Genomic DNA, 68,482 nt, shown 5'->3' with positions numbered 1-68,482 from the left:
CCCCTTAACCTCAATTTTTTTTCTTCCCAAAAAATATATAACTATGAAAAAATCACTAAAAAGGTTTACTTGTTTAAAAAAAAATTGTACATAAACATACATCACCCGTTGTCAAAAGAAAAAAAAATTATGTTAGTTAATGTAAATTGTAATATAAAGAAATTTAGATAAAACAGAATATTGTAGTTGAGATAAAATAGGGGAAAAAATCACGTGGGGTTTGAACTCCTGCACAAGAGAGTCAAGATCAAAGAGAAGAACCACTATACCAAAAGAACTTTTATAAGTTTGCTGTCCCTAAAAAACCTATAGTATTTGGCACCTAAAGCCCTTGCTTTACTGGTTTTAGATCAGGGCCGGCACTGATGTTAGCCTACATAAGGCCAACAACGTAATTATAACACCTCTTGAAGACAGCTACTGTACAAATTATGGTAGTTTCTTAATTATGTTTTGTTTTTATAGTATCTACTGCATATTCTCTAAAAAATATACGCTTATTCACAAAATTTTACTAATTAGTTTGGTTTTCGCTGTAGAATCTCCCAGTTTTTTAAAGAAGTTAAAATATATATTTGCAACCAAAAATACATGACTGATCCACTTTATCATGGACCTATATATTTCAAAAAACAAAAATATAAGTTTTACATTATTTTCTTTTTGGGAAGCAATTGTTTTTGTATTTTCACAAAAGTCAATTACAAAATCGTGGAATATGGCTAGTGTCCAGCGTCCAGACATATTTCTTTTTGTATTTGAATCTTCTTGTAAATTGTATATATGCTAGCTAGACTAAAATTTACCAGATTAACTAATTAGAGCTGGACATTTGGTATTATTGGATCGATTTGAGTCATAAAGTTGGACTTTCGATTGGTTCGGTTCAAAGAATTGTCACCAAAAATGGGACGACCGATGTAAGTTTGGTTAGTTGAGTTTGAGTTGACATTTTTCTCGAAGTAATACTGAAATTGAATTTACTATCATTTCACGAGTAGGATACAATTTCTCGCCAAACAAGAAAAACAACAACATTTGATTTATTGTAAAAGAAAGCAAACCTTACAACATTTGATTATGTGAAAATGAAAGAATATTACATCTTGAAATTAAACGAGATATATTTTTTCTTCATAAGCAGTTATTCATAATTAGTTCATATTTTAGGTTAATTGTATTAAAGTGATCGATCAGCATCAGTAAGGGTACTCCCCGGGCTGATTACCGGGTGCATCATAGTTACAACTCACGAAATAGTCAACATTGTTGTTGCAAAGAACCCTAGCACACCCTAACTTCACCGAGTTACTCCACACCACTTGCGTGTAATGCTTGCATACTTTTCCAACTGTAATTTCAAAAATAAACAAGCTTAGTCAAATTTCTATTAATCACTTAATTACACTCGACTGTATATTGCCTTTGCGTTTATGTTACATGTGAAATTGTTGTGTTTGTTTTCAAGTACATCATGATAATTCATGACAAGGGATATATGTATGGACTGTTTGTGTAAGTTATACCTGTGCACGAATTGCTAGTGTAGGTATAGTCATTTTTCTGGGCGACCCAAAGATTGACGGCCGCTACACCTGTTAACGTGGCACCATTTCCCTTGGCTAGGTTTTCTCCAAATGGTCCTCCTGACGGAGTGAGGTTGCAGTCGGCTTTTCTAGCATTCGCATAGTTCGATGCATAGGCCGCGACAGTTGTGTCCCATACGATGTTCGCTACACCAACCAGCGCACGGGCGGAGTTGTGAGTGTTAAGGAAGTCTTGTTGACTGTTTTGAGCGTTGGTTGCAATAACCACAAAGCTAATTGCAACGAGTAGGAATGATGGGATTTTGAAAGTCTTCATTGTCGTAGTTATAGTATTGAGTTATATTATTTATGCTGTGAACTTGAAGAATGCTATGTTCTTGTTTATATAGGCAATATATGGTTAGGGTCAGTGGGTTAGGGAGATTTTTGACATTGAGGGATTGATGACTAATCTTTTTATAAAGATTAAAGTCATGAATCTATCATTTTTAAGTATCTACACAAGTGGCATTATCCATTGACGAAGAAATTTTGATAGAGTTTTGCATCTTTTGGAGAGGTCGTATTTGTATTCGGATTTGGATTGAAGATGCGTATTTTAGTATCATTTGTATTTGGATTGAAGATGCGTATTTTAGTATCACTGCAGTATAAATTATTTACATGCATGTAATGACATGTGCATGGCTATGATCCCCCGCCGGGTAATGGGACATTCAGTGTTATATAGATAGATATTAGTTTAGATAACATATTCTATCCACTTGTACAAGTCTCTAACCACTACACAATTTCCATATAAGCATAGATCGAGTGTAAAGAAGAGATAAGGACGCGTAGATCAAGTAGAGGCATATGCCCAAGTGGATTAAGATAGTAAACCATGAATTAACCATGCGTGGGTTAAACGCTAAGGATTCATTACTATACTAGCCAACTCGATTTGTAAGTTAACTAAAAGATAAAACAACTCATAGTACAGTACGTAGTTTAATGGTTAAAGGATTAATCAACTTGGCTTAAAAAAATAATACGAACTCATCTTGAGTATTCCTCTTTTTCACATATCCATTAACATCAATTACAAAATTACGGAATCGCTGACATTGATTAGTAATCATAGGGTTATTAGTTAACTGAGGTCGGGTTGTTTTAATTGTACAACTAGTTACTAACCCACGGTTTAACGTTGGCTGAACAATTTATTTGAAAAAAAATTAAAATAATTTTATCTGTTATTTTGGTTTTTTTTTTCAACATAATATTAATTTAAAACTCTTAGATTGGTTGTCCAAGCTGGAGGAAATAAGTTTACATAAATCGTTTCTGACAAGAGCATTCTAGAAGAACGAGCTAAACAATCAGCCTTCACATTGGACGTCATTGGGATCTTGGAAAGGGTAAAAGGAGGCAGGGAAGCACTAAGCACCTAGAACTCATCAAGAAGCGTAGAGAAAACCGGCCACTCCTCCGGAGCTTGCACCATCGCTAGTAACTCTGCAGAATCCGTCTCGAACCTCCGACAACCAATTCCTCTGGACAAGATATACTCCATCGCCCATAATAATGCTTCTAGCTCGGAATGAAGTGGGGATGCACTGTGACGTTGATATCTAGCACCCATAACTAAAGTTTCATTGTCACCATCACCACACCACCATCCTAAACCTGAATTTGGTTCCGTAGCTTTCCACGAACCATCAACTTGACAATGACATATCATCTCCGGAGTATGCAAGGATTCCGTCAAAACGGAACCAACCCTTGTAGCTATTTGGGCTTCCTCCCACAACAGTTGTTCACGTAAAGCCTGAGTAAACCCTTGGAAAACTTTTTTGTTCCTATCCTTCCATAAGAACCAGACCAGCCACGGTATTGAACTGTGAGTAGTTCCTAAAGCCATAGGGGCTAACCCTTTACCATATATATAATCTAAGTTTGAATAGATCGAGCCAAACGGGAACTTATCCGTATCTGATCCATCAAAAACCCTCTCCTAAACCTGACGGGAATGAGGACACTCAAATAAAGTATGATTAATAGACTCTTCCTCCAAAACACATCTCTTGCATACCGTGTTACAGTTAACTCCCCGAGAGGCTAACCGCACCGTCACCGGAAGAGAGCCAGAAGCGATCTACCAGAAAAAAATGTTTGATTTTAGGTGGTACCGGAAGATCCCAAGCCTAAGCCATGAGGACATTACAGTTGGGACCGAATTCAATTTCAGCCTTCATGGCTTGAGCTACCTTATAACCCAACTTGACCGAGTACCGACCAGATTGTGTATAATGCCATACCAATCGATCTGGCTTAAATGATTTGCTAATAAGCAAACTCTGAATAGTTTGAATATCCTCCGGATCCAAAAAATCTTGGAGGATAGGTAAATGTCATTCTTTAGTCTGTGGATTAATCAAATGGTTTACCATTAGACTTGGAAGTAGTTGCCGTCCCCGACCGTTTGCAGGACGAGGATGTTGATCAGGGATCCAAGGATCACACCAAACCGAAATATTATACCCTGACCCAATCGTCCATCGGGCACCTTTTTCCACTAAACTTTTTGTTGAAAAAATGCTTCTCCACCCAAACGAGGGTGAATAAGGTTTTTTTGCCATCAACGAATGTTTATTTCTGAAGTATCGACCTCTAAACACTTGAGCAAACAAAGAATTCAGAAATTATGATAAACACCAATACTGTTTAGCCAATAAAGCATCATTAAACGTCTCCAAATCCCTAAATCCCAAACCTCCCTCAGATTTATCCCTACACATTTTATCCCAAGCCACCCAATGAAGCCCCCGATCTTTCCCATCCGAGCTCCACCAGAAATTTGAAATAGCACTCGTCAATCTGGTTGTTAACCCTTGAGGGAGTTTGAAGCAAGGCATAACATGCATAGGGAGGGCCAAAGCCACCGACTTGAGTAAAACTTCCTTCCCTCCCTTGGATAAAAATTTTGCTGTCCAACCATTCACCCGGTCATTCAACCTATCTCGAACGTAACCGAAGACTTGAACTCTTGATCCTCCGAGACTCTCTGGAATTCCCAAATAGGAACCCATACCTCCTTCCTTGGAGATTCTAATGACGGATTTTACCTTGTCCTTGACCTCTGAAGTCAACTTCTTGCCAAACATAATAGAGGACTTATCCAAATTTACCTCCTGGCTGGATGCTTTACCATAGTTGCCTATGATATCCATGACCGTTGAACATTGTTCCTCATCTGCTTTACAAAAAATCAGGCTATCATCGGCAAAAAGCAAATGGGAGATAGGGGAAAATCTCAGGCAATCTTAATACCCGTTAATTTTTCCTCCCTTTCTGCCTTTTTGATATTAGCTATCAACACCTCAGTACAAAGAATAAACAAATACGGGGATAAAGGATCCCCCTGTCGTAAACCCCGTTTTGGCGAAATGGAGCCACGGGGTTGACCATTAAGCAACACTTGATAGGAAACCAAACTAACACACCACATTATCCTAGAAATCTATCTAGAATCAAAACCTAGCCTAATTAAGACCGCCTTCAAAAAATCCCATTCAACATGGTCATAGGCCTTGCTCATATCCGTTTTGAAAGCCAAAAATTCCGAACTGCACATCCTATTGGTTTGTAAACCATGAAACATCTCTTAGGCCACCAGAATATTATCTGTGATTAACCGGCCAGAAACAAAAGCCGATTGTGTTTCTGAAATAATAGAGGGGAGAATCTTCTTTAACCGGAAACAAAGTATTTTCGAAATAATCTTATAACTCACATTACATTTTGTTATTTATAATCTTTAGAAAATATCTGATTTTTTTTTTGTTTTACTTTTTGTTGTCACCCTAAAAAACTGTATAAAATCAAATTATATTTATTATTGTATCAGAAAAAATCTTAGTTGTTTAACCGAATAGATATTTCTAAATCTTTCTTTTAACCGAATAAATCTTTCTTATAACGCATAGATGATCTTGTTAAAAAATGATTTTCAAAATGATCTTATAACTCACATTACATTTTGTTATTTATAATCTTTAAAAAATATCTGATTTTTTTTTTGTTTTACTTTTTGTTGTCATCCTAAAAAACTGTCTAAAATCAAATTATATTTATTATTATATCAGAAAAAATCTTAGCTGTTTAACCGAATAGATATTTCTAAATCTTTCTTTTAACCGAATAAATCTTTCTTATAACGCATAGATGATCTTGTTAAAAAATGAACAAAGTTTACAAGTATTTATAACGAAAGTTATATGCATGTGCCTATTTTTAGTACATCATATCATATGTCTTACAGCTCCTTAATTTTTTGTCATAAAAACATGGTTTTCCTTTGATTCTATCTTTTTGCTAATCTAATATGTGTAAATCTTAGATGACACAAGTACTTTTGTTACCTATACCATTAAACTAAATAAAAGTCTTTAATTGGTGATTCAATCAAGCTAGAAAGAAGAAGTAAATTACAAAAAGAATCATGTCTGTGATACGACGTTTTCAACCTCAAGATACAATAAATAAATTACAATAAAACTCTTTAATAAGAAAAAGTGTTAAAAAAGGCTCCTCGTTTTGCGTGTCAGAGAGCTTCTAGGCAATTTGGCGAATCTTTCGTGAGTCTCCGCCGGAGTACGGCCTCACGCCGTTCGCTTCTCCCTCCTCTTCCTTTCTGGTCTTTGGTCTCTCTCTCCTCTCACCCCGATGTCGGACCTTGCTCATATCCGTTTTGAAAGCCAAAAATTCCGAACTGCACATCCTATTGGTTTGTAAACCATGAAACATCTCTTAGGCCACCAGAATATTATATGTGATTAACCGGCCAGAAACAAAAGCCGATTGTGTTTCTGAAATAATAGAGGGGAGAATCTTCTTTAACCGGAAACAAAGTATTTTCGAAATAATCTTATAACTCACATTACATTTTGTTATTTATAATCTTTAGAAAATATCTGATTTTTTTTTTGTTTTACTTTTTGTTGTCACCCTAAAAAACTGTATAAAATCAAATTATATTTATTATTGTATCAGAAAAAATCTTAGTTGTTTAACCGAATAGATATTTCTAAATCTTTCTTTTAACCGAATAAATCTTTCTTATAACGCATAGATGATCTTGTTAAAAAATGATTTTCAAAATGATCTTATAACTCACATTACATTTTGTTATTTATAATCTTTAAAAAATATCTGATTTTTTTTTTGTTTTACTTTTTGTTGTCATCCTAAAAAACTGTCTAAAATCAAATTATATTTATTATTATATCAGAAAAAATCTTAGCTGTTTAACCGAATAGATATTTCTAAATCTTTCTTTTAACCGAATAAATCTTTCTTATAACGCATAGATGATCTTGTTAAAAAATGAACAAAGTTTACAAGTATTTATAACGAAAGTTATATGCATGTGCCTATTTTTAGTACATCATATCATATGTCTTACAGCTCCTTAATTTTTTGTCATAAAATCATGGTTTTCCTTTGATTCTATCTTTTTGCTAATCTAATATGTGTAAATCTTAGATGACACAAGTACTTTTGTTACCTATACCATTAAACTAAATAAAAGTCTTTAATTGGTGATTCAATCAAGCTAGAAAGAAGAAGTAAATTACAAAAAGAATCATGTCTGTGATACGACGTTTTCAACCTCAAGATACAATAAATAAATTACAATAAAACTCTTTAATAAGAAAAAGTGTTAAAAAAGGCTCCTGGTTTTGCGTGTCAGAGAGCTTCTAGGCAATTTGGCGAATCTTTCGTGAGTCTCCGCCGGAGTACGGCCTCACGCCGTTCGCTTCTCCCTCCTCTTCCTTTCTGGTCTTTGGTCTCTCTCTCCTCTCACCCCGATGTCGGACCTTGCTCATATCCGTTTTGAAAGCCAAAAATTCCGAACTGCACATCCTATTGGTTTGTAAACCATGAAACATCTCTTAGGCCACCAGAATATTATCTGTGATTAACCGGCCAGAAACAAAAGCCGATTGTGTTTCTGAAATAATAGAGGGGAGAATCTTCTTTAACCGGAAACAAAGTATTTTCGAAATAATCTTATAACTCACATTACATTTTGTTATTTATAATCTTTAGAAAATATCTGATTTTTTTTTTGTTTTACTTTTTGTTGTCACCCTAAAAAACTGTATAAAATCAAATTATATTTATTATTGTATCAGAAAAAATCTTAGTTGTTTAACCGAATAGATATTTCTAAATCTTTCTTTTAACCGAATAAATCTTTCTTATAACGCATAGATGATCTTGTTAAAAAATGATTTTCAAAATGATCTTATAACTCACATTACATTTTGTTATTTATAATCTTTAAAAAATATCTGATTTTTTTTTTTGTTTTACTTTTTGTTGTCACCCTAAAAAACTGTCTAAAATCAAATTATATTTATTATTATATCAGAAAAAATCTTAGCTGTTTAACCGAATAGATATTTCTAAATCTTTCTTTTAACCGAATAAATCTTTCTTATAACGCATAGATGATCTTGTTAAAAAATGAACAAAGTTTACAAGTATTTATAACGAAAGTTATATGCATGTGCCTATTTTTAGTACATCATATCATATGTCTTACAGCTCCTTAATTTTTTGTCATAAAAACATGGTTTTCCTTTGATTCTATCTTTTTGCTAATCTAATATGTGTAAATCTTAGATGACACAAGTACTTTTGTTACCTATACCATTAAACTAAATAAAAGTCTTTAATTGGTGATTCAATCAAGCTAGAAAGAAGAAGTAAATTACAAAAAGAATCATGTCTGTGATACGACGTTTTCAACCTCAAGATACAATAAATAAATTACAATAAAACTCTTTAATAAGAAAAAGTGTTAAAAAAGGCTCCTCGTTTTGCGTGTCAGAGAGCTTCTAGGCAATTTGGCGAATCTTTCGTGAGTCTCCGCCGGAGTACGGCCTCACGCCGTTCGCTTCTCCCTCCTCTTCCTTTCTGGTCTTTGGTCTCTCTCTCCTCTCACCCCGATGTCGGACCTTGCTCATATCCGTTTTGAAAGCCAAAAATTCCGAACTGCACATCCTATTGGTTTGTAAACCATGAAACATCTCTTAGGCCACCAGAATATTATCTGTGATTAACCGGCCAGAAACAAAAGCCGATTGTGTTTCTGAAATAATAGAGGGGAGAATCTTCTTTAACCGGAAACAAAGTATTTTCGAAATAATCTTATAACTCACATTACATTTTGTTATTTATAATCTTTAGAAAATATCTGATTTTTTTTTTGTTTTACTTTTTGTTGTCACCCTAAAAAACTGTATAAAATCAAATTATATTTATTATTGTATCAGAAAAAATCTTAGTTGTTTAACCGAATAGATATTTCTAAATCTTTCTTTTAACCGAATAAATCTTTCTTATAACGCATAGATGATCTTGTTAAAAAATGATTTTCAAAATGATCTTATAACTCACATTACATTTTGTTATTTATAATCTTTAAAAAATATCTGATTTTTTTTTTTGTTTTACTTTTTGTTGTCACCCTAAAAAACTGTCTAAAATCAAATTATATTTATTATTATATCAGAAAAAATCTTAGCTGTTTAACCGAATAGATATTTCTAAATCTTTCTTTTAACCGAATAAATCTTTCTTATAACGCATAGATGATCTTGTTAAAAAATGAACAAAGTTTACAAGTATTTATAACGAAAGTTATATGCATGTGCCTATTTTTAGTACATCATATCATATGTCTTACAGCTCCTTAATTTTTTGTCATAAAAACATGGTTTTCCTTTGATTCTATCTTTTTGCTAATCTAATATGTGTAAATCTTAGATGACACAAGTACTTTTGTTACCTATACCATTAAACTAAATAAAAGTCTTTAATTGGTGATTCAATCAAGCTAGAAAGAAGAAGTAAATTACAAAAAGAATCATGTCTGTGATACGACGTTTTCAACCTCAAGATACAATAAATAAATTACAATAAAACTCTTTAATAAGAAAAAGTGTTAAAAAAGGCTCCTCGTTTTGCGTGTCAGAGAGCTTCTAGGCAATTTGGCGAATCTTTCGTGAGTCTCCGCCGGAGTACGGCCTCACGCCGTTCGCTTCTCCCTCCTCTTCCTTTCTGGTCTTTGGTCTCTCTCTCCTCTCACCCCGATGTCGGACCCCCCCCCGATCCCCCAATTCCATCTGACCCGGTTCAGCCTCAAATCGTAGATCCAGATCTCATTTCTTCTCAGAAGATGGTTGATACTCAGACCTCTTCTACACCGTCCTTGGAAACTCTAAACCCGCCTCACCACGCCACACCCACTCAAGCTGAGCGGTTTAAAGCATCGTTACGGAATCTTAAGAAGATTGACTCGCCGGTAACTATTGAAGATGGGATCCCGGTTGTTCAAGCTCCTGCCTCGATCTTACTCAAGACTGCTGATCAATGGAAGGGTCACATCATGGAAAAATTTCACCACTTGATTCCTCCTTCAGCAAAAATCTACTCAGATCTCAATCCTGTGTGGGGTAAATATGGTAACATCACCATCCGCCAGGTATCAAACACATATTGCCTCATCATGATACCTTGTGTGAAGACTAGGGATTGGGTTCTGCAGGTGGGTTATTGGCAAGCTGGTAACTGCGCGTTTAATGTCTACCCGAGGTCGATCGATGCTTCGCTCCAGGAGCAAGAACTCTCCACAGTGCCAACCTGGGCAGTGTTACATATTGTTCCGCCTCATATGTATTTGTTCTTAGGGATAAGCGTGATAGCCAGTGCTATTGGAGAGCCTCTGCATACGGAGAAGTCACGTTTGGATCCTTATTATCTCGGGAACACGAAGGTGAAGGTGGAGATTTCATTGGATAAGTCACACCCTACGACAATTATTGTTAGAGATGAGCTTATGAATTATGTTAAAGTTCATGTGTCTTATCCAAGACTTCCTCCGAAGTGTTGTAATTGTGGCAGATTTGGGCTTTTATTGAATCGCTGCCCCAAACCACTTATGAAGAAGAAATTTGAAGAAGGGAAGAATGGGGGTTTTTCGGCGGGAGGAGTTGCAACTGTTGACACCACCGTTCCTCTAGGCTCAGGGTCAGCTACTAGCTCCCTGCCCAAGCAAGATAGCCTCCATGGAGAGTCTCCCACAGTGACCTCAATCACTAAGGGTCCAAACCTTGCAAGGACTTGGAGGAGCGAGTTCCTTCTGTAAGGAAAATTAAGACGAAAAGTAGTAGTTTTCCTCCAGTGGAAAGGATTGTAGAACATAAGAAAGATGAGTCAATGTCTATGCCTACTTAGGAGCTTGTTAAGTCTTGGATTAAAGAGAGAGATGAAGCAAAGAGTTTGGTATCTAAGAAGCAGAAAGAAGTTCAGATTCAGGAGAACCAGTGTATTGACGCTGGTCCACGAAAGAAGAATAAAGGAAAGACAAATAAAGGGGTAACGGATTCGCTCTGTGGGTTCCCGGGAGCCTCGAGTGCCCGTATGTTTGCTAAGATGGAATCAAAAAAACAGTTTGGTATTCAAAGGACAGAGGAGAAGCTTCAGTATACGAAGCCTTGTCCAGAAAAGTACAGGATTTCTCCTCCTGCGTTAGGTTCTCAGCCTAATCGGGGTAGTTCCCCGGTTAATGGCTGCTAATCCTTGAAAGAGCATAGCTCTACCTTCACTTTTTGGGTTATAGATGACGAAGGTTTTTTGTTGGAATATTAGAGGATTAAACAGCTTCTCAAGACAAAGATTTGTTAGAAGTTGGATGTCTCGAAATAAACCAGTCTTGGGTAGTATTTTGGAGACGCATGTCTCGGAGGAGAATGCGGATCAAGTTTTTCAGGCCTCCTTTCCAGGGTGGAGAGGAGAATTTAACTACCAAATATGCGGAGAATGGCAGAATTTAGGTCGTTTGGGACCCCTCTATTTCTGTCATCTGTTTTTACAAATCAGCTCAGATAATACTTAAGGTGTGTTCATTTCGGAGACGAAGGAAAGTTTTGCAGTAGCTTTCATTTATGGTACAATACGGTGACTCAGAGAAGGGACCTTTGGAAGGATATCACGTTACTAGCTCAAAACTCTCCAGCAAAAGGGTCTCCGTTGATGGTGGTCGGAGATTTTAACCAAATTCTCTCAGCTAATGAGCACTTCTCAGTGCTTCCACATCCTTTGCCCTTAACAGGTATGTCGGAATTCAGTCAGTGTTTGATGAAGAATGATTTATCAGATTTGCCAAGCAGAGGTGCGTTCTATACCTGGACGAATAACCAGCCGGATGATCCGGTTTTGAGGAAACTAGATAGAGTTTTAGTGAATGATCACTGGCGGGATACTTTCCCGGAAGCTATTGCTACATATGACTCTCCGGGGGACTCAGATCATTCTCCAGCTCTGGTATACACCTCTGCTCATATTCAGAAAAACAAGAATTCCTTTAAGTATTTCTCCCTTTTATCCACTCATCCCAGATTCAAGGAAATTATCAGTGCAGCCTGGTCTGAGCAAACTGGAGTTGGCTCTGGTCTATTCACCTTCGCCCAAAAGATGAAGAATGTCAAAGCATCTTGCAAACAACTGAACAGAGAGGGTTTTGGGAATCTTCAGCAGAGAATAAAAGAGTCCTTGGAGCAACTAGAGTCCATTCAGGCTGAAATGATGAGGACACCAACTGATTCCTTATTCCGAGAGGAGTTTGTAGCGAGACAAACTTGGAATTTCTTTGCAAAAGCTCTGGAATCCTTCTATAGAGAAAAGTCTAGAGTGGGATGGCCGCGCCTTTGGTTACATTTTCTTACAAGGTTTTTCTTTTGGTTACTCTTCCCTAACCCGCCTTCATAGTGTTTCCATGTCGTCGTTGTTGTTTTTAGTATCATCGTGTTAATTCGTTGGTTTTCATTTTCTGTTGGCTTTGATTAGGGGCTCGGTTGGTCATTGAGCTCGCTATCTTGCTGTTAGCTGAGTCATTGGTCTTAAGCTCCAAGAAACGCAAAGTTGAAACATGCCAAGTCATTGAGCTGAGCTGGCTATGAATTTTCACAACAGAGCTTAATCCAAGAGCTAGATGAATCTAAGTCAGTCTTTAGTTGTACTCTGGTCCGTTTCTTTTGTTATTTTATTGTTTTGATTGTTTTTATCTGAATGTAGTTTAGTGTTGTTTTTTAGTGAGCTTTGATCGAATAAAATAAATGTACGTTGAAATCTCGTTATTATAATTTCAGTAGCCAGATCATAATAAAGGTCATCCATAAGTTTATTAATAAGGGAAAAAACAAGCCATCATGTTTTGCAGTAGACCTAAACATATAGATAAGAGTTGACACTACAAAAAAAAAGAGTATATTGTATCAGTTAAAACGTATCATAAAGTTAAGTGATGTTATTTTAAATTGCGTATTTATAAATGAAGCAAATATAAATGACTAAGCATCAATTATATTAACTGATGCTATAATTAAATAATTTGACATCAGTTGAATAAAATTGATTCAATTTCTATTAGTTTTTATCAGTTTTATATAATTGATGTAAAATTTAAATGTACATCATTTAGATACTTGATGTGTCTATTAATTGTTAGTAAGATCACTTTTTAAAATGATACAAATTAACAGAAAAAAACGGGTGTTAAAATAAATAATACTCCCTCCGTTTCAAAATATAAGATGTTTTGAGTAAAACACGCAGTTTAAGAAATGACCACTTTAAAAAAGTTTAACCAATCACAAATAAGACTGCATAATATAAAATATTAAACTAATCTAAAAGTTACAGAGAAACTTGAAAATATCCTATATTATGAAACAAAAAAACCTCTCTAAACATCCTATATTATGAAACGGAGGGAGTATTAATAACTTTAGTTACTATATACATTTTTTATTTTGAAACAGAAGGTACGTAAAAATCGATCATGAAAAACTAATTTTGATTATATCAATGAAACAATAATCGACATGTATAGTTTTTAATTTTTGATTACATACAATTCTATTTTTCTTTCATTTTAGTACATAACATAACTAATACATAAATTTCAACTAACTTGAAAATATATACCTGCTTGCAAGCTTCTATTAAAGTGACACTAATAGGTAGTTTTTGTATCACTTCTTTTATATGATGCTAACTTCTTTAGAATTTTACATCAATATTTTTGAAACGGAGGGAGTATTATTTATTTTAACACCCGTTTTTTCCTGTTAATTTGTATCATTTTAAAAAGTGATCTTACTAACAATTAATAGACACATCAAGTATCTAAATGATGTAAATTTAAATTTTACATCAATTATATAAAACTGATACAAACTAATAGAAATTGAATCAATTTTATTCAACTGATGTCAAATTATTTAATTATAGCATCAGTTAATATAATTGATGCTTAGTCATTTATATTTGCTTCATTTATAAATAAACAATTTAAAATAACATCACTTAACTTTATGATACATTTTAAGTGATACAATATACTCTTTTTTTTTTGGTAGTGTGGTTCTCCAATAGGAACCACGTTTGAAGATATATTGTGGGAGCAAGATAAAATTGTAGTCTCTGGCGGTGAAGTTGTAGGCTTCTTAGTGTTGTAGGCTTGGCTATTGAGTTTACGCAGCTCTAAACCGCGGGTGGTGGAAGCAAGGTTAAATCATTGTACCAGAGCAAAAAACACTGGTAATATAGATCAGAACATTCGTAAATAATATTCAACTTAAACCTCTCGTTATTTCAAAATTAAGTATCTACTTGTTATGCAAGGTACCTTCGGAGTTTTCCCAAGAGATTCCAGAAACTGTTATACATTTGATTTTGGCCTCAGGAGAAAGGTATCTGATCAGGACAACTTTCCTACACGGAGGTTTTGACAACAACTCCACTAAGCGGTTCGAGCTCCACCTCGGGGTTAACCCATGGACCACGGTGTCAACCGTCAACGAGACAGAACAAATTGTTTTTGAGATGATTCATCTTTTGACCACTGATAGGTTACAAGTCTGTCTGGTCAAGACAGGGGACCCAACGCCATTCATCACCGGTTTAGAGCTGCGTAAACTCAATACCAAGCCTACAGCTCTTCAACAGGATCCTTGCAGACTTTCTTGCGAGCAGACGTTGGCTCAATCTTTAACCAACCCTTGAGGTTTTTTACTTTTGAATCTCATGTAAATTTCTGAATCGAACAAGCAGTACATATGCCCCTATTCTTTTTTTTTTCTTTTTTTTTCAGGTACAGAGAAGATGTCTTTGATCGCATTTGGATGCCTTACAATTCGGAAAAATGGTCGCAGATTAGTACTCATAACAGTGTAGGTGTCTACAATGAGTACAAGCCGCCAGAGACTGCTATGATCACGGCCTCTGTTCCAACAGACCTGGACGCTTCTCTGAACATTTCGCCCTCCGTTGGATAAGATTGCTACAATAAGATTTTACGCTTTCACTTTCACCCTTGTAAGTTGTAAGTTGTAACTGATCAGGAAGCCACCACATGCAAGAAGAAGAAAAATATTGTTGTTCTTTTTAATCTTAATTAGGGCCTTCGTTATAGTTATCTGCAAGAGGAAAAGGAAAGCCGATCGACATCCCATTTCAGGAATGTAGTCCTAGTACTTAGAAATTACGTCCACAATCTTCAACAACTAGCTAGTAATCTTTTGATTTCGATTTTGCAGAAAAAACTAATAATATTCAGCAATGGGATTAAAGTAGCTTCTCAGACAATGCACACAACAACGTGTTCATATACGTAGATTTGGCTCAAGCAACTCAAGCACCGACTCATTGGACAAGGTGGGTTTGGTTATGTTCCCAGATGAGTTGTTTCTGATGGAACTGAGGTTGCGGTTAAACAGCTTAAAGCTGGAAGCAGACAAGGCGAACAAGAGTTTATAGCGGATATAGAGATCATTAGTAGCGTTCATCACAGGCAACTTGTTTCTCTTGGAGAACCACACGATATGAACAGTAGATTATAAAGCTATGGCATGTAATGTAATCTTGACGATTTTTTTCTTTGGTTTTGAATATTCATTCATATACAGTGAATGATTCGCTGTTAATTCCAAAATTTAACAAAAGAAATTCAAAAATACTACTTCCACTTACTAGTCATTTATCCCCCCCACTATAAACAAAAAACAACTAGTGAGTGGAAGACAATTTCTATCTATCTCAACAATGCAATAAACGTCAAACGACAGCGACACGACTTAGCTGTCTCAGCACTTTCCTTAGCTTATGAGAGAAGAGCCTACAAGCATCCATGCTTAGATCCACCGCAGCTCCTAGTGCCACGTGAGCCGCGGCATCCTCCGTACAAGTCACGTGCTTCACACCTACCTCCACTTTAGGCCTGCTCTGTTTCTCCACTCCTTCCACCGTCGTCGACATCACAAACCCCAACTTCTGTTGCGCTTGAGGCAGTGAGAACCCGAAATCCGACCCCGCGGATGATCCTGAACCGGTTCTTGATGATTCCATGCTTGACCTGGACGTAAGATCGTAACTTTCTCCCGAGCCAGTCAAAGAGGCAGTCGTACAAGTTGTGGACCCGTCGATGATGAAGCTCCCGCCAAGTTTCGTGTTGATGGACGACGAAGCAGAGACTGGAATAGCGACTCCGTCTTGAAAAAGCTCGAAACGGTAACCCAAAACGTCGGAGGTTTCTGGTTCACGCCATGCTTGAAGGCGACCCCATGGCTTCCAAGTGTATCCATCAGGTCGGAGGATTAACCAAGCTCCAGGGCTAGAACGAGACACGCGGTTCGAACCAGGAGATGGTACGAAAGGTGTCACCATTGAAGCCATTGCTACTGGTGAGCCAGACAGATCATGGATTGTTATCGACCAACCTTTTCTCTCTTTCATAAACTGTTCTTTTCCACTGCTCAATGACAATGACGATAAACTGCACAATTCAAACACCAACCCATATTAGAATCATCACAATAAGATATATTCTTAAAACTGTACATAAATCCAAAGCAATACTGCAAGATTCTATGGTACTAAACCTAACTAAATAGCAAAAAATAAAAACTCTGTTTCTAAACCTAAGTATAAAGCAAAAAGCTCTGTTTCTAATAAGAAGATAAGTGAAAGTTTGATAATTAATTTACTGACCTGGTAGTAAGACTCCGGTCAGCGGAGTTTCTGAATCCGAACTTGCAAGTGAAAACAGCTTGTTTCGTGTTTCCTTGGACTTGAAAAACCTGAGGGCTACACTCAGGCTCGCCGTCAAACTGAAACACAAATCTCGGGTCGGGTTCAACCCGTACGCTAACGTGGAGCTCCGGATTCGACCCGGACTTCTTCTTCTTCGACTTGGTGCCCAAATCAACCCAGCCGTTGTGTGCCAAACACGTCTTTGTCTCCGCCGCCTTTAAATCAATCGAAACATCGAACCGACCAATCAGCTTATCACCAGAAGCTGCAGCGACGAATCGACACGAAGCAACGCCGCGGGAGTAAACCTCGACGGAGAGAACACTCCATTTAGGCTTTTTAAGAGACGCTTCGATCTGAGACTTGCTTAGACTGAAGCAAGCAGAGACGTTTGAGACGTTACCGGAGAAGCAACAACGAGACTCTGACTCCGATTCCGATTCCGTTCGCAACAGAACGGGAACAGTAACAATCTTGCGTGGGAAACTCTTGAATTTGATCTTACAGTAGCAATTACCAGATGACACGTCCGAAACAGAAGGACCCGATGAGGAAGAAGACGATGACGACGACGACGGTGATCTCGGAAACCTAACCGCCAAATTCCCGACGATGATTCGTACGAAAGAACATGGATCCATTGTGAATTTTGAAAGATTGTATGTTAATTAGTGAGAAGCTAAGCAAAAGGAACGAACACTGAGAACCCTAACAGAATTAGGGTTTAAGAGAGAATTGGAGTAGAAGAAATAAAAGAGATTCGGAGAAAGGAGTATAAGAATGGGAAGATTGGTGAGAAAGTAACACAGCCTGGAATATAGCTGTGATTTTTTTTTTTGTTATTCTTTTTTGTATTTTCATATATTTCCAAAAATTTTAATGACAGATTTTGTGGGGTCAAAAACCAAAAATCCCACCTGTTAATTTCCATATATGAAAATGAAATATAATAATCTTTTTTTATCTTGTTTATTTGTTTTAGTATGTTGTAAGTCTTACCCTTTTTCAAGTGTTCTTTATATGATTACAATCATTCTTTTCTTCCTATTCATGATTTTTAGTTAAATGATTTGAATATTGATGTTCTATCTTTTACAATTTTGATATAATTTTCTGGATTTGTTTTATGTGGTTTATATATGGTAGATTTTGTTTTTACAGGAAACATTTCAAAGAATTATATAGCAACATGTTTATATTTTTGGTGGTTTTTAAATTCTTAATTTATGTACATTTTTATTGTTTTAATGACATTTTTTACACCTTTGTTTAGTATTTTACTTAGAAAATGAGTGAAAAAATATGATTGCCGTATATTTGTAAGTAAGATCTTAATATATCTTTTTTTTTTTTTGCACCGGTACAGATTTTGTTTTTAACGTGAAAGATTTTGTAAAATGCAATTAGAATAGCTAAAGTTTTTTCTCTTCTTTTTGTTGTTGCTAAAGTTTTTTTCTCTTCTTTTTGTTGTCGTTGTTCTTCTTCTAGCCAAAGCTGTGCATTAGTTAGAAATTTAGTATTTTGTAATGATTTAGGTTTGAATTTTGAAATGAGTTAGAGAAGTGGATAATTTATCTATCTGTTTATCACTTAGAGGGTTATAGATGAGCTGTTCCCCAAAGTTGGAGCACGCATGTATTTAGTTGGCATCATTATCCTTTTGGTTGAAATTAGCTTTTAAGTATTTGGTTCAAATACGACATTCTTTGCTACACAACTCTATTGTTTGGCTAGCAATTAAAATCTCAACTTCATAAACTCTTCCGATAAAGGAGTCATAGGTCAACCAACTTGTGTTCTACATATTGTAACGATCTAGAATTGGATAAATATAATTTGATCATTTATTCTTCAATTGTCGGTTTGTTCGCCAAGCTTCGCAAATGTTTTTTTTTGCACCCCACTCTGTCGGTATTAGTTTATGGTTGTTGCATCAGCATCATGTTAAAAGATACCAACTCTGCCTCTTAGTGTATATTTAGTGTATATTTTAAGTTGTGGTCTATGTAATTTGGAGAGAAATGAATACCAAGATTTTCGCTGAAACTTTCTTTTATGTTGTTGGGTTGTGCAACGTTATCGACCAAACTCTTAGGGAGTGTTCTACTCATCATCAACTCTGATCGTCAATGCCTAGCTACGACAGCACGGAAACATGTAATTTCCTCCCACAAGACTTCTAAAATATTATGTTGGATGTGCTTTTGAATGTAAATAATGCTTATAATTTCGCCTACAACCTGTGTCCAGACAACGGGAAACCAAACTACTCTTTGGAAGAGCCATTCCTTTATTTGGGTTCTTGAATAATCCCTCTATATACATACAAAGAATAATTAGACAGTTAACATACAAGCAAAATCATATTCTTCATTAGACAAAGAATAATTTGTTTTTTAGGATTCTTTTCCAAATTTTAATTAAGTTCTTCATTACATTACCTAAAATGATAATTTGTATGATTCACATTGCATGTATTTTTAAAATATATTATACTAGAAAGTAGCCCACGCAATGCGTGAGTTATGTATGCATTATTAATTTGAAACAAAAAATCAAGTTTCTATTTAATTGTATATGAAATGTACATGTAATTGTTAATATATGTTTTCAAAATTAATTTTCATAATATTACGGTTTAACTATAATCAGTGGCGGATCTATGTTAAGAATAGTTGATATAATTATCTGCTGGATCATTTGGTTATGTATTCCTCTGCATATTTTTGCTGGTGGGGTGTTCGATCCCTCCATTTGTTGGTTTTTTACTCTTTTTGCCACATATATATTATAATTATTGGTCACATATTTATTAATTATTAGATATGTGCCCCATACTAATAATTCTCCTGGATCTGCCCCTGGTAGTTTAATATATAATTCTTATATGATGCTTCATAAAAGAGTCATTTTAAGATAGAGAAAATTAAAAAGTTAAATTACACAGAATTATTGAAAATATTTAGATAATATGTTACTATAATAATAGGACTATTGTTTTAGTTACCGCAAAATCAATTTAATTTGGTATTTTCGTTAAGTAATTAAGATAAATTATATTTATTTACATTTTTGTTTTTTTTTAAAGAAAACTGATAAGTAGTCTAAAAAAAATTGTAAGACCTTACTATATATTATAATTACTTTGATAGATAATTTAATGTTGTTCTATATATTAATTTTACTTTCATCATCTAAAAGTAATACTTAATAACAAATAATTTTAAAAGAAATACCCTCTCTGGTAATTGTAGAAACTAGGTTTCCACAATGAATTTGTTTAAAAGGGGAAACAAATTCAATAGGGTAATCTCTCTAGAAAATAGATCTAAACCTTGAAATTAGAAGTAAAGAAGTAAAACTCAAAATAATTAGGGTTTATTGCTAAGAACAAGAGGAGAACTCGATTATTGTATTCGATTCTGGATATCTTACAATGGAGAAGTCTCCCCTTATTTATACATGTTCGTAGATCGCATAATATATTAACTTTCCTTATCGGACGAAGTGAGATATGGAAAACTGCCTTATTGCTTGAGTCGGCCGCCGCACCGAAGTGGAAGTCGATTTCTTACTCTCCAATATTTACACTCCATCCGAATTGACTTCTTGTGACCTAATTGAACCCTTAACCGGATTCCCGGTTAAATAGTCGATTAATATTTCTGGTTTAGCTCGGTATGTAGGGGGTGCTGAATCCCGCACCAACAATTAGTCCCCCCCTAGTTCTGAAGATTCGAGATTTTAATTCGAATATTCCGAACTATGGAAAGAGAATATCCGATCTAAACCATAAAGACTTAATTGATTTTACCCGGATCTCCGCATCATTTCACCGCGACTTTCTCGGATGACACGTGTCATTTGCGTCACATCGGCTAGCCCGGAATTCGAAGAGTCGCGTAGGTCATGATTACTTTTCGTAGGGTTGCCGCCCACTTGAGTCTATAAATACGTCTCTCCTTTCATCATTTCTCATTTTCCGCCAACAACGAAAAGGTAATCTGCTCCGATCTCTCTTCTAGTTATTTTGTTAGTTCCGATTTTCTTCCGCACTCTCCGAACTCAAGATATGGCGAGCACATCAGAACCCGTCTCTTTGCCAGAAGTCGAGGGCGAACAGCTAATTCGTCGATCTTCAGAACGTACCGCACAGATCGGTGAATCGAGTAGGTCGACCTCCGAAGTCCCACCACACCTGGTTCGCTGTTCAGCGGGAGCCTCATCCTCACAGGTGTTGCCGTTGCCATCAGTTCGTCCTGAAGAGGAAAACACCGAACTGACTCAAGACGTACTGTTACAAGAAGAAGATCGGTTTGCACCCTTAGGACTCTTGATCGAGGATATCGATCCCTTGTTTGACCATGAAGGACGAATTGGTGGCGAGAAGAGTTTGAGTTCGTCCAGAACCGTGAACGACATGTTGAACTCATGTGGTTTGTTCAACACCGAAGTCACAATTTTGATTCCTCGAGAGGACCAACGCCCCTGGAACCCTCCGGAAGGGTATATATGCCTGTACAAATGTTTTTTTACCGAATGTCGCCTCTTATTCCCAATCCCTGCGTTAATATCACTCTACGCCCAAAGACGCAGGATAGCGATCTGCCAGTTCGTCCCCGGAGCTATTTGTAACTTTATGGCTGCCCTCACTGTAGCAGCCGAAGTCGGAGTCAATATTGGAGTTCAATGCTTTGAACAACTATCCAACTTTAAGTTATCAAAGAGTCTGCACCGCTGGGAAGTGAATATGAGGCCGGCGCACAATTTCCTTATTGGTAAAAGAGTGAGTAAGTTCAAGAAGTGGATGAACCACTATTTCTACGTCCACGTCGATCAGCACTCACTCGTTAACCCATTGGGTTTCCATCGGAGAGTGTGGAATGAAAATCCTGGTAGATTTTATATTTCCAGCACGTTTTAATTGACTTCGGCATCTCTAACCAGTTTTAACTTTTTCGTGTCATGCTTCCAGATCGTCCATTTTGCGCGACGCGGCTAGCTCCAAACTATCATCCTGTCAGGGACGCTCTATTAGCTGGAAACAATCGTCAGTGGGAGTTTATTACCCGCATCCGTGTTGAAACAGCGATGGGCAAACCCAGGACGACATTCCCAAGTTTTGCTAGGTCACTAGAACGAACTGCGGAGCCTACCGAAGCACGTGTCCTTGAATCCGACAGACTCCAGATCGTTCGCCGAGACACTCAGGCTGCCATTGAAGCCGACATCGATCCATCTCAAGGTCTAACCAAAGGCGATCCCATCCGGGACCATACCGACGTCGACCCTATTCAGGCTTCTGGAGAAAATGTCAACACAGTCGATGTCGCGGAAGGAGATATTCTTCCTTTGGCCTTAGAGAATGCCAATCCTTCGAACGAAGAACAGGATGTCCCGCAACTTGAAGCTGGATCCAAAAGAAGGAAGAAGAAGAAGAAGAAAATCGGAGATAACCCAGTCACTGAACCATAGCCGATAGTGAACCGCAAACGCTTGGCGGAAGAAGCCGGACTGGAATCTGCCGATCGATTTCGCCTGGAAAGGAGAAATGATAAGACTGATCGCTTCTCCTATCATTACTTCGGCGACTACCCTCTGGTGACCAATCGCGAAGCTTCAGGCGAGCTTTTCCGAAACTTGAAGACCTCCAATCGAATCCTTCCGTCAGCAGATGAACTGGAATTCAAACAGGCGTTCCTTGATGTCGCCGAGTACCACTTAATGGTATGCCCTATCATTTTGTTTAATTTGCTTGAAATTTTAGCGGGCGAACTGACATACGTTCTTTGGATTTACAGACTGCCGCCAAGATGAACACACTGCCTCATTTATACGATAGGCGTGCCAAATCCAGTAAGAAATCTGGATTGGATCTCGAAAAGGTGAAAGAATGCATAGAGCAAATCCGGGTTGCCAGCAACGCCAAGGATGCGAGGATCAAAGAACTCGAGGCGCTTGTCGCCGAAAAAGATGGTATCATCGCCAACTCCGAACTGAGGATTAGCGAACTGAACTCCCGAGCGCTTACTCTTGAAGAAGAGAAAGCCGAACTGTAGGAATCATGCGACGGGTTAAAGGTTCAGCTATATTTCGAAGTTAAGAGACTTCGGAAGGATCGTTGGGAGAAGGTGGAGCGAACAACGAAGAGAGCGCAGACTCGACTGGATAAGGTCAAGGCCTATCTACTCGAACAGAGGAAAGTTTGTCCCCTGGAAGATCTGCTAAACCAAGCTTCTGGGATACAGGAAACTGTGCAATATCTGATCAAGAATATGGCCGTCATTCCCGAGGAACGAATCAAGGAGATTGACGAGAAAAAGGCCGAAGCCGAGGAGACTATCAAGGCGATCGATGTCCTTGATCTGAATGAAAAAGACCTCAACATGTCCCCCGATCAGCTCGGCTATGGATTTCCTCCCCCCGGAACGATGGCTCCGGACTCCGTCCACCATCCATACGGTTCTAATGCCGACAGCTTCCAGGCCAATTTGACCGGTGCCTTAGATGCCTAGCCGTATTTTTTGTTTTTGTTTTAGACTTCGTTAAGTATCCTTGCAAAACATTGCCGACCTGTTCGGCACATTTTCTTTTTTGGAACTTAATTGCTGGAATTTTTCCTTTTCGTTGAAAAAGAAAACTTCCAATTTCAAGAAATTGCATTTTTTCCATTTCGCATGAAATATAGAAATTTGGAAAGGGCCTCACCGCCCAATACTTGTATAAATCAAACGGCGCTGTCTCCGAACTAAACAACTTGAGAAACACTTTCAATCAAGACAATGTCGAGCTCGATTAGTAGCGTGGAATCCCCGCTAGTTGGAAACGATGTCCCGACATTCTCGAGTGCTGAAGCTATCGAAAGAGGGATGGCGTACTACCCGAACATCCGAGCTCCCTGGATGTTGATGTTCCGCGTTAAACCGGAGGAAAGGCGCGAACTGGAAGAATTTCTTCATGAGGTGGAAGATCGCCACACGGAATATCACGATCGTCTTGCCGCATCGGAGCAAGTACAACGAGATCTGCTACTCAAACTCGAGATGCTGGAATCTCACCCAAAGGATTGGATTACGAATGGGTTCGACAAGATAGCTGCTTTGCCGCCATGTCTTGTTTCGTACTGCAATGAATGCTGAAGGGAATCCGATCGGAGACCGACGCACATGGACCCTGCCTTGATTGGTGACTTTATTCTAGGCAGCGTTAAGCCGTTCTACATTAACCGGCGTGCAACCGATGCCGAGCTTGCCGAGGCCGATGCCTTTTTCCGTCAGGTAGCCACTACCCTCTTCTCCTTTTTGCTTTCCTTATGAACGACCGAAATTTGTCTTCTTCGTACTAACCCGTTGCTGATTTTGCGTATGCAGATTGAGGGTACGCTCCAAGAACTGACTCAAGATCTTCAGTATTTTCATATGAAGAGAAGCAGGATCGATCGACGGCTGAGGACTCTGGAATCCGAGATCGCCCTACTCAAGGCGAAAAGGAAAAGGAGTACTGACCTGCTTGATAAATCCGAACAGAAAGCCAGAACATTGGAGACTCGTTCCGAGGACTGGGGAAAGACTTGGTTGCCACTGCTATGGCCAATGTCGAAGCGACTCAAGACGAGCATTCGCGAGATTGCTGCGAATGGCGCACCAGTTCGGAATTAGGATGTTTCGTGTGATAATTTAATAAAATGCAGCTGCAATGTAGCAGGCGAACTTGAACTTTGCTTGTCATAAAATAAAACTTTACAGTAATAATAAGAGATTTCTTTTGCTATTCTATTGTGTATTTAGTCACTGCTTTACTATTCGATTCTAAAAAAATGTGCCTGAAGCGAGACGTCTCCCGGCTTACATCAAGCGATTTTCATTAAATGACGGTAAATCGATTAGGGTCTCGAAAGCAGGTTATGAATTTTAAACAAAGTGTGTTTGGTCGGAGAGCAAGATACTGGGCTCGGCTTACCTCCTTTGCTTTAGTCCGGATGTCGGACTGCGAAAATATTCTCTGGGTTCGGCTAACCGTTCCGTCCGAACTAAAGTTTGGGTGCGAAATAAATACTCTGGATTCGGCTTACCCCAAAAATAAAAGAGCGGGTGCGGAATAAATACTCTGGGTCCGGCTTATCCCTACATATGAAAGTCAAGCGCGAAATAATAACTCTGGGTTCGGCTTATCCTGAAAGATAGTGGGTACTTATACTAGCTGATCACCTGGCCAGGGTGTCAACGAAGGGTGAATTTAGTGCGGACTAATAAATACTTAGTCCAGATCGGGTTGAGATATGACTGTATATATATATTGTTTTTTTTTTTTTTTTTTTTTTGTTGGGAAACTTCCTTTTCCGTTTTGGAAATAAGGGACGCACCGCATTAAATGTACTACGTGGTCTTTGAGAGTTATTCTCGGGACCTAGCGAAGATTTTGCTGCACTCTGATTGGTGGATTCAGCGGCGGTTACTTCCCATAATCCTGTATAAATAGGATTGGGAGTTTGAGAGAAAGAGATGGTGACTACTCGATCTGCATGGCTAAGACGGGCTAGGGAAAGGATAGCCGCTTCGGCGAGCGGTTCCAACCGAACTGAAACATCGGAAAATTCCTCCGCCCAGGAGGGCGTGGAGACGTTCCGAACTCGCGCACCAATTCCTCATGTTGATATGACGGATGCGGAAGGGAGCCTCGTGTGTCAGGAACTCTGAGGATACCGAGCTCGCCGTTATAGGCTGGGGGCTCACCTTATGGCGAGATGCCGTAGATTAGCTGAAGTTTGTCGGCTTTATCGGTTGGACGGGACTATTCAGGTCCTGAACGAAATAATCGCCGAAGGTTTCTTTTTGGAGAAGTGGCATATGACCGGGCTCCTTGCTGCGCGCGCGGCGTGCCAAGAGCTGGTGGCGAGTATGAAGATGCCTGTCCTTTTGGAAGCCGACTGTCAGCCTCTTGAAGATACCGCACACCCGCTTATTGTGGATATCTGGACCTACTGGGCTTCTGTGGAAAGGTGAAGGCGGTACGCCAATTTTCTGGAGTCGGCTGGCCCGATTTTCCGTGAGAGGCACTTGGTTGAGGGCCCGTGTTCCTTCTTGGAAGACCTGGCCTCAAGAGGCGTCGAAGTGCCGAGGGAGAGACTGGAGACCCTGAGGCAATCTCGTCAGTTCTGGCGAACAGAACTGGACAAGGCAACGGTGGAGGAACCGCTGGCAGACGATCTGTCAGGTCCACAGCCTCCACTTCGTCTGCAGGACCAACCCAGACGGTGATGGTGGAACTCTGACTGTTCCGAACTCTGATTTCGGACGGTCTTTTTCTTTTCTCATCTAGGACCCTGAGTCGTTGAAGGGATTTTCTCCCTTTGCGTCTCTTCTCTCTGTTTATTTTTTTTTTTGGTCATCTCTCCAAAGCATGTAATGGGGATTGACTTAGCTTATTAAAACTTTATTTTAATTGGAATTATCAAACCGTGTAAATGCAAGTGAATTTTCGAATATGGTCGATATGTTGTACACCGGCTTGTCGCCGGTCTGAATATGGTCGAAAATAAGAATAAGTTTTTTAACCGGAAAAAAACTTTATTAGTATATTAGCTGTATTCGCTTAATCTTTGAAAGATAAAGAATTGCCTACGTACCCCGGAGTGGGGATCAAGCCAACCGTAGTTCGTATTACAAAAGAAGGATAAATGGAGTTCGGAGTCCCGAAAACTCCTAGGTAGAGTCGTAACAACGACTTAGCTGTAGTAACATTTCAAGTGGGCCGCGTTCCACGAGTTTTTGATTCGTTCCCCGACCATGGTTACGAGTTCGTAGACACCTGGACGAACTGTTCTAGACACGAGGTATGGACCCTCCCACCAAGCGCCGAGTTTACCGGCGTTTACTTCCTTGGTGTTCTCGAAAACTTCTCGCTGAACTAGATCGCCTTCGTTAAAACGCCGCTGACGAACAGTCTTATTATAGTATCGAGCCACTGCATCTTGGTAGTATTGCATTCGAACTAGAGCTCTGTCGCTCAACTCTTCAGCAAGATCGTTGTGATCGATCAGCATCTTGTCATTAAGTTTGGGATTATCGACCATCATGGTACGACGAAGTGTCGGGACTCCTGCTTCGGCCGGGGCAAGTGCTTCGTGACTGTATGCGAGAGAGAAAGGGGACTGTCTCGTGCTTCGCCGCGGGGTTGTGCGGTATGACCATAGTACACCGTCCAAGTGGTCTGCCCATGCTCCCTTCCTTCGACCGAGTCGTTTCTTGAGTCCATCGACGATTGACTTATTCGTGGCTTCAGCCTGACCATTTCCTTGAGGGTACCGAGGAGTCGAAGTGCTGAGACAGATTTGCCACTTCGTCAGGAAGCGTCTAGTGATCATCGAGGTGAATTGGGTGCCGTTGTCGGTGACAATCTCGTATGGAAGTCCGTGGCGACATATGATGTTCTTCCATATGAAGTTCATCACGTCTAAGGATTGGATCCTCGTGAAAGATTCCGCCTCCACCCACTTGGTGAAGTAATCGGTCAGCACCAGGACATGCTTCTTAGATTTGGATGCCGGCAAAGGTCCTATGGCGTCCATGGCCCAGCACATAAAAGGATATGGAGCTGTCACGGTATTTAGCAGTTTGGGCGGGACGTGCCGCATTGGTCCATGGCGTTGACAAGCTTCGCATTTGGCCGCGAATGTTTCGCAGTCGGCCTTCATGGTAGGCCAATAGTGTCCATCCTTTTTGATTTTAAGGGCGAGTGCGCGTCCGCCAGAATGGTTGCCACCCTCGCCTTCATGCACTTCCATCATGATACGTTCGGTTTCATCCCGTGTAACACAGGTAAGGAATGCTCCCGACGAACTTCGGCGAAATAGTTCACCGTCCAAAAGGATGTACCTGTCACTTTGAGCCTTCAGTCGTCGAGCTGCCCATCGGTCCGTCGGGACGATGCCTTCGGAGATGTAAAGTTTGACCTCAAGTTGCCAATCCTCTGGAGGTTTGGCGATATCCGTCATATCTTCTATTGGCTCGTCGACTTCCATCGGGATTGCTTGGTCATCGTTGATGACGGCGATCTGGCTGTCTGGATCAATGCTGGGAGCATCGATGCATTCAATTGGAATGGTACGCCGTAACTCGGGGTCGGAGCGGTTTGCCAGAGCTGCGAGGGCGTCGGCTGATGCATTCTCATTCCATGGGACCTTCGTCTGAGAGAAAGATGTAAATTCTCCGGACAACGTGCGGACTAACTGTCGATATGCTCCCATTAGCTTGGTTTTGGCATCGAATTCTCCGCTGAACTGGCTGACTACGAGTTGGGAGTCACAGAAGACCTGCAGGTGTTTGACTCCAAGTCCCTGGGCTAACGGAGTCCCGCGAGAACGGCCTCGTATTCAGTTTCGTTGTTCGACGCATTGAAATTGAGCTTTAACGCCTGCTCAAGGATTTCACCGGTGGGGGATCGGAGGATGAGTCCCACTCCGGATCCTTGGTTCGTTGACGAACCGTCGACAAACATTGTCCATTGCTCTACCGCGGGGGTGGGGTCGTCGAGCTCGGGCGATAGTTCGGTGATGAAGTCAGCCAGAACTTGCGACTTCAGACTTGGGCGAGAACGGTATTCGATATCGTACTCGCTGAGTTCGACTGCCCACTTCGCCATGCGTCCGGATTGGAGAGGACTATGGAGGATGGTTCGGAGCGGTTGGTCGGTAAGCACGACGATAGAGTGCGATTGAAAATAGGGTCGCAGTTTCCGTGATGCGACGATCACTGTAAGGGCCAGTTTTTCTAGCGTGGGGTATCGAGATTCTGCGTCGTTTAGTGCTTTGCTTGTGTAGAAGATAGGCTTTTGGTCTCCGCGGTCGTCTCGGACTAACACCCCGCTGACTGCCGAACTGGAAACCGAGACATAGAGGTATAGTGTTTCGCCGTCCTCCGGTTTGACTAAAACTGGGTGACAAGTCAGATATTCCTTCAACTGTCGAAAGGCGGTCTCGCATTCTTCGTCCCAGTGGAAATCCTTATTTCCGCGAAGAAGTTGGTAAAAAGGGAGGCACTTGTCCGTTGATCGGGCGATGAAACGATTTAGAGCGACGATCCGGCCAGTTAGGCGTTGTACATCTTTCTTGTTGGTCAGTGACGGAAGTCCCAGTATAGCTTCGATCTGTTTAGGATTCGCCTCTATTCCCCGTTCGGTGACGCTGTACCCCAAGAATTCTCCGGAAGTTACTCCGAACGTACACTTCGTTGGGTTTAGTTTCATCTGGAATTGATCCAAGATGTCGAAACACTCTGCCAGATGTTGGACGTGCTGTTCTGCGATCAAAGACTTGACCAGCATATCGTCTATATAGACCTCCATAGTTTTGCCGAGCAGATCTGCTAACATCATGTTTACCAATCGCTGGTAAGTTGCTCCGGCGTTTTTTAATCCGAACGGCATCACTTTGTAGCAATAGGTCCCCCTATCTGTGATGAATGCCGTTTTCTCGCGGTCGGCCGAACTCATGGCGATCTAGTTGTAGCCTGAGAAAGCATCCATAAATGAAAGAACCTGGTTTCCAGTCGTGGCTTTGACGAGACGATCTATGTGCGGCAAAGGGAAGCTATCCTTAGGACAAGCTTTGTTGAGATCGGTGAAGTCCACGTAAACCCTCCACTTGCCGTTTTTCTTTTTGACCACCACCGGGTTAGCCAACCAATCAGGGTACTGAACTTCCATTATTTGATCCGCCTTGAGTAGTCGTTAGACTTCGTCTTGGACCGCCTTGGCTCGATCTGGGCCCAAATGCCTACGTTTCTGTCTTATCGGCTTGAATGTGGGATCGATGTTGAGCTTATGGCACATGATTTCGGGACTTATCCCGACCATGTCTTTCGTTGACCAGGCAAACGTGGAAGCCCGAGATTGCAGGAAAGCGATCAGCTTAGTCTTTATGTGTTCGTCGAGTTCAGCCCCGATACCGACAGTTCGCGAGGGGTCGGAGAGGTCTATATTCGCCTGTATGATCTGACACTCCGGAGACTTGAGGTGATCCCGCTCCGGCTTTTGGGGACCGGTAAGGTGATCCCCGCTCTGTAATTGCTATGCGTCCTCCGTCTTTCTCTGCTTCTTTTCGATAACAGAGCAGACTCGGGCCACCCTCTGGTCGCCGTAAAGTGTGTAAATTCCTGTGGTGGTCGGGAATTTGAGGCAGAGGTGATAGGTCGATGGTACAGCCTTCATTGCATATATCCACGGTATCCCCAAAATAACGTTGTAGATTGGTGGTGCATCAACGACTGCGAACTTAGTCTTCCGGGTCACTCCGCCGGCTCGTACTTGCAGCTTTACGTTGCCCATCGACATCTTAGCGACCCTATCATAGCCCGTCAGCGTTTGAGTTTCGGGTCTCAGTTGGTCTGGTGTGACGCCCATTTTCTCTAGCGTTTGCCAGCAGAGTACGTTGACGGTGCTCCCCGTGTCAATCAAGACTCGTTCGACATCGAAGTCGCCCATTGAGACTTCGATAACCAAAGGGTTCGAATGGGGGTGCTGGATTCCCTTGGCGTCCTCCGAAGTGAATGATATCGGGTCCGAACAGAGTGAAGGCTCGCTCGGAGCTGTTTGGAGGGTGTAAACTTGTCGTGCCCTCTGCCTCCATGGGCGCTTTTTGGCTGATAAGTAGCTTCGACTTCGCCAGAGAGATACTTCGCGTACAAGTAGTTCTTCAGGTGGACGCACTCATGTGTGGAGTGACCGGGGTACATGTGAAAATCGCAGTAGAGTTCCTTCGGGTCAGACGGCTGCTTCTCTTGATTGTCCACCTTGGAGACTGCGTGGATGACGCCTTTTTTTCGATCCTGAGGTTCGTGGTGCTTGCGGGGTTCGTGATGTTCGACCCAGTTTTTAGCCTTGGGGGGATGCGACGGTTGTTCGTCGTTAGTTTTTGCGGCTATTTGAGCCTCCTCTTCCTCATCGAGCGCGAATCTGGAAGCTTGATGCAGCGCGTCATCAAGGTCCTTGGGTTCCCGGATGTTGAGGTCCTTTCGTAATGGTGATCCGGGGATCAGGCTCTTTCTGAAGGCTGCCATTGCAGCGTCCTCCGGGACGTTGACCTTTGTCAGCTTCTCCTTGAATCTGTTCAAGAAGCTGGCGATGGGTTCTCCTCGTTCCTGGGCCATCTCCCAGAGATCCGAACTTGTTACACCTCGTTCGATGAAGATTCGGTAGTTCTTGAGGAAAACCTTGGACAATTGGTCAAAGTTGTCGATTGAGTTCGGCTCGAGCCTCGTGAACCATACCAAGGCAGGGCCGGAAAGGCTATCGACGAATAGCTGACAGCAACCGGCGTCCCTCTGTTCGTCGGTGAATCGTGCTTTTGACATGGTTGCCATGAAGGATGTCATGAACTGGACCGGATCTTTGTCTCCTTGGTAGATCGGATGCTTCAGCTTGACATTTGGTAAGGCAGCCCGCGTTATCCGTTGAGTGAAGGGTGACTGCCGAGTCACCTCGACAATCCTATCGATCTCCGGAGCCGTGTTGATAGCTCAATGGAGGAGCGTGTTCATGCCGCTAATTTGCGTCTTGATTTCTTCGAGCTCGAGGCAGGGTCCGGAGTTTGCGAGGCGGGCGACCGGGGCGGCCGAGCTATCGTGTATCCATAAATTCGAATTCGTCGGTCGAATACTCGACGTGGTCTGAGGGGGAGGATTCCTCCGCTCGAATTGTGCGTCCAAAAAATCGAGACGACGAGTGAGACCGCCTAAGTCGAGTGCTGGCGATTGTCCGGCAGAGATTTGCGATGGGGTCATCTGAGTTACGACGGCGTCGACTCTGCGGTTGGTGTCGGAGATCATCTGGTAGATCTCTTTCGTCATGGAGCCGAACAAGATTTTGAAGTCCTCCATGGAAATGACCTGTGGGTTCTGGGCCCCTGGCATGATGTGAACAGGGATGTTCCCGTTCTGTGCGCCGAGCTGCTGCTCCATGGTGCGAGCATCCGCCTCGTTAGGGGTTTGTTCATCAGAGGGCTCCGTGTCGATGTTGACTGGCTCTTCACGAGTTCGCCCTACTTCCTGGCTGGAATCCCCTTCAGATCTGACCCCGACTGGGAGTTCGGTGGAAGTTTCGGCCAGGTTTGCCATTGTACTGACGCAGTGACGAGAGTACACGGGAACGACCGGCCTGGTCGAAACGCCACCTTGTATTGCGACGCTATCCTGAGTGGACGCGACACCTGTGAGATCGGGCATGCGGTTTGCTTCGGGGACTTCGTTGACGATGGAAGACATTATTGCAGGGCTTCTTAGGGAGATTTTCTTAGAGAGTAACTTTTCCTAGAGACGATTTGCGTCCCCACAGACAGCGCCAATTGTAGAAACTAGGTTTCCACAATGAATTTGTTTAAAAGGGGAAACAAATTCAATAGGGTAATCTCTCTAGAAAATAGATCTAAACCTTGAAATTAGAAGTAAAGAAGTAAAACTCAAAAGAATTAGGGTTTATTGCTAAGAACAAGAGGAGAACTCGATTATTGTATTTGATTCTGGATATCTTACAATGGAGAAGTCTCCCCTTATTTATACATATTCGTAGATCGCATAATATATTAACTTTCCTTATCGGACGAAGTGAGATATGGAAAACTGCATTATTGCTTGAGTCGGCCGCCGCACCGAAGTGGAAGTCGATTTCTTACTCTCCAAGATTACACTCCATCCGAATTGACTTCTTGTGACCTAATTGAACCCTTAACCGGATTCTCGGTTAAATAATCGATTAATATTTCTGGTTTAGCTCGGTATGTCGGGGGTGCTGAATCATGCACCAACAGTAATCCATTTTCAATAATATCTTTATATATATACAAAACAACTAAATTATAAACCCTAAACTTCAAATACTAAACATATTAAACATTATCTCTCCATCACTCTTGAATGAACTTGCCTCAATTTTTTTTTGTTTTGTGAATGATTTCGTAAATAAAACATTTGACTTTTATAAATTTTATACTATGGAGTATTGATGTACCATTTTTTCTATTGCTTGCTTTTTTTTTGATAAGTAGTCTAAAAAGAAAATTGTAAGACCTTACTATATAATTACTTTGATAGATAATTTAATGTTGTTCTATATATTAATTTTACTTTCATCATCTAAAAGTAATACTTAACAACAAATAATTTTAAAAGAAATACACTCTCTGGTAATCCATTTTCAATAATATCTTTATATATATATAACAACTAAATTATAAACCCTAAACTTCAAATACTAAACATATTAAACATTATCTCTCCATCACTCTTGAATGAACTTGCCTCAACTTTTTTTTGTTTTGTGAATGATTTCGTAAATAAAACATTTGACTTTTATAAATTTTATACTATGGAGTATTGATGTACCATTTTTTCTATTGCTTGCTTTTTTTACTACTCACCTCTGTATAATTAACTTTTATTTTGCTCGGCCCAAATGTTTGAAGTGCCTTTGAAAGGCTTCCATCTTCATGGATAGTGATTCTCCACAATCCAGCCTAGCCAATATTATAATATGAAACAAAATCACTTTCATCCAACAAAATGAAAATGTTGCCACAAATCATAATCCCCTAGAAAATGGATTAATAAGGAATGGATGGAGTAGATTTTAGTGAGAAAAACATATTGTTTAATAGGACAAAATTATTTTACAAAATGTACCTTGTCAATGCATCTATGTAACTATTCTACCAAAAATAAAATGCGTCTACGTAACTATAAAAGTTGGAAAAGACTTGGCCGTGTTTTTCACTCTTCTTCGCATTTGTGAAACACAGAACACATGAAATATATCTTGATTATGGAGAAAAAGAGTAAATATATTTTGATTAATTATAAGGACCCCTTACTAGACATCAAACCTCTGTTTGATCATCGAGGATTGGAGAAGAGTACCATCATATCAAGAAACTTGACGATCTGTTTTCCTCTTGCAGCGATGATGATACGTTAGAAAAGGTCTAGAATTTGAGAGTAAATTTGAGTCCAAGTATTTAAGTAAATGTCTACCTATGGCTATATATACGTACACTGTTTGAATGTTAGATAGATGTTATTTGACAGTTACAAATTTGGGAATTATGGAATTTGGTGTCATAACTTTTGTAACATAAATATTTGCAACAGAAATCTTTTCATTAGATTAAATACAGTTCAATGCATGGTTATTGAAATTATAAAAACGCATAATTCATGGTGAAATAAATTTGTAACCCACTACATGATATTAAATATAAAATTTCAATATATTTTCCATATAAGAAATAATCAAACTTAATGATTTAATTAATACTATTTTAAATATGTCACTTACAATTGTGTAATGAAATAAATAGATAGAAAATCAAGAAAAGTCAACATAAATCAAAATCTTCTTTTTATATATATATATATATATATGATTTTGAACATGACAACAATTCTGAAATGCTCTTGACAGATCGATTTTATGTTGATATGTGCATTGATATCAAAGGAAAAACTATTATTGTGTAATTTATCATAATTTAATAGGATTTTAGTGGAACTGACTAACTTTATTGCCTACTCAATTAACAAAAGAAAACATTATATGATTTTAAAATGTGTAATAATTAAGGTTTATAAAATTACATAAAGGCATAATCATAATTATGTATTTAAACTATTTCATTTCTCATCTAAGATATGGTTTTTATTATGATATTTTCTTTTATTATAAAATAGTGTGTATTTTTTCACTTAAAAGGATGAAAGACAAATTAAATAGAATGTAAGAAAATGTGTAAAACAGATGTATCAAATATTAGTTAATTTATTAGTAAATGTTATAGAATATTAGATTTTGTATCAAATATATAATATGAGATTTTATTATAAAACAATCTGTTTTTGTTTGACAAAAGAACTTAAGATATAAAAGTGGATTTAAAAATATATGTCAATTGTACCAAATGGATAAAAGAAGTATGCTTATTTGGAATTGAAAATGATATAATTTTGTTGAAAAAAATGGAAATAAAAGATGACAAGTGTCACTGAAAGAGAATGCCAAATGTCGTTTTGTTGAAAAAAATGGAAATAAAAGATGACAGGTGTCACTGAAAGAGAATGCCAAATGTTGTAATGTGAGTAAGAGTTAGGAAAAACCTTCTCATATTATATAAGATTCTCATATTATATAAGATATCTATTGCTATAAGTCTATAAGATTATATTCCAATTATTTGACAAAGTTATTGAACACTTGGACTACTATTCAAGATAAACTTCAAAGGAATAAAATTACTTAACAATATGCATCCAATTGAATTTATTTGTACCACTTCTATTGTTCTTTGATAATTATCGTAAAATTAAAACTATCTTTTCTTATTTTTGTTTACACTTGAATTGGAAGAATAATAAATCACATGGCAATAAAAATGAGTCATTTAAAAAATAATAAAGTTATTACATTGCCTAGTGAACTAATCATCTTAAACAGTTTTACCCAGTAAAAGATCCGGAGATTAGGAAATAGTAGCTAATAAATTAAGCTATTCAAGTTCGGCCTAGCCACTCTCTTTGGCACAACCTCCGATGATTCTTCTCCCGGCGGCATCGAATCCAATCGGCGCCGCTGGGTCACCATCCAGTCATCTCTGGTTTCTCCCCTATCTTCCAAGCATGCTCTAGGTCCAGTCTGAATATACCAGAGGTTCAACGGACTACCAATCTGCTACTCCGATCATGCTTCAGCTACATCCTCTCTTCCCCTCCTCTTCTCACCCGGTGGGTTTCCTTGACGAACTGATTCTTTCTAGCCCACATCCATTCTCCGCCAAATCTGAGCCCTCTGATCGCCTCGCTAGCACTAGCCTCCATTCTGCTTATCGGCTTCCCTTGAAGTAAAACCCAACATCTCCTTGTTCCTCGGACTTAGATCCCCTCACCAAGTGTTCTACTTGGATGCAGCTGGACAGGAGCTCTGTTTTGACACTAGAGCTGCGTAAGATCTGGACAAGGTTTTATGATACAAGTAGATAATTCTTTTGCATCAAGATTTTGATGTGTGTTTAGTTTAAATAAAGTATAAATATTTCATTATTGTTGGTACTGAAGTGGCTACGAGTGTGATAGGTAAATCGTTAATTTAATTCAACAATAATGTAGATTTTGATCTGTTAGCAATTTGGGAAAATTTTTAATTTTTGTTTGTTAATTTTATTTGTATTGTTTGATGCTTATATCTAATTGTATTATGATTTAACTCACAATATAGTGCATAACAATTTATTTTTTACATATTATTAATTTAATCAACTTAATTAGATATGTCAATTTCTCTAATATTAATATTGTTTAACAAAATATTGAAGTGATTTTTTATTCGTGTAGCACAAAATTAATGATATTTTAAATTTAAATTGATATCTACCCAAATCTGTCCAACCATATAACCATGTCCGTGATATTTTTACTCGTGATACATGCCGCAAGAAAAAAATCGTAAAAGTCTAAATATATTATTAATATTTAAACATTTTATAAAGTTTAACTTTTTTAGAAATTAAAATATTTATCATATTTAAACTTCTTACAAAGTATAAATATTTCTAAAATTGAAAATTTATAAACGTTTAAATGCTTTAAAATAAAGAACTGAGACAAAACGAATAAAATTTTTAAATTTGAATATCTGATAAATCAAACTTCCTAGTTAGCTATAATGACAAATCCTTACATATGTTTTTGTCAAATATTTGATTTTAGTAAGGATATTATTATTTGTTCTTGGCAAGAGTGAATTTGAAGAATTTTTTATTGGTCCAATAAATGTAATAAGATAGATTTAGATACACACCAATAAGTTTTAATATATTAAAAAAATAATTTCCTTGGTAAAAAACCTTTCAGTTATTATATTTTTACCAAAGGACATTGTCTGGAAGAACAAGGCAAAAACCTAAAAAAGCTAAAAAAGCACTTTAAGTGTTTGATTTGTTACAAAAAAAAAAAAAAAAAAAAAAAAAAAATCCTAATTTTCTTCTTCTGCGATCTTCGCTTCTCTCTACGCATGATGTGTTGAAGATACCTCTGTACATACTCTTCTCTACCCCAAGTGTTGTTGAACAAATAAAAAAAGGGCTCAGATTTAGGGTTTTTCGAAGATTTTTGCGGCTGGACCGGCTCTGCAGCGATGTCTACCTCGTCGCAATCCTTTGTGGCTGGGCGGCCTGCATCCATGGCTTCCCCATCGCAATCGCACCGCTTTTGTGGCCCCGCAGCCACCGCTTCTGGCGGCGGAAGCTTTGACACTCTCAACCGTGTCATCGCTGACCTTTGCAGCCGTGGTAATCCAAAGGTAAACAAGAACATTGTAAAGTATTCTCCTTTTTGATGCTTTTAGTTGAAACCCAGAATAAATCCTCTTCCTTTTAATTCTCTCTGTTCTTGTTTTTGCAAAATTCGAAATTTTTACTTCTGATAGGTCTCTGAATTGATCGATGATTTTTGTTTTTTTTTTGTATCAGGAGGGAGCACCATTAGCCTTTAGGAAACATGTAGAGGAAGCAGTTCGTGATCTTAGCGGTGAAGCTTCCTCCAGGTTCATGGAGCAATTATATGATAGGATTTCTAATTTAATTGAGAGCACGGATGTGGCTGAAAACATGGGTGCACTCAGAGCCATTGATGAGTTAACGGAGATTGGATTTGGCGAGAATGCTACTAAGGTTTCTAGGTTTGCGGGTTATATGAGGACCGTGTTCGAGTTGAAGCGTGATCCCGACATCTTGGTGCTTGCTAGTAAAGTTTTGGGCCATCTTGCTCGGGCAGGTGGAGCAATGACTTCTGATGAAGTGGAGTTTCAGGTACAATTTGCTGTTTTCCTCCCCTTTCTATCACTGGCTCCGCTCATAGTTGCTCAACTCTTTCTCTCTTTTTTCACAGATGAAAACAGCTTTTGATTGGCTTCGCGTAGACAGGGTGGAATATCGTCGTTTCGCCGCCGTTTTAATATTAAAGGTAGCCTGATTTTTTAGCTGTCCTATCCTTGAGATAAGCTGCAGAAACACATGTCATTTTTTTCTTTTAGTTACTCAGAAAGAAATTTCTGAACAAATAAATTGGATAATGGATGTTTGAAATGATAGTGAGGATAACTTTCCAATCCAGCAGCTTAATATATATATGGCTATTTTCTTGCAACATTGCAGGAGATGGCAGAAAATGCTTCTACTGTATTTAATGTTCATGTCCCTGAATTTGTGGATGCTATCTGGGTTGCACTAAGGGATCCCCAGTTGCAAGTGCGAGAACGAGCTGTTGAGGCGTTGCGTGCTTGCCTTCGTGTTATTGAGAAAAGGGAGACTCGATGGCGAGTGCAATGGTTTGTATTCTCTTTTCCTTTAAAATGGTCGAGTGTTTTAAATGTTTTCTGTTGGTAATATATTTGGTATGATATTTTTATGCGAGGCTTTTCTTTGTGTTGTTACAATACTTTCATTTTCAATCCTGTTATGTGGTTCCACCCTCGTTTAAGTACTACTTTGCATATTTTATTGTGTAAATGCAATTTATATTAGCTTTTTATGCTGCGGTCCCCCCAAAAATGGATGAGGTTTGAATATATATTCTTCCCATGGTGATACATTTTGAGCATATGTAACATGATCAGTGTAGTCTCAATGTATATCAAGTAGATGGGAAATGTAACGAACCCTATCTTGCTTTCAAGGTTTGTAACGGACTTGAAGCTTTTGTCAATTTGAATTGTGTTCTCTGACTTGCAGACTTTCTACTGGATTTAAATATATCATTGCCAATGCAATGCTTCAAACTATCAATAGAAGTTTCCATGTCTGAGCTAACTGATCCTCTCTCCATTTGGCTTTTACAGGTACTATCGAATGTTTGAAGCTACACAGGATGGGTTGGGCAGAAATGCCCCGGTTCATAGTATTCATGGTTCTTTACTCGCCGTTGGCGAGCTGTTGAGGTAAATGCAGAAGCCATTATCTATTTTGAAAGCATCCCATTCTATTAGTCAGACACTTAAGTTTGATTTTCCGTAGAAGAACTTGTTTGTCCCCATGATGCTCATTTTGTTTGTTTGTCATTGTACTGTAGTTTCCATCGTTAAAGAGATAGATAATTCATGTATATTCCTCTACTTTAAGTGTATATCTGAACAAAAGGCTCTTGAAGACGAAAATTGTGTTGGTTTCTGTTAAGTAGATTGATTTCATGCCATATTTGGTGTTAGAATTTATGGCTTAATGCTAGAGGTGGTTTGCAGGAATACAGGTGAGTTCATGATGTCTAGGTATAGAGAAGTTGCCGAAATTGTCCTCAGATACCTTGAACATCGTGATCGTCTTGTTCGCCTTAGCATCACCTCGTTACTGCCTCGCATTGCTCACTTTCTTCGTGACCGCTTTGTTACAAACTATTTAACGGTAAGTGACTGAGAAATTCTCTAAACCAAAATACCAAAATTGATCTGGAAACGTGACATGAAGTACTTTCTTGCAGATATGCATGAATCATATTCTTACTGTGTTGAGAATACCGGCTGAACGAGCCAGTGGGTTCATCGCCCTTGGGGAAATGGCTGGTGCTTTGGATGGTGAGCTTATCCACTATTTGCCGACAATTATGTCTCATCTGCGGGATGCGGTGAGTCAAAATTTTTTTTTTGTCCCTTTAAAGTACGCTTTAATACTTTTGAATTAAGTATCATCTTGGGTCTAATAAGTTTTGAAAATTGAACTAGACAAGTGATTTGTTGACTATGTTTTCCCCTGTAGATTGCCCCACGTAAAGGTAGACCTTTGCTTGAAGCTGTGGCTTGTGTTGGTAACATCGCGAAGGCAATGGGATCCACAGTGGAAACTCATGTTCGAGATCTTTTAGATGTTATGTTTTCCTCTAGTCTCTCTTCTACACTTGTTGACGCTCTTGATCAGATAACCATCAGGTAAAGTTGAGCAAAAGAAGTTTGTTATTACCTGCAGTAATGTGTATACTTTTAATGCTGACAATTCTTGGGTATCAGCATTCCTTCTTTGCTGCCAACGGTACAAGATCGGCTTCTAGATTGCATTTCGTTGGTTCTTTCAAGATCCCCTTATTCTCAAACAAAGCCTCCTGTTCCTGTTGTCCGAGGTAGTACAGTGGGCATGGCACCACAGTCTGCTGACCCTAGTTGTTCAGCGCAAGTTCAACTAGCCCTGCAGACTCTTGCTCGTTTCAATTTCAAGGTCGCCGCTCTTTGCTGATAACATTTTCGAAAGAATATGATTTATATATTGTATCTGAGCCTCTGATTTCTGCAGGGGCATGATCTTCTTGAATTTGCTCGGGAGTCAGTTCTTGTTTATTTGGATGATGAGGATGCAGCCACAAGAAAAGATGCTGCTTTGTGCTGTTGCAGACTAATTGCAAATTCTTTATCTGGTGTCACACAATTTGGCTCAAGCAGGTCAACACGAGCAGGGGGGAGACGAAGGCGCCTTGTGGAAGAGGTGTTATATGAATACTGAAAACCCATTACACTTTTTCTTATTGCTTGTCTTTAATTTGGCCTTTTCTCATTACAACAGATTTTGTTTTTCTTCTTTTCCAAGTCTGAACTCCAGTATGTTAAGTCTGCTTCGTGATGACATTTGTAATTGCAATACTTGTAGTGGTTCCAATTTCCTGCTTACCTGAGAAATGATGTTTGGGTTCTGCAGATTGTGGAAAAGCTTCTCAGGACAGCTGTTGCGGATGCTGATGTAACTGTTCGCAAGTCTATCTTCGTTGCTTTATATGGCAACCAATGTTTTGATGATTATTTAGCACAGGCTGATAGTTTGACTGCCATTTTTGCTTCCTTAAATGATGAGGTATGTACATGTTATTTGTTTGAATAAAGTAGCACTTCATCTGGCATATTGCAATTCTATTATCTTTCGGATCTTTTAATCTGTCTCTCTTGGGTGAATGACGGATGACTTGTAATTATATTGCTTTTTGTAATTCGATTTCGTGGGTTCATGAGATTAGTACCTATTAAAGAAATTTTGGTTACGAAGATGTAGCTAGATTTTTGGTCTACTAATTGGCTTCTATTGTGCCAGAAAACAGTGTTACTTAAGTTATACTGCAAAAGTGCAGTTGAGATATTTTAATTGGATGATTTGTGGATGGAATGAATGCCTTTTGTTGGTGGATGCACGAAATGCATCCTTGTGACACCCCTGTCAACCTGATAGAATACTTGGCTTATGCTTCACTCCACCTGGCTACTGCATTAGCCATTTCAACTCATATATTACAATATCTTTGTTCAACAGGACCTTGATGTCCGAGAATATGCCATCTCAGTTGCTGGGAGGTTATCTGAAAAAAATCCAGCATACGTACTTCCAGCACTTCGTCGCCATCTTATACAGCTGTTAACCTACCTTGAGTTGAGGTAACAACAACTTTCTTTAGTTCATATAATAAGATTCGTTTCCGATTAATAAGTATCTGTTGCATTGACTTCAATTGTAATGTCAGCAGTGCAGATAACAAGTGCAGGGAAGAGAGTGCGAAACTCCTTGGGTGTTTAGTTCGAAATTGTGAACGACTTATACTTCCATATGTAGCTCCTGTCCAAAAGGTTTATTTTCTCTTCACTTCTTAAATAGTATGATTATTATTGTTGTTCACGGGGATTGTAACTCTTGTTTTCTAGGCACTTGTTGCAAGACTTAGTGAAGGAACTGGAGTGAATGCTAACAATAATATTGTCACTGGAGTTCTCGTAACTGTTGGGGATCTTGCAAGAGTGGTAAGTTGATATATAATTTTGGTAAGTTTTAGTTTCTACATTAAGTGCCGATCCAAACATAACTGTGTTTTGGCTGCGCGATAAAGTTGCTGTCTTATTTTGACTATTCATATCTGTGTTGGCTAAGAGTATTTCAAAATTCAGTGGCCTAGTCAGTAGTCGGTATCTAATATTGTTTTTTTTTTCTCTAAGTTGACAGAATGTTGGTACTTTATATTCTTTCTAGTCCTGTTATTTATTGTGTTTGGCTAAGACATTCCCATCTTGGTTTTTCTCTTTTTTTTTTGCGTTGCTTGCTCAGGGTGGCTTAGCAATGAGACAATATATTCCGGAGCTGATGCCTTTGATTGTTGAAGCTTTAATGGATGGAGCTGCTGTAGCAAAACGTGAGGTGGCTGTTTCTACCCTTGGTCAAGTTGTTCAAAGTACAGGGTATGAGATATTTCCTTCTTTTAGGACTTAAAACTTCCTTTTTTGTTTTATTTGATAATGGTACTAGGTTATTTTGAACATACTAATTTTCTTGTAAATTAAGAAAATTGTGTACTATCTTGATTGGCAAAAGCCTGGTTTGACTAGATTGAAATACTGGATTTAGTGAATTTTTGACATAATCGGTGCTTCTATTTGTTCTGGTTAGCTAGGTAGCAACCTGAGCTATCCTTAAGCTGTTGCTCTGTGTTAATGTATATATCTTCTTTTTTCTTTGTCATCATGTTAATGTTAATGTATATCATATGTCAGAATTGGTCATATGTTTTATCATTTGGATTACTAGGAGTGAGAAATCTAGAAATTATACAATTATTATCCAAGCCAGTTCTTCCATCCGCGGTAGATCTTTGTGATGGTTTATTGTTCGTCTTTCCTGAGATGGCTTAGTATTCCCAGAGAAAGAATATTACCTTTCTGTGTTGGAACTTGTCATGAGTTGTTATTCTCTCTTTGTCATGCAATAGGATTGATTTACGAGTACCTCGAACATTATGCTGCCTAGATATCTAATCATATATATAGTTCATGTTTATGAGGTTGTAGACATTCGTAGATAGTGAGGTGATCAACTTGCATGCTGCATTTAGTAGCTTGGGACATGGTTGTTATGTGCTAACCATTGTGCACATAACTAGTACAAAATGAAGGGAGTTTTGAAGTTTACAATCCTCCGTGCATGTTATTTATGCCTCTCATTTCATTGTTAACGTAGGTATGTTGTGACTCCATACAAGGAATACCCATTGTTGCTTGGCTTACTTTTGAAACTGCTGAAGGGTGACTTAGTGTGGTCTACCAGACGAGAAGTGCTCAAGGTAGTTTCTAGAGAAATAATTTTTATTCTAGACTATTCTAGTAGTTCTTTTTTGTGATAAACATGGTTATATCTACAGGTTCTTGGAATTATGGGCGCTTTGGATCCTCATGTGCATAAACGTAACCAACAAAGTTTATCAGGATCACATGGTGAAGTTCCTCGCGGCACTGGGGATTCAGGTCAACCTATTCCATCAATTGATGAGTTACCTGTGGAACTCCGGCCGTCATTTGCTACATCTGAGGATTATTACTCAACGGTAGTTCTTAACTTGTGTGAATTATCGCAATTGTAGTCTGAATTGTGCTCATATCACTTTCGTCGTTGTCATAGGTTGCTATCAACTCGCTTATGCGAATTCTTAGAGATGCATCACTTCTTAGTTATCACAAAAGGGTTGTTAGATCTCTGATGATCATTTTCAAGGTAACACAAACCATCTTGACTGTTTTTAGAATAAACTTGTGTTGGAATTGCAACGAACAAGTTAAAACATTATCACTTCTTTGTTTTTGCGAGGTCAGTCAATGGGATTGGGATGCGTGCCTTACCTGCCAAAGGTAGCTGTATAGAATATTGTATCTCCGGCAGCTTTTCAATCCATGCTATCTCTGTTTTACGTTTTGGTAATTTGTTGGGTTGGGTCCACCTCTGTTTTTGAAGGTTTTACCTGAGCTTTTTCACACTGTTCGAACATCTGATGAGAACTTGAAGGACTTTATTACATGGGGTCTTGGGACTCTAGTTTCCATTGTGCGCCAGGTATATACACCTTAAAATTTCCAGTTATGGTCAAAATACGATCGACTTGTGAAAACTCATAGCGTATGTTATTTGTCTACAGCACATACGCAAGTATCTGCCAGAGCTGCTGTCACTAGTCTCTGAACTATGGTCATCCTTCACCTTGCCAGGTCCCGTCCGCCCCTCTCGTGGTCTTCCGGTAAGTTGTATGCGCCTAGAGTATGCTATTATTCTTATTGATTTACGGACATATATCTTATGAAGAGTACTTCGCCTCTCTTATTGATAATCAGGTTCTGCATCTACTGGAACATCTTTGCTTGGCACTTAATGATGAATTCAGAACTTATCTTCCTGTCATCCTTCCGTGTTTCATCCAAGTATTAGGTGACGCGGAGCGGTTTAATGATTACATCTACGTTCCTGATATTCTCCACACGCTCGAAGTGTTTGGCGGTCAGTAATACTTGTCTTGTTTCATATCCTCATTGTCATTTGTATTATTTGGGCATGCGAGTTCTAGTAATTAATGGATACATTTTTTTTATCGGAAGGTAAAGAGGATCCACACTATCATATTGTGTAGTGTAAGATGATATATGTAGTTTGATTATGATATGCATACTTTGTTTTAGTATAGTATCTTTTGATAGTCAGGTTGTTCTCTCCTGTAATTTCTATTTTTTTCATCATGGCCAAACTCTACTCTGATGGTTGACCCTAGTCCATATGTGCAGGAACTCTTGATGAGCACATGCATTTACTCCTTCCTGCCCTTATTCGATTGTTTAAAGTAGATGCTCCTGTACCTATAAGACGCGATGCCATCAAAACTTTGACTAGAGTAATCCCGTGTGTCCAGGTTAGGAGCTATGTTTATTTATTTTGCGTTATTTATTATCTTCTTTACTTATGCTGATCCAAAACTTTTTAATTATCGGTATATATCCTCAGGTTACTGGTCATATCTCCGCTCTCGTGCATCACTTGAAGCTGGTATTAGATGGGTAAGTTATGCTGATTTCACTACCTGGAAATAGTGCATTGTTTGCTTTTTCGCAAGGTCTTTCGACAATACTTCTTTAAAACTTAGGCATTGTGTCTCTATCTGATTTTCTCTGAAATGATTTGGTTCATTCGATTAAGGATAGTGGATTTGAAATGAGAAATCCATTGCATCCTAGAGTTGGCAATGCATTATCAATAAAGGATTTTCAACTCATTAGCTTTCATTTCGTCATTGCTTATTATTACAAATCTGTTTTCCATGAGTTGTTTTGCTAAGTTACAAATTTGTCTGGCTATAAGCATTTGTTTTTTAGAACTTCGCAGATGTTAGTAAATATCTTTATGTTATGAAACTTTTATGCCATTATTAACGTGACTCAATTGTTTTCTGTTGTATTTTCATATCATATTTTTCGAAATTTACTCATGATTTCAGTTTGTATAAATTTTCTTGTGCGGTATTTTCTGAAATCGCAGGAAGAATGATGAGTTGCGGAAGGATGCTGTTGACGCACTATGCTGTTTGGCTCATGCACTTGGAGAGGACTTCACCATATTCATTGAATCAATTCACAAGCTTTTGCTGAAGCATCGATTACGGGTTTTGCATTAAACTATCTTTTAATTAAAATAGCACTTGCAGTAAAAAACTTTTATCCTGTAGGTGTATAAATTTCATTATTGTATATTTCTGTCTGTAAAATCTCACTTTACAACATTTTTGCAGCATAAAGAATTTGGGGAAATTCATGCTCGCTGGCTGAGACGTGAACCGTTGATTGTAGCTTCAACTGCAACTCAACAATTAAGTAGGCGACTACCAGTTGAGGTTATCAGGGATCCTGTAATTGAGAATGAGATCGATCCTTTCGAAGAAGGAAATGACAGGAACCATCAGGTACTCTTTTCTGTATTCTTGATGTGTTAAAATTTTGTTATCAATATCAAGTTGCGGTCGTAATTATACTCCTAACATTGTAAAAATTTTGGTATCAATTGCAACGAGTTTGTAAAGATGCCCCCTATGTTTCCTCTTCTCTATGGACTATATATGTATGCTTGATTTAACATGATCCTCTAGTAAAATTTCTTTAGTCTTTGTTTGTTTTGAAACAGCTAAAATTGTCACTTATGGCTTTGATGATCTGTTGAACAGGTTAATGATGGTAGACTGCGTACAGCTGGAGAAGCTTCTCAACGAAGCACCAAGGAAGACTGGGAGGAATGGATGAGACATTTTAGTATTGAATTACTTAAAGAGTCTCCCTCTCCAGCATTAAGAACTTGCGCAAAACTTGCTCAGTTGCAGGTGTTTAATCTATACTCTTTCTTTTCCTCTCGTAAAAGAATATGCATTTTAATGATCGTGTTTTGCAGCCATTTGTCGGGAGAGAATTGTTTGCTGCTGGCTTTGTCAGTTGCTGGGCACAGCTAAACGAGTCTAGCCAAAAGCAGTTAGTTAGGAGCTTGGAAATGGCCTTTTCATCTCCAAATATCCCTCCAGAGATTTTAGCAACACTACTCAATTTGGTATGTTCTTCGTTAAATTTAAAGAAAACTTAAACAGGACAGCCGTTAATTGAGTCACTGGCTATAATGAACAGCAAACTTGTTTCCTGTAGCTATGGACTATAGATGTGCTTATTGAGTGCTTGTGTTTTAGCTTAGGCAATAGTGTCCAGTAATGAGTTGACTACATCTTCCCAGACTGGAACAAAAAGTGCTTAGGTCACCATTTCGTTAGTGATTGCACCTCTTAGCCATTCTACTGGAAGGATGTAAAACACGTTTTTTTTGTTGCTAAAACCATAAATCGAACAATCTGTGAGTGTTCATGGAAACATGATATGTAACTTTTATTTAATCTATTATTAATCCAAATTTCTGCGTATACTCTTTCGTTTAACCTATATTATGGTAGGTTGGATAAAGAATCATACATTTAGAATAAAACCAACCTACCTTTATGTGTGATCCTGTTGCTTGTTCCTGTCACTTGTGCTTGATTATATCATTACTCTTCTTAGGCAGAGTTTATGGAACATGATGAGAAGCCTCTTCCCATTGATATTCGTCTTCTGGGTGCACTAGCTGAAAAGGTTTGCGTCATGAATTCCCTAGTTAAATTAGCTTTGGTACCTCTTTTAGTATCATATCAAGCATTCATCCGATTTTCTTGGTAATGGTGCAATTTCCTACTTTGTAGTGTCGTGTTTTTGCCAAAGCTCTGCATTATAAAGAGATGGAATTTGAAGGTCCACGATCCAGGAGGATGGATGCGAACCCAGTTGCTGTTGTCGAGGCTCTTATACACATAAATAATCAGTTACACCAGCATGAGGTACACTGTATTTTGTATCCTATTTCGCCCATCTCACTCACTATCTTTGATATTTGTCATTGTTGATGGTTTGGGATTCTTTTTCATAGGCTGCTGTCGGCATACTAACCTATGCTCAACAACATCTTGATGTGCAATTAAAAGAATCATGGTAACATGAATTTCTGAATCATGATGCTTATTTTGGGTTCTGTTTGATAGGCACGCGGAAACAAGATTGTGGTAGCATTCTTTGATCCTAATCAGTTGAAAAGCGCTAACGTGTTTTTTTCTAGGTATGAGAAGCTGCAGCGGTGGGACGATGCACTCAAAGCGTACACTTTGAAAGCATCTCAAACATCAAATCCTCATCTTGTATTAGAAGCCACACTAGGTCTGTGATCACCCACATTATTGGCGGGATTTACTGGGGTTTTTTTTTGTCTTCTGTAATGTTTTTTCTAAGTAGTTATGTGGGCATTTCTGGTCGATATTCAGTTAGTAGTTCAAAGAGAATTGTGGCTCACGACATTTTTACAAGTTAGCAGAACAAAAACTCAATGCATATTTTTCCAATCTAACATTTTCAGTTGAACATAGATATGATGCTTTGTTTTTCCTTTTCATGAAATGTCCTGAGTCTATAGCTTATTATTGACCACGATGTAGGACAAATGAGATGTCTTGCTGCCCTTGCAAGATGGGAAGAACTCAACAATCTCTGCAAAGAGTACTGGAGTCCTGCTGAGCCATCTGCGCGTTTGGAAATGGCACCAATGGTTGGTAACTTCTACTTATGCTACATTTGGTGATACAGCTACATAGTTACATAAATATCTGTTTGCAATCATACTAGGCTGCAAATGCTGCGTGGAATATGGGAGAGTGGGATCAAATGGCGGAATATGTGTCTCGGTTAGATGATGGCGATGAAACAAAGCTTCGGGGTTTAGCAAGCCCTGCTTCTAGTGGTGATGGGAGCAGTAGTGGCACATTCTTCAGGGCTGTTCTATTAGTTCGAAGGGCAAAGGTACACTTAAACCTTGTACTTTAAATCATATCTGGCTTACTTATAATCTATTTGCAGACACTTATTTCTGCATATCTGTGCCTGTGGATATTTTTCTTTCCTTTTTAGTACGACGAGGCTCGTGAATATGTGGAAAGAGCTAGAAAATGTCTCGCCACAGAACTTGCAGCGCTGGTAGGATTTCTTCCCTTTCTGGCAGTATTCTCGTATTAAGTTTTGTTGTGAATAAAGGGAACTTCTTAGTTACATGTTGAGCTCTATATAAGCAACATTTTGTGCATGTTATCGTTGGCTCCTGCTATAGAAGCATCATATGATCACCACAGTTACCTTGTTAGTCGCTCACTTAGATTGAAAAACTTGTAAATGTCTCTGTTTTTCTGTATTTGCGCTTTCTACAGGTTTTGGAGAGCTATGAGCGTGCATACAGCAATATGGTTCGTGTTCAGCAGCTATCAGAACTAGAGGAGGTTAGATCTCAATTATTGATGATCCCTTCTCCTGGATACTCTCCCTAACCACCTAGGTTTGAAGGGGAAACAGGAGAAAAGTCTAAATGTTTATTTGATCATATTTTGTATACATATACATGATGAATTTTTCTTGTTGTTTTTTTTCTCCTGTTGTATCGATAATAGGTAATTGAATATTATACGCTGCCTGTGGGAAATACTATTGCTGAAGAACGGAGAGCTCTAATCCGTAATATGTGGACTCAGCGGATTCAGGGATCCAAGCGTAATGTGGAGGTATGTTATTTCTTAAGTTACCATGTTAGTTGAACCACTGAGTGAATGACAAGTCATTTAGTATTCTAAGCATCAAATATTGCGATATGGTGACTTTAGTAAATAAATCTTCCCTACGATCAAAATTTTTTTTTTTTAAGGTTTGATGTATTAATTTTCCTTCTGTTGATTTATATAAAGTAAAGGAGCTTCTCACTAGACTATTAGTCAGAGCCTGAATCATCATAGGCGCAAAAAAAACTATCCAAACAATGAAAGTCATTGGCATCTTATGAAGTGATCTCAGTTGTTCTTTATAAATATGCTTTCTTAATTTTTTGCATTCCCAATACTGCTCAGGTGTGGCAAGCACTTTTGGCTGTCCGGGCCCTTGTGCTACCTCCTACAGAAGATGTTGAAACTTGGCTCAAGTTTGCCTCGCTATGTCGGAAGAGTGGGAGGATCAGTCAGGCGAAGTCTACTCTACTCAAGCTCTTACCGGTCTTGACCTTTTGCCTTTTGGTTTTAGAATTTTCTCTACCGAGTGTAGCTTTACTCTGTTATGTCTAACTTAGGACCTCATTTTGTAGTTTGATCCAGAAATATCGCCAGAAAACATGCAATATCACGGACCTCCACAAGTGATGCTTGGATACTTGAAATACCAATGGTCACTTGGAGAGGAACGTAAGCGCAAAGAGGCATTTACCAAGCTGCAGGTATGTCATACACCAAGTAGCTACTAGCATTGTCTGGGGTTTATTACTCTTTCTCACATTTTCCCATATTTTGCTTGGACGGCCATGTTATGTCTTCCCTCGATATAACTTTAAATTGTTTCTAGATTCTGACTAGAGAACTCTCAAGTGTGCCACAATCTCAATCTGACATACTGGCCAGTATGGTATCTAGCAAGGGCACAAATGTGCCACTTCTGGCACGAGTAAATCTCAAACTGGGAACGTGGCAGTGGGCTCTTTCTTCCGGTTTGAATGATGGGTCTATTGAAGGTGAATTGTAGTTGCTTTTGATTGTGTAAGTGTTATCAAACTATTTCTGACCATAACACTTTGGTGATGGTCTTTTCCAGAAATTCTTGATGCGTTTGACAAATCTACCCGCTATGCTCCTAAATGGGCTAAAGCATGGCACACATGGGCGTTATTTAATACAGCAGTGATGTCGCATTACATTTCAAGAGGTCAAATTGCTTCCCAGTTTGTTGTTTCTGCAGTCACTGGATATTTTCATTCTATAGCATGTGCAGCAAATGCCAAAGGAGTTGACGACAGTTTACAGGTAAAGCGTATGCATCCATGGCTTTTCCATCGTACACAAACCAAACCCGTGTCTTCCTTTCCATGTTGCTACTTCCCTCATACTTGTTAACGTGAGGAGTTGTTTTACCATACTGTTGGTCTGTTAAATTATTTTCCACTTCTGTCTCATTTCCATAGGACATACTGCGTCTTCTCACGTTGTGGTTCAACCATGGAGCTACAGCTGACGTCCAAACAGCATTGCAGATAGGATTCAGTCATGTCAACATCAACACCTGGCTTGTTGTACTGCCTCAAATAATTGCTAGGATACATTCAAATAATCGTGCTGTCAGGGAACTGATACAGTCTCTTCTCATCCGCATAGGCGAAAATCACCCACAGGTTTGCAGTTTTACAGAAACTTGATAAATCTTCATCATTATTACAAATCTATGATAGGAATTAAGATATATACATGAAGTTTTACTCTTGCCATTTTGATCGCATGTTTACCTAAATCGGTTTGAATGCATAATTTATCCTTGACTGTTGTTCTCCAAATGTTTTCAGGCACTTATGTATCCCCTTCTCGTTGCATGTAAATCAATAAGCAATCTCCGGCGAGCTGCAGCTCAAGAGGTAGTTGATAAAGTTCGCCAGCACAGTGGTGCACTTGTGGATCAGGTTAATAGTCATCTCTTCTGTTTGTCAATTATATTGAATTTTTTTTTTTTTAACTGAGCTAATTAGTGACCCCCTTCCCTTACCTTCACAACAACGAAAAAAACAGGCGCAACTTGTATCACATGAACTTATCAGGGTTGCCATACTTTGGCATGAAATGTGGCATGAAGCACTAGAAGAAGCTAGTCGCTTGTATTTTGGTGAACATAACATTGAAGGAATGCTGAAAGTACTTGAACCTTTACATGACATGCTCGATGAAGGCGCAAGTAAGGACACTACGACCATACAGGAAAGAGCATTTATAGAGGTAGGGATATTTCAGTCCCTTGATTGGGCATTTGGGTGTGTGTTCACATTATTTATAATTTCATATTTCTCTAGCACGGGTGTACAACGTTACTGCAGTATCTAGTTTTTTTTTTTTTTTTTTTTTTTTTTTTGCAATGTTACTTCTTACTTGTAGTCATATTTTTTCCTTTCGGGATTTAAAGAATTAAAATCAACCATGTTGCCCTTGATAGAATCAGATTATTACTGCGTAGACTGTTTCATGTCTCACTTATTTCAGTCAATGTTATTTGTTAACTTAACAATGTTCTTTAATGTCAGCAACTAAAGTTAGTATATTGTTGATGCAGGCATACCGTCACGAACTACAAGAGGCACATGACTGCTGTCTCAATTACAAGAAAACTGGCAAAGATGCTGAACTTACACAGGTAATCAGAAATTTAAAAAAAATTGTCTGATTAGTGTTTGCAGTCTTCTTATGAAAGAGACGGAATTGACATGTCTTTCTTTTCAATTCTTTATCTTTATTAGGCTTGGGATCTTTACTATCACGTATTCAAACGGATTGACAAACAGCTAGCCAGTCTCACGACATTGGATTTGGAAGTAATAAGATATTCTTTTCTTTGGTTTCCTCTCTCCTTTCTTCTTTGAGTTCTAATCTGACTGGCATGTTACTTGTTGGATAGTCTGTTTCTCCTGAGTTGCTGTTGTGCCGTGACTTGGAGCTAGCAGTTCCTGGAACATATCGTGCAGGTAACAACAGACTGAACTGCCAAGGTTTGCCTGAGCTGATTTATGTTATTAACCTGGCTTTGTTTCTTACATCCATATTTCGGTTTTCTTCTAATTAGATGCCCCCGTCGTGACGATTGCATCGTTTTCACGCCAACTTGTTGTCATAACCTCTAAACAAAGACCAAGGAAATTGACTATTCACGGAAATGATGGTGAGGACTACGCCTTCTTGTTGAAGGGACATGAAGATCTAAGGCAGGATGAGCGTGTTATGCAGGTAATTCTCCAAAAAAATCAATTGTGCATTGTTTTGTTAATTCAGCTTGAAGAATATGCAAATGAAGTTTTCAGTTCTGCACTTCACATATATTCAGTTTTCAGCTACAACATGACATCTATGCCTTTCCTCTTATTTGTGTTTCAGCTTTTTGGTTTGGTGAACACTTTGCTTGAGAATTCCAGAAAAACAGCAGAAAAAGATCTTTCCATCCAACGTTATTCTGTAATACCACTATCTCCCAATAGTGGACTGATCGGATGGGTTCCGAACTGCGATACCCTTCACCATCTTATTCGAGAGTACAGAGATGCGCGAAAGGTTAGTCTTGTAATCACTCAGGTTTTTACTCCTGAAACTATCTGCAGTGTACAGTAATTCTTACACATGCCTTTCTAAAATTTTCAGATCATTCTTAATCAAGAACAGAAGCATATGTTAAGTTTTGCTCCAGACTATGACAATCTACCGCTCATAGCAAAGGTTGAAGTATTTGAGTATGCTCTAGAAAACACAGAGGGAAATGATCTATCCAGGGTACTCAATTTCTCTATTTTGGGTAAATTACCTAATCTGGAATACCAAGTTGCTTAATAGTCTCCTTTTTGGTAGGTTCTCTGGTTAAAAAGTCACTCGTCAGAGGTATGGCTGGAAAGAAGAACAAACTATACTAGAAGTTTAGCAGTTATGAGTATGGTATGTAGTTGATTTCATCCTTTGTTCTCCGCTTGTGTAGCATCAAATTAAAAATTTCGGGTGTTTTAACTCGCTAATAAAATGAACTCCTTGCATTACTTTTGTGTCAGGTTGGTTATATTCTTGGGTTAGGTGATCGACACCCAAGTAACCTTATGCTCCATAGATACAGGTATATAAAACTGAAAATAAAAGAAGTTTACATTACAATTACAACTTTTGGTTCTATTTTTTTATCAATGGTTTTAATTGTACAGTGGAAAAATCTTGCATATCGATTTTGGAGATTGTTTTGAGGCTTCTATGAATAGAGAGAAGTTTCCTGAAAAGGTATTCATTTTTTATGTTTACCTCGTATGCATGTTTGCGAGAATTGTGAATATCAAAGAACCGATGAAAAGATTGGTTAAATATTGGTAGGTTCCATTCCGGTTGACAAGAATGCTTGTCAAAGCGATGGAAGTCAGTGGCATCGAAGGAAACTTCCGCTCAACCTGCGAAAACGTTATGCAAGTTCTGAGAACCAATAAAGATAGTGTAATGGCAATGATGGAAGCGTTTGTACATGATCCTTTAATCAACTGGCGTCTTTTCAATTTCAATGAAGTCCCTCAATTAGCATTGCTCGGTAACAACAACCCCAATGCTCCTGCTGTTGTTGAGCCTGAGGAAGAAGATGAAGATCCCGCGGATATGGACCTTCCTCAGCCACAAAGAAGTACCCGAGAGAAGGAGATTCTTCAGGTTTCTTTTGAAAATCTTTATCTTATTTTTTTTTTACAAAGGGGACTGTTTTTTAATAATTGGGATTCTTTTGGATTATTTCAGGCTGTGAATATGCTTGGAGATGCTAATGAAGTTCTAAACGAGCGTGCAGTAGTTGTTATGGCACGTATGAGTCACAAGCTTACAGGCCGTGATTTCTCGTCTTCTGCAATTCCGAACAATCCCATTGCTGATCATAATAACTTACTCGGAGGAGATTCACATGAAGTCGAACATGGTTTGTCTGTGAAAGTACAGGTTCAAAAGCTAATCAATCAAGCGACTTCCCATGAAAATCTGTGTCAAAACTATGTTGGGTACGTTCCTCTACGCTCCTCTTTTTTTTTTGCTTTTCTTTTCATTAGCATAAGTTTTGTTATATATTAAGTCAATTTATATTTAATATAAGTAAGTACAAGAATCCAAAAGATTATTCATATTGATAGACAGAGAAAGAGAATATAAACGCTGGAATTTACAGATGCATCATCTATTATGCAAAACCTGTGAGGGCTTGGAAACATAAGTTATTTTTACTTGTTTTGCAGGTGGTGCCCTTTCTGGTGAGATGATGGGTCATCTGTACATTTATTATAATGTAAATAGGCATTTGTAATTTTCAACTAAGTTGAATTTATTTGGATTAAGATTAAGAATAAACCATGTTCTTTCTAATGTAAATAATTTATTAGTTTACTAGTGTGTATAGTAAGATGATGTAGCGTGGATGAATAAAAAAGTGGGTTAAGTCACATTTTTTTACCATCTATCTTCCTCCGACAGAATAAACAAGATGGTACATATCTTTTATGAAGTATATAGTGCAATTGTGTTGAGGGTTGGTAACAATGGTAAGTAACTTAAGTTGTTGGAATCTAATCTTTTATTAAACCTGCCAAAACGAGACAATTTGGTATTACACTGTCAAGCTAGAAGCTACCATGAGTAATGATGTTCTTGCATAATGATTTTTTTTTTTTTGGTTCTCTTTATATCTATTTTTGTTGATTGTACTAATTTAATTGGGACCCAATTTAATTTGGGAATAGAGACAAAAACGAGACGTGGAGTCTCGCGTTACGTTACCATTCTCCTTGCGGCAAATTTTAGCAACCACACACACACCTGACAGCCTCGGCGCATTTTAGCAAAACACCTTTTATGCGTGCTAAAAGACGCTACCAAGAGTGTAAAACAGTGATGATGATAACTCTGCCACCGTTGTCTCGCAACCACTTGCTTCAAATATTTTTTTGACACAACACATAACAAACATAATAAAATTTTGCCGTCTTGAGTTTATCGTAGACTCTCTCTCTAATATACGCAGCTTCTTCTTTTTTCTTCCTCCCTGGATCATGAATCTTTCCTGGAACTGAAGAAAATCGCAAATTAAAAGGAAACAAAAAATAATGGCAGCTTCTCTGGAGATTGTTAAATTCTGTGTATCTTCTCCTGTTTCGATTTCCCGCCATAAGACTCCCGTTAAATTGGAATCTAGGAAAAGGGTTTTCAGATTAGCTGATTCCAGAACTTGGGTTCGTCTCGGTACATGTGTTAGGGTTCGTTCATCTGCTCTTGACGGCGATAATAAGTCCAAAGGTCTGCCCTTTACTTCTTCTTTTTTTTTTTTCCCTCTTCCTTCAGACAGGATTGATCTTATAACCTTTTTTTTGTTATTTTTCTAAGTCAAAACATATATCTTTGGTTTTGGGTTGTTTCTTACTAGTTTAATTGTGGTTGAATCTGGAGCTTTAAGATTGAGTAAGATTTTGATTTGTGGAGTTTGTTTGTTTTTTTTGTTTTTGTTATGGTAGGTGAAGAACCTCCAGAATCTTTGTTTATGAAAGAGTTGAAGAGACGAGGTATGTCTCCTACCTCAGTGCTTCAAGACTATGAAGTGGATCAAGATGAGATCAAAGCCGGTAAAGATACTGGAAACAGCTCTAAAACGACTGCAACTACTCCCGCGTTTGATCCAAGCTTGCTTAACCAGAGAGAGAGATCATTGGCTTTAAACAGCGAAGGCCTTGAGGTCAGTTTAACACTTGTACCTGCTAACTTTATATATAACTTGTAACAGTAGTGTGTTCTTTGTATCCCCGTAGTTCGTAGCAGCTTGTGTAGTTATACTAGAGTTTGATTTTAGGAGTTGATTAGGGAATTTGTCAAGTAAAGAATGTTGAGCACTACTGTTTATTTGTTCAACCAAATAAGTCTAAAATCTTGGTCGCTGGTTAAGCATTTGATCACCTGCAACTCCATCATTAACTATTGAGAGATGTATCGTTTATTGTTGTTTCAGGGATTGATTCCGCGGGCTAGAGTCTTGCTGACAATTGGAGGAACTTTCTTCTTGGGCTTTTGGCCATTGATAGTCTTGACTCTTGGTGCCTTCTCTGCCCTTTACCTCGTAAGTATTTGCAAAAGTCTACTTTTCTTCATTATCATTCTTGAATCTTATGAAAGAGTCAAATGTAGAACCAACCTAACTCCTAACTAGATTTAGTGCTTATAGAAAGTGTTTCAGAATAACCTTCTAAGGTTTTCATTTCCACAAACTAATTCTGTATTTTTTGTTGTTGTTGTTGTTGAAAATGTAAAGTACTTTGGAGCTGATTTCGTGCATGATGGAAGTAGAACTCCGGTCTCACCACCACCGTACATTGATCCATATTCTCTGTTGGAAGATGAGAGGATATCAGGGATTGATCCTCGTCTAAATTAGCAGCAACAAATTGTTCTTTGTGCTCTACACAATCTAGTAGTATATATTGGGGGCTCTAGTCTACGTATATATTTTTATTTACCGTCTTACCTCTTTATCTATAAGATATTCTTACGGATGTACAAAGACATTGTTGCTGCTTCTCTGTAAGGGTTCAAAAAGTTTCAATCTTTCACCATTCTTCTCACTTCTTTGAAAACTCAAAATTACCTTTCTACATGCTTTTTAATCTAGATTATTGAAATTACTTATTATATCAGCCATGATTATTGAAATTTATATTATTCTCTCATTATAAAGTTAATTACATTAACTGCTAAACCAAAATATATTCTAAATGTATTCATTTTTCTTAATAATTTTAGCCTAACCAAAAGGTCCGCGGCATATATATATATATAAGTTCGTAGATTTCGATTTGAAATTGATCATAGAGATAGAGAAGCAGAGCAGAGAGACGAGTCAACAACACACAAAGGAACTAGATAATTGAGATAAAACGGCTATTTTCACAAGCAAGAGACAGAAATTTAGTTTTAATGCATCAAGTTTTCGAGAAACACACAACTAAAGAACTCGTAAGAGTTTCGAGCCCATTCCACAACACGAGATAATAGAAAAACCAACACAAAATCCAAGTTTTTTAAAAACATGCTTCTCAGTACTCCTCTCCTTCATCATCCTCATCGTCACCACCTTCAGCACCGACCTCTTCATAATCCTTCTCCAACGCAGCAAGATCCTCACGAGCTTCAGAGAATTCTCCTTCTTCCATACCCTCACCAACATACCAGTGAACGAAAGCACGTTTTGCGTACATAAGATCAAACTTGTGATCAATACGGGAGAACACCTCAGCAACACTCGTGGAGTTGGAGATCATACAGACAGCCCTCTGCACTTTAGCAAGATCACCTCCTGGGACAACAGTTGGTGGCTGGTAGTTGATACCACACTTGAATCCAGTAGGACACCAATCCACAAACTGGATTGTGCGCTTGGTCTTGATGGTGCCAACCGCTGCGTTCACGTCCTTGGGAACAACATCACCACGGTACATCAAACAGCAAGCCATGTACTTTCCGTGACGAGGGTCACACTTGGCCATCATGGAAGCTGGCTCAAAAGCACTGTTCGTGATCTCAGCAACTGAGAGTTGCTCGTGGAAGGCTTTCTCTGCAGAGATGACTGGTGCGTAGGAGGAAAGCATGAAGTGGATTCTTGGGTATGGGACCAAGTTGGTTTGGAATTCAGTGACATCAACGTTCAAAGCACCATCGAACCTCAGAGAAGCAGTCAAGGAAGAAATAACCTGAAACCAAATAAAGAGAGTGCACAATTAGAAACAAAAGAACAGCAAGATTATTGTTTAAAAGGGTTATTTGATGCTGGCTGGTTCTATACCTGAGAGACAAGACGGTTGAGGTTGGTGTAGGTTGGTCTCTCAATGCTCAAGGAACGCCTGCAGATGTCGTAGATAGCTTCATTGTCGAGAAGGATAGAGACATCAGTATGTTCCAAGAGCGAGTGAGTGGAGAGGACACTGTTGTAAGGCTCAACAACAGAAGTAGAGACCTGAGGAGATGGGTAAACTGTGAAACCCAACTTAGACTTTTTGCCGTAGTCAACAGAAAGTCTCTCAAGAAGAAGAGATCCAAGACCAGATCCAGTCCCACCACCAACAGCGTTGAAGACAAGGAATCCTTGGAGACCAGTACAGTTATCAGCGAGCTTCCTGATACGGTCCAAGCACAGATCAACAATCTCTTTCCCAACTGAGATAAGATTTCAAAACACAATCAGTTAGTTAATACACGATAAACTCAACAAAATATATATGATTGATGGAGAATTTGGAAAAGGAATGAGTATCATACTGGTGTAATGACCACGGGCGAAGTTGTTAGCTGCGTCTTCTTTACCGCTGATGAGTTGCTCAGGGTGGAAAAGCTGACGGTAAGTACCAGTCCTGACCTCATCGATCACAGTTGGCTCAAGATCAACAAAGACAGCACGTGGGACGTGCTTCCCTGCACCGGTTTCACTGAAGAAGGTGTTGAAAGCATCGTCACCTCCGCCAACAGTCTTGTCACCAGGCATCTGTCCATCAGGCTGTAAAAATCCAGATACAAAACACCACATCAGTTAACAAGACGTCGAAATCAAACACAGATCTAATAAACGGACCTTGCAACAACGATACCAAAAAAATTCCAAGAAATCGAAATCAAATACAGATCTAAACAACTAGGTACTATATATAGATCCGCCATTTTAATCATAAATTCGAGAAGCTAAGAGAAATGCATCACCAAATATCTCAGATCTGAGATTCAGACCACGATAAAACTTAAATCTAAAAGGAGTAAAGGTTGAGGAAGAGGAAGAGACGAACCTGAATGCCATGTTCAAGGCAGTAAAGCTCCCAGCAAGCGTTACCGACCTGGATACCAGCCTGACCAATGTGGATCGAGATGCACTCTCTCATTTTCGTTTCGCGGAAGAAAAGATTTAGAAACTAGAATTACAGATGATGAAGAAGACGAAGGGCGTTTATGAAGACGCTCTTCTTTAGATGCTTTTCAGAAAAAACAAAAAAAAAAACTGGATCTAGGTTTTACGAAAGGTGTATTGATGCTGTGTACATTTTATAGGCGAAAGTATCCATCTGTATGTAACGGCACGTATAGACACGTGTAATGATATAATTGGTCTGTTGTTTAACCACGATTTGTTGGTATCATCGTGATCTGCGTATTTTCTAATTTTGAATTTTGCTAGCTTTTATGACCGTTTCTTTTGTATTTTTGAAATAACAAAATCCCCTTGAATTGCGCGGAATTTAACCGGAAATTTAATTGGAATTGAACCGGATAAGACCGATATCTAAACTAAACCGAAATAATAAGAACTGAACCAAAATCTTCGAAAGGGAAACAAAAAATTTCGAAGCTTTTGATTGAATAATAATGAGAGCCCTGGCGGCTGTACGGCCACTGTTTTCCGATTTGCCGAGTCTTGTTCGTTCATGGCTTCCTCCGTCCAGCTTCAGGACGTTTGCTTCTGTATCTTCGTCTCCTCCTTCGGATTTGGACCTTCGGAATCAATCTCGCGGTGGCCTTCCTCGATTCTTCTCCGATGATCTTCCATCTTGCAAGGCACACTCTCTCTCTCTCTCTCTCTCTCTCTCTCTCTCTCATGTTCTTGTTGCTCCATTACTCTTATTTAGGGTGAAATGGTAATACTAATTTTATTTAAATCATTATGATTACTTTAGGGTGGAAGTGTTCGTGTTCAAGGCTCTGAGTTTTGGCATATGGCTAAAGTTCTAAGACTGAAACAGGAGGACAGGTACTAATTACATTCAAATACGTTATTGGTAATTTCCCAGTGTTGTTATTGGCATGAAAGCCCTTTAAACAATTTGAGTTGTTCTTTCTTCATTCTTGCCTCAAATTCTTGATTTTGTTCATATTTGTTTGCTTGCATCCATGTAGCTGCATTGTGTTGTTGTGTGTATGTATATGGATAGGAAACCAAAGAGCCATCGTTTTAGCTAGATCCTAGTAACCTTTTTATGCATCTTTGCTATGATGAATTCGGTGGTTATTGCTATGATATCATCAAACTAACTCTTAGATAAGATTAGGGTACGTATTCTTTGCTTTAAGATCACTTACCAATTACCATTAGAATTTAGTAAATGTAAGTAATTACTTGCACCCTTTTTCTATGCAAGGGTAGAACTCTTTAATGGCAAAGGAGGTTTGGTTGAGGGTTGTATACAAAGCATAGACAAAACTGGAGTTGATTTTATCGCACAAGAAGATCAGAAGGTGATTGTTCCTCAGGGCATGCAGTGGCAGGTGTTTGCAGCTTTTGGTATGAAATGGGACTGCTCGTAATGCTAAGATATTGCCAGATTATTTATTCTCTGCATACCTCGGGTCATGATATCTTTAAATATGTGTGTTTTAGGAACTCTGAAGGGTGGTCGAGCAGACTGGCTAATTGAGAAATGTACAGTAAGTATTTACTTCTATGTCTGTTCTAAGTCACCTGTGATTCTGTGAATATCGTGCCACTGAATATGTGTATATGCTATTATCAGGAACTTGGAGCGAGTAGTGTCACCCCACTTTTAACAGAAAGATCTTCCATAATCTCCGAAAACCGGGTTGACAGATTAGAACGCGTTAGTTTTGCTGCGGCTAAGCAATGTAAGTAACAATAATATCAGGTAACATACTACCATTTTATTTATTAATCTTGTTCCTGTTTTACCTTGGTATGATCACAAACTATTTGCCTTATCTTTTACTCTCACAGGCCAAAGGCTACATCAGATGGTACTGAACCCTCCAATCAAATTTAATACCCTCTTGGATCATGTATGGTTCAACATCTCTCTAAAGCCACACTCAAGATTCTTGGTTTCTAAACTTGACATAATACCTTTTGGTGTTTTCTAGATTTCCAAGTCGAAGTTATGTTTGGTTGCTACAGCCGAAGCTACTCCTCTCCTTAATGCAGTAAACTCGTCACCAAAAGAAACCAGTGGAGTATTAATCGTTGGACCAGAAGGCGGTAAGAAACCCTTTCTTCAATACATTTTCTGATGTGGTTGTCTTCTGCAGAAGCTATCATTTTTTTCAAAAATTACTGGTTAGACACAAAATGAACGGTAGCTACACAAGTCTGGTAGACTGGTACAATCTAACGTCAACAATGATATTGGCGCAGACTTCACGAAGAAAGAGGTGGAGATGATGTTGGAAGCAGGCGGCACAGCGGTTGGACTCGGACCGCACCGGTTGCGAGTAGAGACCGCAGCCATCGCTCTTCTTGCAACTCTAGTGATGTGGTCTGACTCTCAAGAGACTGTCTAAAAGCTGGTTAGGCTTTAGATTTTGTTGCCTTGTCTTGTGTTCTAAGATTTTGTTAGGTAATGTCTCTGGATTTGATTGATAGAAACAAAAAGGATTGTTGAATATTATAGCCAAGAAATTTTCGATTTCGAGATCTGATATATTTGTTTCCATACACTATGATTATTAAAGCACTGCCAAAAAAAATTGATTATTAATACGTTGCACAGCTCATGCTACAGCATGCTGAATACATAAACACCGAAGAAAAAGCTTTTTTTTTTTTTGTCGTCAAAATGGAAAGTTACTAATCCCCTAAGAAGGATAATCAAGTTGGCGGTTGGGGTACGGAGTCCATCCAACGTGGGAGCACAAACTGGGATAACATAACGACTCCATTGCAAAATTCTTCCAGGTGCCCTGCAGTATCTGAATTGTTTATGCGACAACAATCACCTTCACTACTACTACTCCAATCATCTGATTCTTGATGAACAATAAACTCTTCTGTCCGCAAGTTACCAGATGCCAAACAACGGTCTTGACGTAACCACAGATAGACGATACCAGAATCAAACGGATTCATTGCCAGGGGGAAACAGTTGACATCAGATACAACAGACGGCATGTTAATTTCCCAAATCAGCTGCCACCTTTCACTGATATCTTCGTTATTCAGCCTCCATACACTCAATCTTCGATATATAGCTTCGATGAAGATAACATCTTCTACTGAAGTAGTCAAGCATCTCCGAGCTTTTTTGTGATCCACGCCAGGGAGAGGTATAATCTGACATTGATCATCAGCTTCAGGGCCATAAAAGTCATGAGCTATAAGGACACCAGGTCCATTACAAAACATAAACCTATCCCACATATAAAGAACCCCGTTTAGAGAATCAAAACCATAGTTGCCGACGGCTCGGGTGGAGAAAAGTTTCTTGATAGTCCATAAACCTGTCTCAGACGAATACACACAAACTCTCCATAGATACATTCCTTCAACTTTACGATCAAACATTTCCATTTGGATCGTCCTAACCATTTTGAAGCTCGAAACGATGCCGTGCTCAACACGGGTCACCATACCGACGGCAGAAAATGGATTCTGATACCAAGGGATTTTACTTTTAGCCCATGGATCAGGAGCTGGAGGGATCTCAACCCATTGCTGTAAAACTGGATTACCAACGAAAGATTTATAGCTGTAAACCATGTTCTGATTACGGGAAAGAAAGACATCGATCCAGATCAATCCGTTTGAAGAAGCTTTAAAGTAGTATTCAGAGGTAGGGAGATTCGGATACCGTTGGAAAGGCATGATATAAGAAACAAGTGATTTGGGAAGATCCCATGTTTCGCATCCGTGGAAGCCTATGGGTTGTGTGATGTGACGACAGTACTCGGTTCTGAACATGAGAGACCATGAGGAGGAGGAGTGTCGGTGGAGGGAGACAAAGAGCCGGCGGATGTAGTCCGATTCTATAACAGATTTCCATCTTTTGCAGACTGATTTGAATCTTGCGATGCTTCTCACCGGTAATCTTGCAAGTATCTCAACCAGTAACGCCTCTGGGATTGTTCTTCTTACAGTTTCCATTCTCGTCGGAAAGATATTAATTAAAGTCTCCTTTGGTCACTTTCTGTTTCTGTCTTTTTTTCATTCTTTTTTGGACATGGTTGGACGTAAACAGCTGTTTCCTTTCATTTATTAACTTGATGGACTCATGAATCAAGCAATTTTTTTTTTTTGTATGTAATAGACGACAAGGGAACAAAAGAAATGAATCAAGAAATTTAAAATTTAAATGGGTGGATGAATAAGAGGCATAAAACGATAATGTATTGATTTTTTTGGATTTGTTTTGGCTTTTTTAATATAAACAACTCAGAATTCACAAGAAGTACAAACGGAACAAACAAACATATTCTAACCATCGTAGAGACATAGAATCACACTTGTAATTTGAGCCGTGTGAATGGCATATACCAAATGTCGTATACCAATCATACAATCTGAATTTGTTCAAAATTTCAAATTTGTTAATAACAAAATATCAAGAAAAATGTTTATAGAATAATTGTTTGAGACAAATGACAATGACTTACTAAAAATATATATAATCAACTCAGAATTGTTATATATATATATATATATATATATGATTAGTTTCCTTTAAGTTTAGATATGTACAATAGTTTTGTTTTGTTGTAGAAAACATAGGCACATAATTACATTATATGACTTGAGAAACAAAAATTAGGCTTTAGGATTGTGTAATATGCTAATATGAAGAAAGTACAAAAGATTCAGTTTTTTAATCAAAATGAAAATGCCTTCATTGGGTCTTCTAGAATAAAAATGTTAAATACAGTTTTCATATTATCCAAAACCCACAAAATCAATGAACATAGTATTTAACATTTAAAGTACTAGTAATTTTAAGTATTTTTTTTTTTTTTGGCAACAGAGTACAAGATCAGCTCAAACGAACTAATTGGTAGGAAAAACGTTTACATAGGTAACTAGATAGTAATTTTAAGTATTAAAATTTAGTTTTCAAAGTTAGTAACTACTTGGCAAGTGTGAAAAAGTTATATTTAAAATTATAGAAAAATTAAAATAAAACCTTAAAAATAAAAGGATTACAATTAATCTTTTTAAAAAGTGTATAAACACAAAAAGTAATTTATTAAATTACTAATTTTAATAGAGAAGTAATCTATTAACTTACTGATTTTAGTAGGAAAATATGTGAAATTAACAAAAAAAATATGTGCAATTTAAATACAATTATTATTTATTATAAACAAACAGTAAAAATAAATATATACAGAAAATTGATTAAAGTATACAAAGTTTGATTTGTTAAAATTAGTAATTAACATAATATAAGAAAATTCAGAGAATCAAAATAAGAAATTAAAGTAATTTTCTTCAGTTTTTCAATTGGTGAATGTGATAACCCGTCCCGTTGACCCCACTAGCCCACCGCTAGCTTGCCCCCATAGGCCCGAAGCTGGCCCTGCAGGGCATCGATCCTAACCCATCACTGTGGAAATCCACATCCACCAGTAGGTTATTGGTGCGCCAGGCGTTCCTCGAACCCTGGTCCTCACCCTTTAACAACCTTCCCACAGGACAAGTTGTCACCAATTGACCTGCAGATCAATTGGTGACAACTTGTATTATGGTTCGTTGGTGACAGCTTGTCCTGTGGGAAGGTTGTTAAAGGGTGGGGACCAGGGTTCGAGGAACGTCTGGTACACCAATAACCTACTGTGGATTTGGATGAATAGTTCCATTTGCCCAGTGAGGGGTTAGGATCGATGCCCTGCAGGGCCAGCTTGGAGTCCGTTGGGCCGGCTAGCGGTGGGCTAGTGGGGCCCACGGATGGTCCGTTGGAGCAGCTAGCGATGGGCTAGTGGGGTCCGCGGGACGGGTTGTCACAGTGAATGATTTGATACTTCTTCGTACCTTTAACTTTCGGTGAGTATAATTTTGCTTTACCCGGCTCAATTACAGTCTTGTTAATTGCATACTGATTCAGTTACTTGAGTTAGATCCTACGTGAATCTATCACTTAGCCACAGTTTCATTGATGGGAAAAGGTGGATGCATTGCTATGTTCTAAGTTTACATTCAATGGATGCATTGCTATGTTCTAAGGGCTCATCAATGGTTGAGATGTGTTATGTTCTATCTAGTTACAGAGTCAATGATGGTTATGTGTATGTTTCTTGTCTTATGAATTCAGGTTCACTTTAGCTTAATGCATAGGTTCTCTTAAGGTTTCCAGATGTTTTGCCGCAAGTTTATTCAGTACTCTGGTTTTTAGCTCATTGATAAGTATGCATTGCTCTGTTTTAAGTGCTATATAGTTATAATGTACTGACATCTCTATCTTCATATATATCAGCCAATGCACAATTTTTCTAGATTAGCTCTATAAAGTTTTCAAAGTTGCGTGTTGTTGATCGTGTGTCTTAAGAAAGGGAAATTTGATGAGCTGGTGGAGGAGAAAGGTGTGAGAATACTTGTTGAACCAAAGGCTTTAATGCATGTGAATGGAACCAAGGTGGAACTCTGCAAACAGAAGAAGGAGAAATCTATTGGACAGATGAAACAATATATCGACATTTACAACAAGTGTCATCAATTTCAAAATCCCTAATTAATAATAGCAAAAGACAAAAAAAACCTGATTTTTTGCACGAAAATCAAACTATTTTCTAAGAAAAATTGAAATCTTTAGGCCAAACAAAATCGAGAATAGCCAGAAAGGTAGATCCTTTATGTACGTGTGAGTGTGACCCTCTGGCGAGCATGATCAGAGATGCTGAGAATCGTCTAAAGAAGAGCATCCGTAGCTACATTCACCGCCGTTAATTGTACTTCTTTCTTTCTATTCCACGTATTTATTAACTTTGTGAATTGTTTTTTTTTACATTACATGCTACATTGATATATATCATCATACTAAGATTAATTTTTTTTTTATATTTTGTGTTTTGTTAACAACATACACATTGTACCCTAGTGACTCAATAACAACACTAATACAAATTACCAAAATACATATTATGATCAACCTAATTTCTATATTTTTTTAAAAAACATTTGTTATTGTTCTTTGATAATTTGATTTTTTTTTTGGAACTGTAAACTTTGATGAGTTTTACTTAGAATTTTGTAGATTTATTATAAAAGTTGACATTGTCTTTTTTGATGTTGTTGTGGAGAGAAGTGAAGATGAAGTTGAAGTTGATAGAAGAAGATAAATGATTCAATTGTCGTATAAAAAATAGAGTCAAAGCATTTTGAGTCAGCTTTTTGATTTTGAATGCTAATTCACAAATGTGGAAATGGTAGTAAAAGAGGTGAAAAAATGGTTTAATAATAGATGATATATATTGGAAATTCATTATAACGTACACATATCACAATAATCAATGCATCTAAATGTCTTTCTTTTTTTCTTTTTCACGTCTTTATTAACTTTGTGAATTGTATTACCAAGTCAGACCCTTTCACATCATCTTCCTTCACTTCTTCACAGTCCTTCATGTCATCCACCTCTTTAACTTCGCCACAAGACCCTTCCTTGTTTGATGTAAACACCAATTTTCTTCTCTTTTTTAAAAAACAAGATAGTCAAAAGCTTTTGGTTTCAAGTAAAGCTTTTGGGAAGGATGAAGAATGGATGAAACAACCGACCTTTTTTTTTAATAATAAATAATAAATATAATATAATAAATAACTACAACTAGTGGTCCCATATCCACTAGCCACCTAACCACATTCACAACAAACTGCGGAACAACATACCAATAGATATCCGATAAACCAATAACCAATAACCAATAAAATAATATCCAGTATTGATTCCAAACAGCATAATTCAAATAACCAGCAATCCTAACAATGCTCTAAGACTCAACTCTAGCAACCTAACAATGCCAGGTAAACAATCAATCGAGTCCCTAGAATATCCTCCTCTTCATTGCCTTTGATTCCACGATCACACTTTGCCTTTACCTGCACACCACAAACAACAATTGAGATGCGTAAGTATTATCACAAATACTTAGTGAGGCAATCCTCCCATCTACTAGGCTATACACACAAGCAATAAGATCTCTACATGCCACAAACAACAATCAAATAAACAAACCAGGCAATATACAAGGCATACAACAATCCGTCGTAGCTGAAAGAAGGGTGTCGACTGACACCAGAAGGTGTCGATCGACACTGACAATCTGGTGTCGACCAACACCATACTGGTGTTGACCGACACCCTGCCCGACACTCCCGAAAACCCTAGTTTGTGTCGACCGACACCTCCACATGGCATCGATCGACACTCGCCAAAGTCTCGAGCCGTCCTCGCGTTGGTGTCGACCGACACCCCAACTGGTGTCGACCGACACCGTTGCCAAGCAGCGATTTCCTTCGATCAAAATCTCCGAATCTCGCCTCTAATCTTCTCCAATCCGCTCCTTGCACTCCCAGAAGCCAAACCCAGCCAAAACAACGACGAAATACCATAGAAAACTCAAAGAAACAACCACATAAGCACCAAATCACATAAAATCTAGAGATCTTAGCTTAGATAAGCCATGGTCATGCACTCACCTCTTTGCAGGAAGATTCTGACCAATAAGAACGAATTCCCTCACTCCTAGCAAGCTTCTACCACTTTCCCAGCCTCAGATCTTCCAAGAACAGCAAGGAATCTCACCAATCTCTCTCAAAAGCTCCAGAACCAACTCTCTCCTTTGTTTTTCTCTAAAAGCGGCCAAATAACACAAAAACACGATCCTAGGTCGTTTTCCCCCTTTTACAACTCGATCTTAGGGATTTCCTAAACCAACCACGCAAACCGGGCAATTAAAATCGAACCGACCAAACCGGCTACAACTAGTGTCGATCGACACCTCCTGTGGTGTCGATCGACACCCTCACCAAAAGATACATGTTTAACCTATACTTAAGCCTAGTGTTAGAAACCAAGCTACCAGTACCTTGTCAAAACGTTGATAGCATAGGTGTTCCAGGCTGTAAGACCAGGAGGCAGTGAGTCCATTGGTAAGCCCATGCGTCAGACGCCATCGATAAGATCGGTTAATTTGCATTTTTAGCATCAGTTTAAGGATACTTTAAACATGGCATCTAAGGTTAGGAAGTTTTTTAAGTCTAAGCATGCATCATCCTCTACATCTCAAAAAACAATTAATTCAAGAGAAATTATGTCAAAAATTACAACTTTTAATCAAGAAATATCAAAAGATCAACTACCGCATGTTAATCCACAAAATATATATCAAATAGGAGCTTTTGATTTTAAAACTGCATATTCAATCAAAGAACATGAACAAACTTTATCATTACAAAATGAATTTGAAGAAATTAAACTACTTTCTTCTATGGCTTTAGAAAACTATAAAAGAAAAAACTTTAATTATATTCATTTTGGTCTAATACAAATAGCAATTAAACCTTTATCTAGAACAGGGATTGATTCTCCAATACTCATGTTATTAAGAGATAAAACACTTTTAAAATTTGAAGACTCTTTATTAGGAGCAGTACAGTCAAACTTATGTAACGGAGCTATATATTTACGTGTGCACCAAATTTTCAAGTAAGCTTACATGACCCTACAATATTTAATACTTTAGTTTTAAACGTACACTTGCCTGAAATTAAATTTCAGCAAGAAAGACATGGCTATTTGTTGTTGTATCGAATTTATTTTAAGCAATCTACATCTGAGTTCAACCCACGATGTTTATTGCAAGATGATAAAGGCGAAACAACAATATTGGCTGCACATGGTAAAGACACACCAACCTCTACATAAACACCTAAACAATTAAAATGGACAGAAATTACAATTCCTGATCAATGGAAAATTAATATTACTCAACCACCAAGAAACTTTGAACAAAAAACTATTACAAGTATAACAGAACAATATGATGGAAAAATATTATTAAACTTTGGTTCTTTCAGAGATCCACCATCATTAAAATTTAGTT

The 68,482-nt window shown here is 38.5% G+C and overlaps 10 protein-coding genes and 1 pseudogene across 13 annotated transcripts; 6 read left to right on the top strand and 5 right to left on the bottom strand.

Moving 5' to 3' along the window:
- Positions 1–951: 951 nt before the first annotated feature.
- LOC104757402 (pathogenesis-related protein 1A-like) lies at positions 952–1,978 on the bottom strand. The gene is made up of 2 exons (XM_010480138.2): positions 1,527–1,978; positions 952–1,351 (listed from the first exon to the last, which is right to left on the bottom strand). Exons 1-2 carry the CDS (start codon positions 1,861–1,863, stop codon positions 1,200–1,202), a joined length of 489 nt encoding a protein of 162 aa, XP_010478440.1. The 5' UTR covers positions 1,864–1,978; the 3' UTR covers positions 952–1,199.
- Positions 1,979–2,976: 998 nt separating this feature from the next.
- Positions 2,977–3,450, bottom strand: LOC147924757 (uncharacterized). Its single transcript, XM_087496937.1, has one exon. The coding sequence runs from the start codon at positions 3,448–3,450 to the stop codon at positions 2,977–2,979; it is 474 nt and encodes a 157-aa protein (XP_087353063.1).
- Positions 3,451–9,777: 6,327 nt separating this feature from the next.
- LOC147924756 (uncharacterized) lies at positions 9,778–12,691 on the top strand. Of its 2 annotated transcripts, none has more exons than XM_087496338.1 (2): positions 9,778–11,924; positions 12,022–12,691. In XM_087496338.1, the coding sequence occupies exon 1, from the start codon at positions 9,778–9,780 to the stop codon at positions 10,744–10,746; it is 969 nt and encodes a 322-aa protein (XP_087352464.1). In that variant the 3' UTR covers positions 10,747–11,924; positions 12,022–12,691. The 2 variants fall into 2 exon arrangements, with proteins under 2 accessions (XP_087352464.1, XP_087352463.1); XM_087496337.1 differs by having other exon boundaries at positions 12,017–12,691.
- Positions 11,634–12,691, top strand: LOC104757403 (uncharacterized). The gene is made up of 2 exons (XM_019239720.2): positions 11,634–12,328; positions 12,447–12,691. Exons 1-2 carry the CDS (start codon positions 11,634–11,636, stop codon positions 12,463–12,465), a joined length of 714 nt encoding a protein of 237 aa, XP_019095265.1. The 3' UTR covers positions 12,466–12,691.
- Positions 12,692–14,278: 1,587 nt separating this feature from the next.
- Positions 14,279–14,938, top strand: LOC109129904 (LRR receptor-like serine/threonine-protein kinase IOS1 pseudogene; annotated as a pseudogene).
- Positions 14,939–15,563: 625 nt separating this feature from the next.
- On the bottom strand, positions 15,564–17,482 carry LOC104757404 (uncharacterized). The gene is made up of 2 exons (XM_010480141.3): positions 16,650–17,482; positions 15,564–16,434 (listed from the first exon to the last, which is right to left on the bottom strand). The coding sequence occupies exons 1-2, from the start codon at positions 17,330–17,332 to the stop codon at positions 15,717–15,719; spliced, it is 1,401 nt and encodes a 466-aa protein (XP_010478443.1). The 5' UTR covers positions 17,333–17,482; the 3' UTR covers positions 15,564–15,716.
- Positions 17,483–36,650: 19,168 nt separating this feature from the next.
- LOC104757405 (serine/threonine-protein kinase TOR) lies at positions 36,651–54,106 on the top strand. The gene is made up of 56 exons (XM_087496336.1): positions 36,651–37,025; positions 37,195–37,533; positions 37,613–37,687; positions 37,879–38,051; positions 38,562–38,660; positions 38,961–39,120; positions 39,197–39,340; positions 39,472–39,641; positions 39,720–39,924; positions 40,000–40,188; positions 40,399–40,551; positions 41,002–41,123; positions 41,213–41,312; positions 41,388–41,483; positions 41,785–41,915; positions 42,691–42,793; positions 42,872–43,054; positions 43,129–43,221; positions 43,320–43,355; positions 43,459–43,557; positions 43,640–43,738; positions 43,833–43,995; positions 44,277–44,401; positions 44,494–44,546; positions 45,025–45,148; positions 45,275–45,445; positions 45,704–45,856; positions 45,925–46,077; positions 46,575–46,646; positions 46,754–46,888; positions 46,978–47,039; positions 47,164–47,261; positions 47,537–47,646; positions 47,724–47,897; positions 48,006–48,071; positions 48,299–48,367; positions 48,536–48,646; positions 48,986–49,126; positions 49,216–49,344; positions 49,470–49,635; positions 49,716–49,924; positions 50,083–50,289; positions 50,458–50,571; positions 50,678–50,881; positions 51,213–51,293; positions 51,397–51,471; positions 51,555–51,621; positions 51,720–51,880; positions 52,028–52,201; positions 52,289–52,417; positions 52,493–52,576; positions 52,687–52,748; positions 52,834–52,906; positions 52,997–53,320; positions 53,405–53,658; positions 53,890–54,106. Exons 1-56 carry the CDS (start codon positions 36,861–36,863, stop codon positions 53,906–53,908), a joined length of 7,446 nt encoding a protein of 2,481 aa, XP_087352462.1. The 5' UTR covers positions 36,651–36,860; the 3' UTR covers positions 53,909–54,106.
- A 344-nt stretch (positions 54,107–54,450) lies between these two features.
- LOC104758321 (uncharacterized) lies at positions 54,451–56,247 on the top strand. Its single transcript, XM_010481158.3, has 4 exons — positions 54,451–54,943; positions 55,159–55,376; positions 55,647–55,754; positions 55,947–56,247. Exons 1-4 carry the CDS (start codon positions 54,754–54,756, stop codon positions 56,067–56,069), a joined length of 639 nt encoding a protein of 212 aa, XP_010479460.1. The 5' UTR covers positions 54,451–54,753; the 3' UTR covers positions 56,070–56,247.
- Positions 56,248–56,558: 311 nt separating this feature from the next.
- Positions 56,559–58,863, bottom strand: LOC104758270 (tubulin alpha-6 chain). Its single transcript, XM_010481098.3, has 4 exons — positions 58,465–58,863; positions 57,947–58,181; positions 57,474–57,844; positions 56,559–57,381 (listed from the first exon to the last, which is right to left on the bottom strand). Exons 1-4 carry the CDS (start codon positions 58,555–58,557, stop codon positions 56,728–56,730), a joined length of 1,353 nt encoding a protein of 450 aa, XP_010479400.1. The 5' UTR covers positions 58,558–58,863; the 3' UTR covers positions 56,559–56,727.
- Positions 58,864–58,998: 135 nt separating this feature from the next.
- LOC104758271 (methyltransferase) lies at positions 58,999–61,094 on the top strand. 3 transcript variants are annotated; one of them, XM_010481099.2, is made up of 8 exons: positions 58,999–59,227; positions 59,347–59,420; positions 59,809–59,951; positions 60,048–60,094; positions 60,181–60,289; positions 60,399–60,460; positions 60,542–60,656; positions 60,813–61,094. In XM_010481099.2, the coding sequence occupies exons 1-8, from the start codon at positions 59,039–59,041 to the stop codon at positions 60,956–60,958; spliced, it is 885 nt and encodes a 294-aa protein (XP_010479401.1). In that variant the 5' UTR covers positions 58,999–59,038; the 3' UTR covers positions 60,959–61,094. The 3 variants fall into 3 exon arrangements, 2 of the variants coding, with proteins under 2 accessions (XP_010479401.1, XP_087353480.1); XR_002036168.2 differs by having other exon boundaries at positions 59,001–59,227; positions 60,181–60,309; XM_087497354.1 differs by having other exon boundaries at positions 59,001–59,227; positions 59,814–59,951.
- A 28-nt stretch (positions 61,095–61,122) lies between these two features.
- Positions 61,123–62,707, bottom strand: LOC104758272 (F-box protein At1g49990). Its single transcript, XM_010481100.3, has one exon. It carries the CDS (start codon positions 62,535–62,537, stop codon positions 61,266–61,268), a length of 1,272 nt encoding a protein of 423 aa, XP_010479402.1. The 5' UTR covers positions 62,538–62,707; the 3' UTR covers positions 61,123–61,265.
- Positions 62,708–68,482: the final 5,775 nt, after the last annotated feature.

Source organism: Camelina sativa, chromosome 17, assembly GCF_030686135.1.
Source record: "Camelina sativa cultivar CO46 ecotype springtype chromosome 17, ASM3068613v1".
Lineage (NCBI taxonomy): Eukaryota > Viridiplantae > Streptophyta > Magnoliopsida > Brassicales > Brassicaceae > Camelina > Camelina sativa.
This window is presented reverse-complemented; position numbering and strand designations above follow the sequence as displayed.

Excerpts from the sequence above, each read along its gene's own strand:
- LOC147924757 (XM_087496937.1), bottom strand. The coding sequence starts at position 3,450 with ATGGCTTTAGGAACTACTCACAGTTCAATACCGTGGCTGGTCTGGTTC.
- LOC104757404 (XM_010480141.3), bottom strand. The coding sequence starts at position 17,332 with ATGGATCCATGTTCTTTCGTACGAATCATCGTCGGGAATTTGGCGGTT. Across the intron at positions 16,435-16,649 it reads GACCGGAGTCTTACTACCAG|TTTATCGTCATTGTCATTGA; the intron begins GTCAGTAAATTA and ends TGAATTGTGCAG.
- LOC104758272 (XM_010481100.3), bottom strand. The coding sequence starts at position 62,537 with ATGGAAACTGTAAGAAGAACAATCCCAGAGGCGTTACTGGTTGAGATA.
- LOC104757402 (XM_010480138.2), bottom strand. The coding sequence starts at position 1,863 with ATGAAGACTTTCAAAATCCCATCATTCCTACTCGTTGCAATTAGCTTT. Across the intron at positions 1,352-1,526 it reads CACTAGCAATTCGTGCACAG|TTGGAAAAGTATGCAAGCAT; the intron begins GTATAACTTACA and ends TTGAAATTACAG.
- LOC104758270 (XM_010481098.3), bottom strand. The coding sequence starts at position 58,557 with ATGAGAGAGTGCATCTCGATCCACATTGGTCAGGCTGGTATCCAGGTC. Across the intron at positions 57,845-57,946 it reads CGCCCGTGGTCATTACACCA|TTGGGAAAGAGATTGTTGAT; the intron begins GTATGATACTCA and ends ATCTTATCTCAG. Across the intron at positions 57,382-57,473 it reads TCAACCGTCTTGTCTCTCAG|GTTATTTCTTCCTTGACTGC; the intron begins GTATAGAACCAG and ends ATTTGGTTTCAG.
- LOC104757405 (XM_087496336.1), top strand. The coding sequence starts at position 36,861 with ATGTCTACCTCGTCGCAATCCTTTGTGGCTGGGCGGCCTGCATCCATG. Across the intron at positions 37,534-37,612 it reads CTGATGAAGTGGAGTTTCAG|ATGAAAACAGCTTTTGATTG; the intron begins GTACAATTTGCT and ends CTTTTTTCACAG. Across the intron at positions 46,889-46,977 it reads ATCAGTTACACCAGCATGAG|GCTGCTGTCGGCATACTAAC; the intron begins GTACACTGTATT and ends TCTTTTTCATAG.
- LOC104758321 (XM_010481158.3), top strand. The coding sequence starts at position 54,754 with ATGGCAGCTTCTCTGGAGATTGTTAAATTCTGTGTATCTTCTCCTGTT. Across the intron at positions 55,377-55,646 it reads TAAACAGCGAAGGCCTTGAG|GGATTGATTCCGCGGGCTAG; the intron begins GTCAGTTTAACA and ends TTGTTGTTTCAG. Across the intron at positions 55,755-55,946 it reads CCTTCTCTGCCCTTTACCTC|TACTTTGGAGCTGATTTCGT; the intron begins GTAAGTATTTGC and ends GAAAATGTAAAG.
- LOC104758271 (XM_010481099.2), top strand. The coding sequence starts at position 59,039 with ATGAGAGCCCTGGCGGCTGTACGGCCACTGTTTTCCGATTTGCCGAGT. Across the intron at positions 59,421-59,808 it reads AGACTGAAACAGGAGGACAG|GGTAGAACTCTTTAATGGCA; the intron begins GTACTAATTACA and ends TTTCTATGCAAG. Across the intron at positions 60,461-60,541 it reads TTAATACCCTCTTGGATCAT|ATTTCCAAGTCGAAGTTATG; the intron begins GTATGGTTCAAC and ends GGTGTTTTCTAG.
- LOC104757403 (XM_019239720.2), top strand. The coding sequence starts at position 11,634 with ATGGTGGTCGGAGATTTTAACCAAATTCTCTCAGCTAATGAGCACTTC.
- LOC147924756 (XM_087496338.1), top strand. The coding sequence starts at position 9,778 with ATGGTTGATACTCAGACCTCTTCTACACCGTCCTTGGAAACTCTAAAC.